Source organism: Hevea brasiliensis, chromosome 14 (genome assembly GCF_030052815.1).
Source record: "Hevea brasiliensis isolate MT/VB/25A 57/8 chromosome 14, ASM3005281v1, whole genome shotgun sequence".
Taxonomy (NCBI): domain Eukaryota; kingdom Viridiplantae; phylum Streptophyta; class Magnoliopsida; order Malpighiales; family Euphorbiaceae; genus Hevea; species Hevea brasiliensis.
In genome coordinates, this window is record NC_079506.1 from 74,578,745 (window position 1) to 74,650,833 (window position 72,089).

General features: G+C 32.9%; 6 protein-coding genes across 6 annotated transcripts; 2 read left to right on the forward strand and 4 right to left on the reverse strand.

Moving 5' to 3' along the window:
- The first annotated feature begins 3,999 nt into the window (after window positions 1-3,999).
- LOC110634585 (nifU-like protein 4, mitochondrial) lies at window positions 4,000-19,483 on the forward strand. Its single transcript, XM_021783639.2, has 6 exons — window positions 4,000-4,278; window positions 6,508-6,669; window positions 15,160-15,335; window positions 17,615-17,718; window positions 17,823-17,934; window positions 19,183-19,483. Exons 1-6 carry the CDS (start codon window positions 4,047-4,049, stop codon window positions 19,249-19,251), a joined length of 855 nt encoding a protein of 284 aa, XP_021639331.2. The 5' UTR covers window positions 4,000-4,046; the 3' UTR covers window positions 19,252-19,483.
- A 23,474-nt stretch (window positions 19,484-42,957) lies between these two features.
- Window positions 42,958-43,808, reverse strand: LOC131172988 (histone chaperone RTT106-like). The gene is made up of 4 exons (XM_058134625.1): window positions 43,724-43,808; window positions 43,522-43,640; window positions 43,384-43,434; window positions 42,958-43,266 (listed from the first exon to the last, which is right to left on the reverse strand). The coding sequence occupies exons 1-4, from the start codon at window positions 43,806-43,808 to the stop codon at window positions 42,958-42,960; spliced, it is 564 nt and encodes a 187-aa protein (XP_057990608.1).
- On the reverse strand, window positions 43,782-44,788 carry LOC131169034 (uncharacterized). Its single transcript, XM_058133237.1, has 2 exons — window positions 44,643-44,788; window positions 43,782-44,533 (listed from the first exon to the last, which is right to left on the reverse strand). Exons 1-2 carry the CDS (start codon window positions 44,779-44,781, stop codon window positions 43,959-43,961), a joined length of 714 nt encoding a protein of 237 aa, XP_057989220.1. The 5' UTR covers window positions 44,782-44,788; the 3' UTR covers window positions 43,782-43,958.
- A 2,640-nt stretch (window positions 44,789-47,428) lies between these two features.
- On the forward strand, window positions 47,429-50,742 carry LOC110669437 (uncharacterized). Its single transcript, XM_058134626.1, has 7 exons — window positions 47,429-47,548; window positions 47,634-47,697; window positions 48,632-49,311; window positions 49,463-50,015; window positions 50,122-50,185; window positions 50,283-50,381; window positions 50,469-50,742. Exons 1-7 carry the CDS (start codon window positions 47,429-47,431, stop codon window positions 50,740-50,742), a joined length of 1,854 nt encoding a protein of 617 aa, XP_057990609.1.
- Window positions 50,743-51,633: 891 nt separating this feature from the next.
- On the reverse strand, window positions 51,634-52,008 carry LOC110634572 (pentatricopeptide repeat-containing protein At3g22470, mitochondrial-like). The gene has a single exon (XM_021783622.2). The coding sequence runs from the start codon at window positions 52,006-52,008 to the stop codon at window positions 51,634-51,636; it is 375 nt and encodes a 124-aa protein (XP_021639314.2).
- A 47-nt stretch (window positions 52,009-52,055) lies between these two features.
- Window positions 52,056-59,012, reverse strand: LOC110634573 (pentatricopeptide repeat-containing protein At1g63080, mitochondrial). Its single transcript, XM_058134627.1, has 6 exons — window positions 58,932-59,012; window positions 58,469-58,532; window positions 52,971-53,057; window positions 52,641-52,766; window positions 52,430-52,554; window positions 52,056-52,349 (listed from the first exon to the last, which is right to left on the reverse strand). Exons 1-6 carry the CDS (start codon window positions 59,010-59,012, stop codon window positions 52,056-52,058), a joined length of 777 nt encoding a protein of 258 aa, XP_057990610.1.
- Between the last annotated feature and the right edge of the window lie 13,077 nt (window positions 59,013-72,089).

The following is a 72,089-nucleotide window of genomic DNA, read 5'->3' on the forward strand; positions in this document are numbered from 1 at the left end:
TGCGTTGGTTAGGAAAAGTTTTTTTAATTATTTTAATAATTAATTCAGTATTATGAGATAAAAGAATGCATAATATAAAATAGTTTTATTAAATTAAATAGTAATCATTAAAGAGTTTTTCTTTAAAAAAAATTTAAAATTTCTCAATTTATTTGTATTCTATATTTTTTTCACAAATAAATCCATCCATTTATATTGTTTTTATTTAACTTTATTTCATAAGATTGCTACAAACAAGTTTAGGGATCATTTTTTAATACCCATATAATTATTTAATTAAAATTAAAATATAGTCATGATAATTTAGCATTATAATAATAAATGGCTAAATTTAATTGTTTATTGAAAATCAATACGGTTCTTTTTTAAAAAGACAATCTTAAATTGCTCAATTTATTTATATTTTATATTTTTCACAAATAAATCCATTTTTATTTAATTTCTACAAATAAGTTAAGGGATTATTTTTGAACACTGGTGTAATTGTTTAATTAGGATTAAAATATAGACATGATTATAATTGGCCAAGGGCTGGTTTAGTCCTAGATTCGGATCGGGACCAAATCGAGTTAAACCCAAAATTAGCCCTTGTCAACTATTCAAAGCTTTGAACCAGCTCTGAGCTAAGGTTAGGGGGGCTAATTTAGGGTCTCCCCCTTTGAATCAAGCCTGAAGCTGGTTTGAACTAATTCCAAATCACAATTAGCCCAATTCAAAAACTTGTTCTACATATATATATGTGTGTGTCTATATATGGTTTAGATTTTGGTCTTTTTAATTTTTTTACATTAAAACTAAATTATTAAGTTTATAAATGATGCCTAAAAATTTATAGGGTTGAACCAAAACCGTCCTAAAACCATTTTTAAGTTGAAATCAGGTCGAATAAGTGGTTTCGGCTAGCTTATGGTCTAGTCTAGACATGGTAATTTAATATTATAACAATAATTTACTAAATATAATTGATTATCGAAAATTATTATATTTAAATTAAATATTAATTATTAAAAAGATTTTTTTAAAAAAACGACCATCTTAAATTTCTTAATTTATTTGTATTTTATATTTTTTCACAAATATATCAACCCGTTTAAGTCTTTTTGTTTAATTTTATTACATAATATTTCTACAAATAAGTTCAAGGATTATTTTTAAATATCCATATGATTATTTAATTAGAGTAAAATATAGTCATTATTTAATGAAAAATAAAATATAATTATGATAATGTAATATTATGATAATAAAATTAAATTTAACTAATTATTAAAATTAATAAATAACAATAATATTATATTTTATGCATAATATATATATATATATAACGTACAGTTGCACATTAAAAAAAGGGAAAATTATAAAAAAATATCTTATAATTTTACGCATTTTCACTTTAGGGAATGAAGTTCACTTTGTGAGAAAATGATATTGTAAATTAATGTACTATTAGCAAACAAGGGATAAATGGTAATTTCAGCCATAGAATTTTTTTCATTTTGACCATGGATCTTGATTTTTTATGTGGAATTGGTAGCTTCTCGGGAATAATTGTCTATTCTCCAAGTATCTAAGTAACGAGTCACTCCTTAGAATCAAAGTTGGACCCATATGACCATAGTTTCAGTTATACATATATAGCTTGCCTATGCCTAGTTGTGAAAAGATTGTTCTTCATAAACTAAAAAATAAATGATTCCATTTACTCTTTCTTTGAATTGATGAAGATATCATTATCCAAAAAATAAGTTGCTAAAAATAATTTAAGCCTATAATAAGCTAAAAACTCACCCAGGACTAATCACGTAAGCTGCTTATAGTCAAACATAAACTCACCCAGAGTATATTGTATGTGTTTTTTATAATTTGTCCAACCCTGTTTTTCTCATAAAAACAGAGCATGATTGATGTTGTTGTGAGTCCTCCAGGTTGATATGCGAAGTCTGCAACCGGAAAAAGAGTGAGATCTATGACTTAAGGCAGTCACTTCGACACTTAAATCAGTTTGGTGTTTAATGAGTTTGTAAGTTAGATGAGATGAAATTGAATAGTGTTAAGTATAACAAAGTAAGTGTACTTGGTGCTAATGCCATGGTCCAATATATACATAGTAATTATGAGCCTCTAGAGGCAATTATGCAATGTCCTTGGATCTCAAGTAATTTGGACTTAGTGGGATAATGGATCCTGAGATTCTAGGTGAGAAGATCTCAAATCAAGTTAGAAAGCCTTATCTTGATCATCGAAACATAAGAGTTCTGTTCCATGAGATGACTGAGTTGAGCCATCAAACACCTTCAAGACCAAGCCTATGGTTGGTGAGGCTGTTTGCCCAAACCATTGCCAGGTAAACCATATTAGTTTGAGCCTACTTAAGGCAAGCCATGAACTCATGCCTTTAGATGCAAATACCTAGCTAATAGCTAAGTGATCTATTTACATCGAATTTTGAGGCGTATTATACTATGAAAAAAGGGCATGATTAACTTTATGATTTTAATGGTTTTTTAAAAGGGCATGATTAACTTTATGATTTTAATGGTTTTTTTTTTTCGATGGGTTTGAACCATGATTTAAACAAAAGTATCAGTGTATTATCTTACTGTACTCATTACCATTTAGATTAGTTATACAATCCAAGTATGCTATGACAATATGCACATGTAAGAGTTCATGAACTTTGAAAACTTTCAACCTATGTTGTCAATGTATTTCCATTGACAATGAGCAAAATGAATTTTACAACACTATCTTCCTTTTCAGTGGACAATCATGGAAGTCATCATGAATAGAACTTCCTTGGCTTCTAGATAGAAAATTCTATTTCTTTATTTTCATTTCTTGGTCCCTATCCTTAACCCATTTTCAACCTAAAAATAGCTAGATTAACTTAACCAACAATTGTCGATTGTACTTTTAAAGAAACTGAGAGAGGTGACAACTAGAATGTCAAAAATAGAGTGAAGAAAAGTTTCTAATCATCTCAACTCCCTTGAAAAGTATTTTGTAACTTAAGTTGCATCACTATGCTGCACATGCAGCCTGCAGCCCTTAACAGTTAAGTAATAGTCAATCATCCAAGTAGTTCCATAGAAGTTTAACAAGAGCTAAGATCTCATATACCCATCAAAAGACTTGTCTTAAATGTCATTGTACAAAATCCTAAACATTGCTATGAAAATGAAAATCATCACTGTCAACCATATATACAGTCATGTAGAAAATAACAAACACTCATATAGTAATGCAATAAACAGAACTCTAAAGTCACTACTCCAAGGAAAAGTCAATTCAGCTAGCTAATTAATATTATTGTACTCATTGCATTGATGAAAATTGTTCCGGTCATTTGAATTTGCTAGAAGAGTTTGTCATGTGTTGCCAAATGAAAGCTTGAGAAATATATTTGGTGTCCTATATTCTGTCATGCATTAATTTGAACATATTATCTATTGGAATATTAAACAAAGATCCAAATGCATAATCATGCATAGATTCAACCCAAACTTGCATCACATAGCCATGTATATAATCACTTTATATAGAAACGAACTATATACAATCTCCACAATCTAAATGTACCTCTAACAGTAGTGAGAGTTTAAGCAAATAAAGAGATAAAATAAGAATGCACCAAACACCACCTTCACACACTTTTTCACCAAAGTTTTTCTCTTTTTCCTTAAGGAAAAACTTGTATTTTTCTACACTAACTTAGCTCTTTATATTATATAATAAAATTTGTCAGTCTTATATGAAGATGGTTACATTTAGATTATCCTATCATTTTGATTAATTTATTTTTTTTAGATAAAATTATTAATTTTTAATTATAAGTGTTAAATTGTGGTTAATAGATTTCTATTCTTTGGCTTTCACATATAAATATAAAATATAATATAATATTAGATTTCAGACCCTAACTTGAAAAAGGCGAGAAACACAGGCACCTTTTGGTAATTTTTCCTGAAAACAAAAAATAACTAGTTATAAAAGCCCAAATTTTCTTCAATTCCTAACAAGGAGTTTCGCGTTCGTTAGTAGCAGAAATGAAGGGCTTCAGGAGTTTGATATCGCGATCTATGTTTCGCCAGAAAGGATTCGACCCCTATGGAGAAATCAATACTACTTGTCGTCTAATGTCTCACCGGGCTTTACACGTTTCTTCTGCAAAAACGACGACGACGACGTCTTTTTTGTATAACAAAAGCAATAGCTCTTTCTCGGGTTTCAAATCGTTATGGTCTACTTTGCGCCTAGAGCTATGGACTCCTTTTGCAGGTCAATTTGTTTTTTGTTTTCGCTACTTTTTGCCTTCTCTTGTGTTTGGTCGTTGAGAAAATGAAAGAAATTGATAGTTGTATTTCTTGTGTTCTGTGTGTTGATAGTTTAAAGGGTTGGCTTTACTCTTTAAAGGGTTGGCTTTACGTTTTTGGATTTTATCTTTAGAAGATTTGTATTACTTTCATCTGCTTATTGAAATTGATGGGAAACTATGATGGTTTTGTGATGCGAACCTAGGAGAAAGTGAACCAGAAAGGGGAGAAAACATAGAAGACAGAAGAATCTAGAAAGGAAAAGAATAAACAGAGAGGAGAATCAAGACTTCATTGACATTAACCATGCCAAATTACAGAGTTTGTTCCCCTTTTGTACAAATCAACCCACTAAACAATATTAGAAAGGTATCAATACCTCCCCCTCAAGCTTCCTTGCCCTCAAGGAAGAAAACTGAAAAACAATACTGAAAAAACAAATCTCCACTACAGCTATCAACATATATTCAAGTAGTATATATGCAATTTTGAAGAGCCAAAAAACACAGGAAAATAGAAACTTTCTGCTGCACTTTTTTTGCTTCATCTTGCATTTGATCTTGCTCAAATACCCAATTGAGTTTCCATTGAACATCTATTTGATCTTGCACTTAATTCTGTTCAAGAATAATTTCAATTCTAGAACTTGTAAATGATCATGCCCATTGACAGATTCTTATCCCTGCTCATCTCTATTCTCCTGAATATTGTGGTGAAGAAATAGCAAGTTTATTCTCCTTCGATGATGAAACAATGGAAAACTTATCCACATAATCGAACTCCACAAATACATGATACATGTTTTCCACAGCTAGAATGAAGTTCGAACAAGAACCCATATCCAAAAGTTTGTGGGACACATTTCTAGAATCATTTGAATCTTGCAGCAAGCCTCATTGGTTCTTCAAATTATTTTTAACCAACAAAAGTTCTTTTCTCTCCAAATGATTTACACTTCCATTAGCAGAAACCTCTGCTATAGCTTTGACATTAGCAGCCGCAACTGGATTGGATGGGCCAGGATACCCTGCATCTCCACTGGAAATACCCTTCGGATCCAATAGTCCAGCCAAATTACTATCTTTGGATATATTCAAGTCAGTAGTCAAATTATCCCTCTTCACAGCATCAGATTCCTTACTCGCAGGTTCCTTAACATCAACCTCATCAAAATCAAATGCCTGATACTCTTCCACAAATTCTTGATCACTTTCTTGCATTTTCTTCAAAACTTCCTTTATTTTTTGGGTTCTCTTCGCAGGATCAAGAGAAATCTTCAACATCAACACTCCTTCCATCTTCTTTATTGAATTCTACATCTTCCTTATCTACAATGTCATTTATGATACTCACCATAAATGTTGCCTTATCACAATCATGGCTAGAGGTAAATTGCTCATCACGCTACAAGCATAGCTCTCACACCTTCTGTCATTCAATTCTGATAGGTTTTTTTGTAATTGAGAAAGGAACATAATCCATGGCAAAATTTGGTGTAATCAAATGGGTAAATATTTAGAGAAATAATGAGAAGAAACAAAGATAAATCTTGATGGAGCGGATCGTATCCACGGAAAAAGGGAAAAGAGAAGAGGATTAGAGGAGTTACATATTTGAGGAAAAGAATAGAATTAGAAGAGAAAAAACAGATTTGAGAAGGGAAAATTGAGAAAGGAAAGAAATATTAGAAAAAACAGAGAGAGAGAACCTAGATTCAAGAAAGGAGAAAGAGGAGAAGAAGAACTACCGGTAGAAATCCATGGCCAGGAATCATTGGCTCTGATACCATTGATGCGAACCTAGGTGAAAGTGAACTAGAAAGGGGAGAAAATATAGAAGACAGAAGAATTTAGGAAGGAAAAGGATGAACAGAGATAAGAATCAAGATTTCCTTGACATTAACCATGCCAAATTACAGAGTTTGTTCCCCTTTTATACAAATCAACCCACTTAACAATATTAGAAACTTATCAGTTTGTTAAGGTATTGAATAGAATTTGGTATTGAGCTAGATAATTAGTATTTTTAATGTTAACATTTCTTTTAGCAGCTTTTAGCTTTGGAGATGTTCTAAATTCTGCAATTTAGAGTTTATAATGCTCTATTTTGTGTAATTTTAAATTGAATTTTAATATGGTGGTTTTATATTTCTTAGTTTTATTGCTTTCACTTATAAAGATGGTGGTTTGCATAGGGCAGAGGAGGACTATGTTTATACAGACTCAATCGACACCCAATCCATCCTCGCTCATGTTCTATCCTGGGAAGCCTGTTATGGAAGTTGGAAGTGCAGATTTCCCCAATGCTCGTTCAGCCATGAATTCTCCATTGGCTAAAGCCCTCTATGGAATTGATGGTAAGCTGGCATTGTTTACGTTTTTTTGTGTTACTATTCTAGAGCTGTTTGTGCTATTCTCTTTTTGAAATCTTCTACCAAGGAATTTGTGCTTTTTTTTTTTTTTTTTTGGTGTTCCCAGAAATATTTATGATGATTTTAGGAATTGGAAATAAGTTTATCTTTGCGCATCCATTTTGCAAAATAGTAAATTATTAGAAGCTCAGTTCTGATGGCTTTAGTTTAAGCTTTAGGGTTTACCATCATTTAAGCAGCAAGCTAGTAGTTAAAAAAGAGGTCAAATAATATCTCGGAATGAATTCGTGATTGCTATTAAGTTGTATGCATGGTTGAAATGAAGGGTAGAAAATTGAAAGAAAAATTTCTAAATTTCCTTGTTATGTTTATAACTAAAGAAGGGAAGATGGTATAAATGGAAAGTTCTGTACAATCTTCTTCTTTTTAGGATTCAGGTTTTTTCCTTTCTCAAGGTTCATTTTTTCTTACTATGTGAATGAAAGGTAATAAAGTGAAATATCCATAATCGTCCCCCTCCTACCCATCTCTCATTATTTTTGGTTTTCCCTACTCATGTTTTCTTATGCTATTTCTTAGAGAATTTGGACCTTTTAAACTGTATGATGGCAGCTTCATGTTGTCAAGTTGGTTGCCAAGGTGCTACAGAGGTTATTAATCCAAAAGAAAGGCTTCAAACTGGGCAAATCTGTGGGCTGAGGTTTGGCAACTAAAATTTTGTTGTTAGTGGCTGGAATAAGAAATTTAGATTGCAAGAATGGAATTCTCTTGGAAGTAGCGAGTTTAGCGGTTTTTCTTAAGGGTTGTTTAGTTGGTTGATGGGAAAAAGGCTAGGGAAGTGTTAGGGTTATTGAACCCCAACAAATATTCCTTTCTAAATAGAATAAGAACAGAAGAAGAAAGGGAAGAAATATAGAAGAGAGTTGGAAACAGATAGAAAAAGATAGGAAGAAAAGGAGGAGTTTATTATTGTGTAATGATTCTTCTCTGATTATGCTAGGCTGTTATGACTGTTTTTATACAGCAATAACTGCCACAAGTAACTGTTCCCGCAAAAATTCATCCCTAACAACTCATGCCAGCTCATTTAACTACACTAGGCTTATTCTTTCTAAACCTAGTTTTCTTATATGTAACAATACCCCCTTTTTAGCACATTATTGTCCCAAGGAATGTGCAAAATCAGGAAATTGGTTGAGGATGAAAGCTTTGCTCTCCCAAGTGGCATCTTCAGCAGCCAAGTGCTTCCATTTAATAAGAACTTGATCCGCTTGATGACCATTTCTAGAAATTAGTCTAGATTTCTGTTCCTGTTCTGGAACAACTTCCACATCTTCTTAAAAGACTGGAAGCTCTATTATTGGCACCACATTTTCCCCTACCTTCTTTTTAAGCAAGGACACATGAAACACAGGATGCACAGATGATGGTGGTGGCAAATCCAGATTATAAGCAACAGCTCCAACCCTTGCAAGCACTTTATAAGGCCTATAAAACCTTGCTGACAGTTTTAGTGATTTTCGGATAGCCACTAAAGATTGCCTATAGGGTTGCAACTTCAAGTAAACCATATCCCTAACCTGGAATTCTCTTTCAGTCCTCTTCTTATCCTCTTGTTGCTTCATTCTATTCCTTGCAATCTCCAAATTATCCTTCAATAAAGTCGTCATTTGCTGCATTTCCTGCAAAAATTCTTGCAACTGTCCAAGTGAAACTTGCTTAAGTGGCACAGTAGGTAAAATAGGTGGATAATACCCATAGAGAGCCTCAAATGGAGTCATTTTTATTGCTGAATGATAGTTGGTATTGTACCACCACTCAACAAGGGAGAGCCACCGACTCCAAGAAGTGGGCTTGAGATGTGTCATGCACCTCAAATAGGCTTTCAAACACTGATTTAACCTCTTTGTCTGCCCATCAATTTGGGGCTGGTATGTTGTACTAAAGGAGAGGTTGGTTCCCAGGCATTTGAGGAATTCTTTCCAAAATAAGCATGTAAAAAGCTCATCTCTGTCAGACACAATAGAAAAAGGTGCACCACGGAGCTTATAAATGTTGTCCAGAAAGAGTTTGGCAGTTAAGTAAGTTGAAAATAGATGCGCAAGAGGAAGAAAATGGCCATACTTGGTAAATCTACAAACTACTGCCAAGATGGTGTCTTTACCATTTGACTTAGGCAATTGCTCAATAAAATCCTTGGAGAGATGTTGCCAAGCTTGGGATGGCAATGGTAAAGGTTGGGGCAACCTTGGCATGGAACAAGTTTTTGTTTTACAGGTAGCACACTAATCACATTATCTCACCCATTGCAGAACATCAAATTGTATAGTAGGCCAATAAAAATGTTCCTCAACTTCTGGTAGGTGTTACTAATTCGTAAATGACCTCCTAAATTAGAGTCATGGTAAATAGAGATCAATTTCTGCCTTAGTGCTATAGAATTGCCAACATAGACCTCGTTCTTGTAATATAAAAGACCCTGCTTGTAGTGAAAAGAGGGTACTGCTGTCCTGTCAACTGCTAATTGAGTATTTAACTCTTTAGCTCTATTATCTTGCTCGTAATTAGTCACTATAGAAGTGATCCAAATAGGAAATGGACTAGAAGTCATGGCATATAATTGCTCATCTTGTGAAAAAGATCTTCTAGACAATGCATCTGCAACCTTATTCTCAATTTCCTTTCTATACAAAATTTTATAGTCAAGGCCAAGTAACTTCGAAATCCCATTTTGCTGAAGGTTAGTGTGCAACCTTTGCTCCAATAAAAGTTCGATGCTCTCATGATCAGTTTTGGTGAAAAAGGTACCTTGCTCTAGATAATTTCTACATTTAGAAACAGCAAAGGTAATAGCCAGTTGTTCTTTCTCATAGACTGAAAGTGCTTGAGTTCTTGGCTCAAAAGTTTTGGAAATATAAGCTATGCGATGACCCCCCTTATTGTAATACAGCTCCCATACCCTTATCACTTGCATCTGTTTCAACCACAAAGGGTTGAGAGAAATCTGGCAAAGCCAAAACAGGGGCAGTAGCCATAACTTCCCCAAGTTGCTCAAGGCCTGTTGACTTGCATTAATTCAAACAAACTTATCCTTATTCAGCAAATCAGTAAAAGGTTTGCTAATTAGCCTATAATGCCTTACAAATTTCCTGTAATATCCTGTAAGACCAAGAAAGCTCCTTAATTTCTTCACATTTTTAGGTGTAGGCCATGAGACCATGGATTGAATTTTTGCTGGATCAGTGAAAACTCTCTTAGCAGAAATTATGTGGCCCAAATAATCAATAGAAGTATGCCCAAAAGAGCATTTAGAGTGCTTAGCATACAGGTGCTGCTCTTGAAGCACTTTAAAGACTTATTCCAAATGAGAAAGATGTTCCTCTATAGTGCTATTGTAGATCAAAGTGTTATCAAAATATACAAGCACAAATCTTCTTAAATAAGGTTGAAAGATATGATTCATTAGTGCTTGGATCGTGGCTGGGGTATTGGTTAAGCCAAGGGGCATGACCTTAAACTCAAAATGGCCATGTTGAGTTCTAAATGCAGCCTTATGAATGTCAATAGGTTCCATTCTTATTTGATGGTACCTTGCTCCAAGGTCAATCTTCGAAAAATACTGCGCACCATGCAACTCATCCAACAAATTATCAATGATGGGAATAGGAAACTTGTACTTGATAGTCAGGTCATTGAGCTTCTTATAATCTATACAAAATCTCCATGAGCCGTCCTTCTTTCTCACTAACAACACAGGTGAGGGACTCTTACTAGGTTGAATTATAGAGGAATATCAAGCATCTCAATCACCAGCCTTTCTATCTTAGCCTTCTGATAGTGTGGATATTTATATAGTCTCACATTTACTGGTTGAGAACCAAGTACTAAAGGAATTGCATGATTATGAGTCCGAAATGGTGGTAACTCCTTAGATTCTTCAAATAAACTACTATACTTTTGCAGCAGTAATTGTAAAGAGGATAAGGAAGGAGATACACCTGAAGTTGTAGTCATACAATGATTCTCAACTTAATCGTAGTAAAATCTGCACCTTGCTTGTGCATTAATTGAGAATAGGAGCTGCAAGGCAATAATGGAATTTCTTCAGCAAATTTTTCTTTCCTATAAAGGGTAATTAACTGCCCATCCTTCTTAAAAGAAATCTTTGCAGCTTCAAAATCAAAGAGAATGGGGTTGAAGCTTTTCATCCAATCCACTCTTAAGATAATGTCAAAGCCCCCAAGGTCCAATATCCTCGTGTCAAAGGAAAATTTGTTGTTTTGAATTTTCCATGTGAATCCCTGACAAATTAAGGAACTAGAAATCCTTCTACAATTGGCTACCACAATAGAAATAGTAGGTGCCTCCACTAAAGGCAATTTTAACTCTTCAACAACTCCCTTATCAAGGAAACTTTTGGTTCTGCCACTATCAACAAGAATGACCAACTGCCTATTCTTGAAAGTTCCCAACACCTTAATAGTATCAGCTCCCTGACTTTCCTTCATTGCATGTACTGAAAGTGTCATTTATTCCATTTAGTTCTCCAAATTCAACTTATTTCCCATATCAAAACATCCCTCCTCAACTAGTTCCTCTTCCTGCTCCTTTACTTGAATGCCATGGCTGTGTTTGGTTTACAAGTGTGATCAGGAAATACTTCTCACCACATCTATAGCAAGGTTTAAAGATTCTTTTATCAGGTTGTTATTGGTTTGGAGGTTGGATTTAATTGAATTTTGGTTGACTGAAGAGTTACTAGTTGTAGGTTGGGAAATGGTAGGTGTTGTGGAATTAGTAGTATTATTAGTTTGAGGCTTCCAGGGTTGTGGAGTTTCAATATTTGGTGGTTTTGGTGGAGAAATGAAGCTTTGAGTGGCTGTGGTGGGTTTGTATGAATTATTGTAATTTTGGTGGGTTGAAGTGGATCTGTAGGTCACAGGATTAAAGGTATTGGATTTAGTAAAGGGTCTAGATTTTCTAGTATTTTCTAATAATTGTTCTTGTAGTTTAGCACTTTCAAAGGCTTGGTATAGGGTAGTAGGTTTCAACATTCTAATCATAGGTCTTATATCATTCCTTAGGCCCCCAATGAATCCAGACAGAAAATAAGCTTCTCCAAGCCCTAGCATAAAATTCTCCATTCTAATTCTCAAATCCCCAAATCCATCTTGGTATTCTTCCACACTATCCTCTTGCCTAATCTTCTTAAATTCCTCGACAACATCTTCCAAACCTTGCTTCCCAAATCTAGCATACAATCCCTTCTCAAACTCTTCCTACACACTAGTCCTTTCTCCTTTAATCCAATTATGGAACCACGCATCTGCCCTTTCCACCAAAAAGAAACTAGCAATACTCACCATTTGTTCTTTAGGAACCTTAGAGACTTCAAAATATTTCACACACTTCCTAATCCATGCCCTAGGATCCTTGCCATCAAAAGTAACTAGTTCAATCTTAGCGAGAATGTTAGAGTTGCCTTTAGAATCCAGAGCAATTGCAGATTGAGAGCTGCTGCCCTGATCCCTCTATTGATTCCTTGGCATGGGAAAAATCCCCCATCCTCATTCTCCACCACCACCCCATCTCCAATATTGGTTCCTTTGCGCTTATTATTTATCAAATTCAACAGCAGCAGGGGTTTCAGTTCATCAAGGATTGCCTTCTTGATGTTCACAAAATCTACTTCCATCTCTTCTTTGTTATTCATCCTCATATCTGCCTTAATTCCTCATCTCAGCTCTCACCTCCTCAAAATCCCTTCGAGAGGTCTCTCTCAAAATTCTAAATTGCTCCTCCAACTCTGCGATCCTCACAGCTTCAACACTCACCACTTGAGATCTAGACATGTTGCGAGACTCAACAGTAATTTCCAAGTGATGCCCACTGATCAACAGAGCTCTGATACCAATTGTTAGGGTTGTTGAACCCTAACGAATATTCCATTCTAAAATAGAATAAGAATAGAAGAAGAAAGGGAAGAAATTATAGAAGAAAGAGAGTTAGAAACAGATAGAAAAAGATAGGAAGAAAGGAAGGAGGAGTTTATTATTGTCAAATGATTCTTCTCTGATTACTCTAGGCTGTTATGACTATTTTTATACAGCAATACTGCTACAAGTAACTGTTCCCGCTAAAACTTATCCCTAACAACTCATGCTAGCTGCTCTAACAACTTATGCCAGCTCACTTAACTACACTGGGCTTATTCTTCCTAAACCTAGTTCTCTTGTATGTAACAGGTAGCTTGCAGTTGACATAGGTAAGGGGAAGAAATTTAGGTTTTTTTTTTGTGCAATTTTTTGCCTTCCAATTATTTCAGAGATTTTTGTTATATATATATATATATATATTGGGAATTAACTAGCCTGATCATAATTTTCTTATTTAGAAAAAAATAGAAATCCTTATCATCTAGGAACTTATCACTATTATTAGAATTCTTCCAATTTATTAGGATTAGCTGATTAGGATTACTAATAATCTAAGTAAATGAATGTAGTTATTTAGTTCCAGAGAATAAGTTATTGAATGAGTAAAAACTTCAGCTACTATGCACTTGTGCTTCTTTGAATTGTGCAATGCAAATCTATTCCTAGATTATATGAGGTGTTTTCTTGGTGGTTGTTAGTGTAAGACAAACCCTATTCTGTTTGCATAATTTCATTTTCTTGTGATTAACAGAATTGCCTTTAACTTTGGGTTTTACCCTAATTCTATCAATCAGGCTTTCCCCTTGATGATGTCTTGCATCAGTAAAGCATTACCTTGGGAATTTGTGATGCTGTTTGATGAATAACATGGGTTGATTTGATATAAGAACAAAATTAAATAGTGCTGGAAGGCTAGCTTCCAATTTTTACCATTTTGGTTTTTCTATATTTTGTTTTTTGAGAAACAAAAACTTTTTTTTTTTTATACAAATTATTACATTGTTCTTAACTCCATAAAACAATGAATAGGACCATAGTAATAATGGTGGTGGTAGTGGGTGCATGATGTTGGTGTTGTGATGGTGATGGCAATTTTATTGTCGGTTGGTGGTGGTGGGGCGGGGCAATGATGGACAGCATTAGCAATAGCAGTGATCATAGTAATGGCAGTGTGACAATGGTGATAATGTAATGGTGGCAGGTTGTGATCAGGATGGTGGCAATTGTGGTAACATTGATATAGGGATGATGATGGTTGGCACTTGGCAATCATGATGGTGGTTGGCCTTAGTGTGGTTGATGGCAAGTGAAGCAATAGGGTGATAGTATTGTGTTGGTAGCAGTGGTATCAGCCATGGTGGTGGGTCTGGCAACAAGAGGGATGGACCATAAATGAAACCTCAGATCATGGTCTTTCTCTCTCAGAATAGTTCAAAAATAAGAATTGTAAAAAGACAACAGTTTAAGGCTTTGTTTCTTTCACAATAAGTGAACTAAGGAAGTGTGACTTCTCATAAAGTGTTGTCAAATGGTTGTTTTGGTTGTAAGAAAGTTGTAAAATCAAAAGGAACTTCTAGTTCCCTTTGACCACACAACTCTTCAGTATTTAGGAAGTAACCTGTTGGAAGGTGTGGGCGCATGTTGGGAAGCATGATATCATTAGGGGAGTAGAAAAATATTTCCTACATTTGCTTTAAATAATTTCCTAAAATAACAAGTTAAGGATATTTATTTTAATAAGGTAATAATATTATTGTACTTTATAGTATACTTTCTATGAAGTTAGTAAATGAGCCAATAAAAATAAAATACTCCCTCAGAAAAATATATGCCAACCAAACAATAAAATATACAACATCCTTGATAAATAACTTCCAAAGAAATATCATTTTCTGGGAAGTTAATTCCCAGGAAATTAGTACATGTGAACTGAAACTAGGCCTAAACCAACCTGTTTTAAGTTGCAGATCTGAAAATGCAAATCCCTATTCTATTTTACCATTTTGGACAGGTCCTTAAGTTGATAAGTATTTGGTTTGAAGGAACTCTTTTGCATCTTTTTGAAATATTCCTTAAAGATGGTTTTTTTTTAATCTGCTGAAATGAGAGAGAGAGAGAGAGAGAGAGAGAGAGAGAGAGAGAGAGTCACCAGCCCACTGAAACCTCACCCTTAGATTCTGCACCCACTTTTCTTTCTTTACTAAATCTCATATGACTTATTTTGACCCAAATTTCTTGATATTTGACCTGATTTTTCAATTAAAAGGCTTGCACCAAAAGCTTTTGGGAAAATAAGGCACACTTTTGGTGGTGATCACCAACGCTTTCAATTAAAATCTTGTTCTATTATTCAATAAACTTTTCCTTAAGTTGCTTATGTTGATGTGTTTCAAACTTAGTTAATTCTTGGTTTAATGTTGATTTGGGTTATTTTGTTAAAATTTCACAGCAGCACTGGCCAATATGGTCTGCTCCTGCTGCATTGCGACTGATTCTGTTATTTGAAACTCTGTGTTTAACCTTATTTTCTTTTCTACAGGAATTAGTCGTGTTTTCTTTGGATCTGATTTTGTCACTGTAACAAAGTCAGATGATGCTTCCTGGGATTTCCTAAAGCCTGAAATATTTGCAGCAATCATGGACTTCTACTCTTCTGGGCAGCCATTGTTTCTAGATTCAGAAACTGCAGCTGCAAAGGACACAGCTATTCATGAGGTATATTCATGAAGAGTCTTTGGTTTATTGTTTTATCTTTTGATTGACTTTGAAGCTTTATATCTTTAGTTATCTTGATTTTTCACTTGATTGAAGCTTACTTCTAGGCAAAATGATCAGACTGAGTTTACTTATTCTGCATTCATGAAAGTTATATTTCCACAAAGAGATAGTATTCAATCATTAGCATTACCTAACTAGTTTAAAACTTCCCTCTGGGTATTAATGCTTGCGTGTCATAGTCCTAGGCTCAAATTCCAAAAACCCCTAAAAAAAATGAAAACATGAGAGAGAGAGAGAGAGAGAGAGAGAGAGAGGGCTAAAAAAAAAAAAATCTTTTGATCAAAACTTGGTATCTGATGTGGTCTAATATAGGGAGGGTGACCAAATGAGGTTCTCATGAAACTAATGACCTACACTTCAAATCTTGACTGATTATTTGTAATGATGCATGCCCCAGGGAAAGGAGCCCCTAGAACTGCATTTAGACTTGCATGGGTGATGACCGATGAGCATTAAGTAATCTTCCTTTGCTAATTGAACCTGTATATGCTAAGAGCTTTAATGAACCTTTAGAATGAATAGTGGAGGAGAATATTAATTAGTTAATAAAAGAAGTTATAGTGCTTAAATAGATTTGCTAGTGTTAATTTTGACATGGTCATCCTGCCACAGTTTTGGTTGCTACTGTAGATTATTATTATTGTTATTTTGCACTATTGCACTTGCCCATTTATGGCCGCCCACCCCAATCAACCTACTTCTAGCTTGATGTTGATCTGACTGCCAGAACATTTGAGTGATTCTCTGACACAGGGACCTAACAAACCTACTATAACTATGATATTATTTATGACATAAGTTTTAGTTGCAGTAATTTAGTTAGTGTATGTTTTATTTCCTTCTATTTAAGGTATTCCTAGAGTTATTAGGATTTCTACTTAAGTAAACTTTTCCAAGTGCAATTAGGATTTCTAATATTAAGGTATTTTATGCTATGTAATAATCTATTCTATTGTAACTTTTTCTTTGCACATTTCTTTGTATTTTGAGTTTCTTTATAGGCTTCTTTTGGAGAACCAACAAAGACAAATGACGACAGAGAGGGAGAAAGGAGAAAGTGGGTGTGCGTTGAGAGAGCGGGGGAGGGGTGGGGAACGATGAAGAAAGTATGAAATAACAAATACCAATAAAAAATTACAAGAAATTCAGAGAGAAATTGAGACGAAATAAAAGAGAACTGAAATTATAATTTACATTGAAATAGGTGTAGTTTGACTTATTTTTGGTTTTTTTCCTTTCTTTCTTCCTTTTTAGTGTACCATGATACTTGAATTGTTAAGTTGAAGTTATTTTCTACTTAAATTTACGAATAGCAATGGAGTGAAGGAGGGTGGGTTTTGCCATACTCGTCTTCATCCATTAGTAATTGGGTGAGGGTAAGGTAGGGGGAAAAATGTTTGGCTATAATTGACACCAATGTGAAGGTTGTGTCTATGATTGTCAAACTTAAAATGAAAATTGGACCGAAAGTTTGGATTTTTTATCATTAATCCTAAATTTGATGAACATATTGTGAGATAGACATAATGCAATATATACATGTAAAAATTTTAGCAGATAGTATATTTAGTCACCAGTTGTCCACATGAACGGTTCATAACTGCAATCTAATTTTGTTAAAATATGCATATTTGCTTCCCTAGTCTAAATATTGCACCTACCCCTGAACTTATTCATGTGGACTGTTCACATGAATTATTCATAGCATAATTGCCCCCTAAATCTAAATATTGCGCCCGCCTTAAAAGTTTCAAGTACATATCCATGTCCCACAACTCTTTCGTAATATCTCCCTGTATTTGGAGGATCATCCCCAATTGCACGTGCAATGTGTCTAACATGGATCCTTAATCATACTAATATAGATCAAATTGTTATAATTGCTAATGTAGTTGCCTCATTACTGGCAACTAATATCTTCCTTCGAGGCTGCTTTTATTTTATCTATGGGATATTTTCTTCCATCTTGTGCCCACTGGGTTTGATGTTAAATAGAATTGTGTTTGTTTTTAATTTATTTATTTGGCTTACTATCATACTACCTGAAATATAATTTAGTGTATCACTGCATAAAGATCTAAATAAAACTACAGTTATTTGTCAATGAACTTTGGAGGATTTTAATTGCTCATTTTTAAATTATTATCTTTAACTATTTACTTCTGTATAAATCTCTCAATATAAAAATATTAATGTATTCTAAATTTCTAATGCAGGATGATTCTGAAACAGTTGCAATGATTAAAGAACTGCTAGAAACTCGTATTCGACCTGCAGTGCAAGATGATGGTGGAGATATTGAGTATCGGGGATTTGATTCGTAGGTTTCCTTCATTTGGTTGAATTGTTTATTGGCCATCTATTAAATAATCCATTTTTTTTTTTTGCTTGCTATTTATTGGAACTTTTATGTTCTTTCTTTAGGGAAACCGGAATAGTCAAATTGAGAATGCAAGGAGCATGTAGTGGCTGTCCAAGCTCATCGGTCACTCTGAAATCTGGAATTGAAAATATGCTGATGCATTATGTATCGGAGGTAACAAGTCAAACATGATTTTCTATTTCAAAAAAGTGTAGATTACATGAGTATCCTGACATCTTATAGTCTTGCACAGTAAGTTTAAAAACCTTGGCATGTGGGCAATCCACCTCCAAGTCTTGTAACCAAATTCATCTTTTATTGGGTGGGCAGCTTTTGTCATTAATTTGTCTGCACATGTTAGGACTCAGAGTTGGATCCATTTGTTGGGGTGCTGGAAATATGTTCTATGAGTTGTTTTTCAGATTGCATTGCTGGGATGGGAACTATTGCTCTTATTTTGGTCTCTGGAGAATAGAGGAGGCTAATAATCAATGGACATACCAGCCAATTCCCATTTCCTGAAGAAATTATATACTTGTTTTACCAGTGAATTTTTTATACTTTCTTCTTTTATGTGTTTATGTGTGCTTGCATGAATGCATATAAATTGGAATTGAATGAGGCCATTATGGACGTTTCATGATAAATGGGTGTTTTTACGTAATATTCAATTAAATCATGCATTAACATAGTGAATCGAATAATAATGCCCTTCATAATTTGTATAAATGACAGTGTATAATTTTCATGTATTAAGACTTAATAGAGACTGCACTTTTCCTCACTTGAGCTTTATAAATCTGGTTATGGGTTGCTATTGGATGATGAATCATGTCATGCTGTTAACATGCAATTAAGCCTTACTTGAAAGAAAAAGTAGTATTCTAATTTCCAGAACTCAGCTCTGAACACTGAATTTGCACTTGGAACTCCCAAGGGAAGGCAAAAAGATGCTAGGATGGATGCATGGGTGTTACTAATTCTAGTTTCTGTAGTCATCCTTTTATGAAAATGTTTTTTGTTAAGCATTTCTCAAGTGAATGAGTTGACCATTGTGTTAATTACTGAAATATTTGGTGCTAATGTTCATGCTATGTTATGGCCAGATCAGAAAAACCTGCCAAAAGTTGATTAGATGCTTTTATAAAAGGGAAGTTTGGTTTCTTAGGAATCAACATGTATGTTCATTAGGATGCAGGTTTCGTGTTCATTTTCCTTGTTTTGGGCTCTCAAACTTCTAGTTATGTTGATGAATTCTTGTCTCATAGCCAGTGCTATTGCGCTGTTGTATTACATGGCTTATATTTTGCTTGATAAATTGTTCTGCCCCCTGGCTAGTACTGCTGGGAAGAATTGTAATTGGAATTCAACTCTTTATTTTTATCTTCATGTTTGTGTTTGTCTGCTTATGAACATATGCAGGTGAAAGGAGTGGAACAAGAATTAGATGCTGAAGACGAGGATGCAGCATTGGCTGGCCACATCGAGTAGTTCAAAATTTTCTTCACCATCATGTGGCGTATTCATTTGCATGTTTGAGTAGGATTTCTGATATGCGTTCCGGCAGAGTGCAAATAAAGTTTGTTGGTTATTTTTATTGGTGGGATATGTTGTGCCTTCCTGTAAGCTAAGTGCAATTATATAATGCAAGAGTGAGAATATAGAGCTGTATGGACGACATTGTATTACTTGCATAAAAGATGTTTGGCATTTTGTTCTCTAATGTTTTTGCACAAAGCTATAAAAATTAGCCTTTTTCCCCTCAGTATCATAAATCAAAATGGTTTTACTCGAGATAATTGTAATTCAACTTATAGCAGAATCGCTATGCTGATATTGAGCTTAGGCAAATTTGCATTTCCTTTGAAATTCCTCACCTTGTTTGATTTTGGACTTTGGGGATCCCCTTTATGTGAGAATTTTCCCTGGGGTGATCCATTATGGCCTTGTTTGGTTCAAAATAATTTATTTTTAGAAAAGTCTATTTACCACGAAGTATGTTGACAGGGAAGTTGCGTTACAGGAAGTATGGTTACCAATAAGTATACTTACGGGAAGTATGGTTATAAAGCAACCAGAATATGTGGGATTCACTTGAGAAATTGGTGAATTTAACAATTTGAATTTAGAGCAAGAACTTTCTACTTATGATGAATGGTGTATATGCATTATGCCCTCTATAGTCAACTTGATTACACATGAATAAGAGAAATTTCCTTTTGTTCTCCAAACCTTCAAAGGAGTGGGTGTTAAGCTCTTTCTCAACACGTGCTAGCTAATTCCTATGAACATTTCCTAGCTTAAAAGAAAGCTCCATAATGGGGTATTTATAGTGGTATGGTCTAAACTCTAACCCTATGTAGAGTGGGTTGGGGCCCAAACTAATGTTACAGGGACTTGGGCTTTTAGCCCACATAGCTAAAACACTCTTTCTTTTAGAATTTTAGCTCATTGGAATTTATGTAATAAATTTCTAATTTTAATAATTCAACTAAACTAAATATTTATCCCAAAAATTTAGGTGGACTATATGGATTCACTTTCTTCACTCTAAACTATACTAATTTTAATACTAAAAATTATTTTAATTGCAATTGAGCTCTACTCGATCCCAATTTTAATTTTTCATAATGCACTCTAATATGTGTGACTCACGATGACAATAAATAAGAATCATAATCCTATTTTAATTAAGATTAGATAAATTAGTGCTAAAATAATATGATGTTTTGAAATTTTATTAAACACCTTAATGTAATTATCATGGGTATATTGTCCAACCGTATAACTCTCTCTCTCTCTCTATCTCTCTCTCTCTCTCTCTCTATATTTATATATATAGAGAGAGAGTGAAACTATCACTTTTTCTGTAATTTGTTTCCAATTTTTATGTACTGTAAAGCCAAGATATTTTGCTGTCTTATACTTATCCGAAAAAAAAAGAAAAAGACAAATAAATTTGAATGGTATAAAATAAAATAAAATATGTAAAAAGTGTAAAAAATAGATTTTTCAAAATAAGATTAGTGATTGGCCTAATTCATTATGGAAATGTGAGAGGATATTATTATTAAAAAAATATTAAATATTGAATAGTTACTTTAATGTTAGTATTTAGTTTGTTAATTAAATTATATTAAATTTAATTAATATAATATGTGGCATGCATTATATTATATTATATATACTATAATGAATCCCAAATCGAAATACTGATTTTGGGATTTTTTTTTTGTCATTTTTATTTTAAAGCTTTTTAAAAAAATATATTTATTTTTTCACAGAAGTATTAACCACTTAAAGATTAATGTAACACCCATAATTTTTAAATAAATTAATTTATATGTAAGTATTAGTATTTTCTTGTATTAAATATTTGAGAATTTTTTTGAAATTTTCTGATTTTTAGAATTAGGTTTGATTTTCCGAAGATGTAAAATTTTGATAATTTTTAAAAATTAATTTAAAGACCATGTGGTAAAACTAAAAATACATTTAGACTCTACAATTTTTTTTTAGTTTTATGAAATTTTTTCGAAAATTTTGGGCCTCGTTTTCGGTCTCAAGACAGAGTAAAAAATTCAATTTCGGGTATTCTAAATCGAACTGACCGAATCGAACCGAACTCCTTCTTTTCTTCCTCTCCCTTCTCTCTCCCTGACGCCCACTTCTCCCTCTCATTTCTCTCTCCTCCCTCTCCCTTCGCGCCAGCCACTGCCTCCCTTCCCCTCCTCGCGTCTCCGGCAACCTTCCCCGCCCCTCCCCTGCTGCCGGTTGGCCTGCAAGCCGCTGGAAAATCGCTCCAAAAATCACTGAGCTCGCGCCTGCAGCTGCAGCTTCCCGAGCCAATTTCGGTAGATCCGGCCATTGATTGGACCGGGGATTGTCCCAAAACCCATATGCACCTCGAGAGCTTTCTATAGACACTAAGAATACAAAAATCCATCAAGCGGTTTGTCTAATTTTTGTTCGGAAAATTCTAGCCCATTTTGATTTTTAGGCTAGATTTCTCGCAAACCGTGAATCTCATAAAAAATCTGAGAGTACCGGAGTGCTCCCCTCGACGAGAGCTTCGCGGCAATACCTATTTCAAAATTTTTCGACACTGTTTTTTGATGGGTCCCACAGAATTTTGTAGTATTTTTTCGAGCATTAAATGAGCTTAATAAATTTTGTAAAAATTATGTACTAACCCCCGTGTTATGGGCTTCGCATAGGTGCACTATTTTCGAGGAAATTCGACAGTTGCTCAATTTGCAATTTCGAACCGGGCAGGCAGGCTACTAGGAAAGCTTCATAATCGGATCGAGATTATAGGCTACCCCACCATTTTTAGACGTCCCGGACGCGTCACAAGGGTCGGAATCTGCATTGGTAAACCCGAACTCTCATTTTTCTTAATTATCTAAGCCTGATTTTGATTAAAAATTCATAAAATATTAGTGGTAAGTTAGAAAATTATAATTCCTTTTGTATTAGCTTAATAATATTGCTAAGGACCGCGAGGCAAAATTTTAGAATTTTTAGAGCTCATTTGGGTAGTTCTTGCAAAAGGGTTAGTTGTAAGGACTAAACGATAATTTTTTAAATTGTGGTTGTTGACTATTTGGATGGGCCCAGGAGAGGTCATGTGATATGAATGAGTTGTGGTTGTGTGACTTGTGGATATAGAAGTATTTTGAACTCTTTTGCATGTTGGGTAGGTCATAAGTATAGGGGAGACTCTGTCGGATTTTCAGCACGACTTAGGGTGTCTTTGGTTCTTTTTAAGCTTGTGTTGAATCAATTATATTAAATAATTATAATGAAATTATCAGGTGAGCCGGGACAACCTTCCTCTTCCGCTCATCTACCACAGTGACCTTGGTTCACATCTGTGAATAAAATATTAATTATAATTATAATTTTACTATTATTATATGTTCAGGCATACCCATGCATCACTTATATATATATATATATATATGTAGTTAAATAATAGGCATGTTTTATATTGCATTCTTAATTGATGAAATGCTATGGATGTTTTATGGTAATTTGGAACAGTGTGCGTGTGTTGGTGTGTGTGTGGTATTGGGTATGGACAGGACGGGTAGACGTAGCTAGAGCTTGACTCATTGAGACTAGATCCTTTTATGGATAAGTCGGGGTAGGCACGGCTCTAGATGATCTCACTGGCCCCCACATTTAGTCTATTAAGCAAAAGTCCGGTTTGAGATGTACTCACTGGCAGAGGTTGGATTAAGAGAACTGTATAGGGGATCAGCTCCCATATATGTACTGTTTGAATATTATCTGAGTGTATGAGTGCTCCAAATTACCTTTTTGCTGTTATGATGTGATTTGTATGAAAATTATGAAGGTGTTTCATTCCACATTTTAGGATGCATTACCTTTAGATAACTATAGAAATTGTACTTAAAATCGGTATTTTACTCTCTGAGTCAAACGCTCACTCCTGTTTACCTTATTTTTCTATGATACAGGAGATTTCTTATAAAGTTCTAACTTGCCTCTCTCCTTCGCAGGGTATCTATTAATATCTGTTATGTTTTGTATAATTTTACTAACTTCTAAAACTCTGCATGTGTTAGAAGTGTTTTATTTGAATTGTGTCTGTAATATAATGTCATGTTGGATCTGTAAAATTATTAGATGTATGTATGATTGGATTGGATTGGATGAGAGAGCTGAGCTCCCATTTGATTTTATGACATTATGAGTATGTGGAGGGTGAGATGAGCTCCCCAAATTGTTATATATTGTGCTTACAGGTCGAGCGAGTCAAAAACTCCCCGTTGTATAGTCCATGTTATGGTCGGACTCTATCCAGTTGATTTCTTGAAATTGGGCTCAATATAGGCATTAAGATTGGGTTAAGGAATAGTTAGGCTTACTACAGGCCTTGGGGGCTTTAGGTTGGCCTAGGTCCTAGTACTGGTCTAGCCCATAGGTTGGGTCGTGACAATTAAGACATAATATGTCATAACCCAAAATTTTGTCTCGTGACCGGTGCATAGTTTAAGTATTCTTAAATCATGTAAGCCTTATCAGAGTATCTTGAATAAATATATTGTCACTTACTAATCCCAAAAAAATAGATAAAATCCAAATAAATAAACATCATGAATATCCCATAAGTAAACTGTGGAGTTTCTACAGATTTCAAATAAAAACTTAAACTGTTCAATAAACTAAACTAATTATTAGCCCGAGGAAACATGAATTCAAGCATACTATGAGAACAAATCAAATATTGTCCCTCTCCAGAAAATGGACCGAATATTTAGATCAGCTGCAAAATTCTACTGATTTGAAATAGATAACAGAAAGAGAAAATGTGGTTTGAGCTAATACTCAGTGAATGATAATTATAGCACACAACGGAACAGGAACGGACAGATGCTTGATTAATTTCACAATAAATTTTCTATTTAATAAAATCATGTTCATGCTATCAAAATCATTAATAAAATAATTTCATAAAAAATATATATATAAGAAATTCATTCAATTAAAATTTTATGGTATAGTACACCAGGGTGATGATATCCCACATCACCAAAGGCCAGATGGTAAGCGCGCTACCAGATATTAGATACCTTTCTCCTCCTTTACAGATACCAGTGCATATGATACTAATGCAAACCATAAATTGCAATGATGCATGACTCAACAATGCAACCTAATACCGTGATAGTCCACACGGCATACTGGGTACAGGTACCAATTCAAAACAAAAAATCAATTGCCAAAAATCAATCAAAATCAACCCAAAGATTTCAGATAATGAACAATAACTGATAGTGTAATTCCAACAGTTTAGTTCAATAATTTTAGAGAGTCAACAATATCAAATCAATCTCAAATCAATTCCGCGTAATACATTTGTAAATTCCACAATTAGATATCAATCAATATAAAAGACATTAAAGGCCTGTTCCTGGAATCCTAATGACTCTGATGCAGAGATAATTGATAAAATCAATTATTTAATCAAAATCGGAATAAAATTCAATAATCAAATAAAACTCTAGAAAATCACATGTAAAATAATTGTTAAAATATTAATTTAAAATTTCATTTAATAATAATTTTAATGCTAAAAAATTTTAAAAGGGATCAAAACGGTGTCATGTACTATAATTACCACTCAACTGGAACCTCCAAGACAATAGTTATTTTTAATGGAAGAGAGACAATTTCAATTGATAGATTGAATATTCGAATCTCCTACACACCCAAAATATAAAGAAAAAATATCAAAGAATAATAAAATAAATAACTTTAATATATATATATATATATATATATATATATATATATATATATATATATATATATATTGGTGGTATAAAAATAAGCTATTATCCAACAGTAATCATGATCAACCCAATTTAATACCAATGGTAAAAGAAAAAAAAATAAATTTTTAGAGTAGTTGTAACGATTCAAAGAAAGTAAATAAAATCAAATTCACCCATTATTGAACAAAGAAAGAAAATTTTTTACCTTGAAAATAGAATCCAAGGTGATGAATAGAGAAGTAAGAATTTATGGATTCTCTGCGCACATCAGATTATAAATCATAAATTTATATATATATATGCACACATAAAACAATAATGAAAGATGATGAAAATACCTGTTGAGAGTATTTGATAGAAAAAGGAGGTGATAAACAAGTTTTGAAAGCAAAGTTTAGCAGAAATAGATTATTAGGGTATATATATTTCAAGAGTTCCATTAGGTATAGAATGGGATAAGAGTTATTATTGAACTGGATTGTTCAGATTACAAATATATATTTAATTTTAAAAATAATATATATATATATATATATATATATATATATATATATATATATATATATATATATATATATAAATAAGCAGGCCATCCAATAAAATATTTCCCTTTTTTTTTTTAAATTATTGTTAGCTAATTAAAATAAATAGATAAAATATTGGGTTTCCACATAATTCCTCCCTTAAAAGAAATTCGGTCCCCGAATTTAAACAGACAAAATTCTAACCTGAAGAATCAAATAAGTGAAGATATTTGGCTCGCATTTCAGATTCTGCCTCCCATGTAGCCTCACTACTTGAGTGATTATGCCACAAGACTTTGACCAAAGCCACTTCTTTAGATCGGAGTTTTTTAATTTTTCGATCTTAGATCTTTACTGGTTGCTCCTCATATGACATATCATCCCTAAATTGTGTGGTCTGAGGTTGTAAAATATGAGATAGATCTGGTACATACTTCCTAAGCATAGAAATATGGAAAACTGGATATACATGTGCAAAACCAGGTGAAAGGGCTAAACGGTAAATAACTACTCCAATTCTCTCTAAAACTTCAAATGGAGCAACAAAACGAGGGCTAAGCTTCCCTTTCTTCCCAAACCTCATGATTCCTTTCATAGGAGAAACTCTCAGAAATACATGATCATCAACCATAAACTCTACATCTTTACGCTTAGGGTCAGCATAACTTCTTTGTCAACTCTGAGCAGTCAAAAGTTTATTACGAATCAACCGAACCTTCTCTGAAGTTAACTGTATCAACTCTGGTCTAGTAAGCCTTCTTTCTCCAACTTCATCGTAACAATTTGGTCACCTACATCTTCGACCATATAATGTCTCGTATGGAGCCATCTCTATACTTGCCTAATAACCGTTATTATAAACAAACTCCACTAAAGGCAAATGATGATCCCAACAGCCACCAAAATCCATAACACATGCACGAAACATGTCCTCTAATGTCTGTATGGTCCTTTTTGACTGTCCATCTGTCTGAGGGTGAAAAGCAGTACTAAAGTCTACTCGTGTTCCCAAAGAATCTTAGAATTTCTTCCAAAATCGAAAAGTAAACTGAGTACCATGATCAAAGACAATGGAAACTGGAACACCATGAAGACTAACAATCTTGTTTATATACAACTGTGCAAGTTTAGCAAAGTCATATGTAGTCTTCACAGGAAGGAAATGAGTAGATTTTGTCAATTTGTCCACTATCACCCAAATTGCATTATAACCACCTCGTGTACTAGGTAAACCCATAACAAAGTCCATGGCAATGTGCTCCCACTTCCACTCGGGAATAGGTAACAGGTGAAGTAACCCAGATGGTCTCTGATGTTCTGCCTTAACCTGTTGACAAGTCAAATATTTAGCAACAAAGTCTGCAACATCCCTCTTCATGCCACCCCACCAATAATGCTCTCTTAAATCACGGTACATATTAGTTAAACCTGGGTGTACTGTGTAAGCAAAATGGTGTGCATCCTCCATAATTTCTCTTCTCAACTCATCAACACTAGGAACACAAAGTCTAGCGCCACAATGAAGAACTCCATCATCATCTAACATGAACCATTGAGCTTGGCCTTGATGGATACTATCTATGATCTTACACAACTGAGAATCCCTCTTCTGAGCAGCCTTAATTCAATCAATCAAGATAGGCCTAAATAAAAAATGTGCTAAGAATGATCCAGATACAATTTCAAATTCTACTCCCTAATCTAGCAACTCATGTAATTCACCAATCAGAGGCCTCCTCTTGGTAGATATGTGAGCTAAACTACCAGAAGACTTCCTGCTTAGGGCATTAGCCACCAGTTTAGCTTTTCCAGGGTGATACTGTATGGTGCAATCATAATCCTTTAGCAATTTTACGCATCTCCTTTGCCTAAGATTAAGATCACGTTGGTCAAAGATGTGTTTGAGACTTTTGTGGTCAGTGAAGATCTCACAAGTCTCACCATATAGATAGTGCCTCTAGATTTTCAAAGCAAAAATTACTGCAGCCATTTCCAAATCATGAGTTGGATAATTCTGCTCGTGTCTTTTCAACTAACGAGAAATATATGTAATAACCCACCCATACTGCATCAAAACACATCCTAAACCAATCCTAGAAGCATCATAATACACTGCATAACCCCCTAATATAGATGAAAGAGCTAACAGTGGTGCTGTAGTCAAACGAGTCTTAAGCTCTTGAAAACTTCTTTCATAAGCCTCAGACCATTGAAATTTTACATTCTTCTATGTCAACTTAGTTAAAGGTGCTACAATACGAGAGAAGTCTTGAACAAATCGTCTATAATACCCTGCTAAACCCAAAAAACTACGAATCTCTGACACAGTTTTTAGTCTAAGCTAATGAAGCACTGCCTCAACTTTCTTTTTATCAACTCACACCCCATCCTTAGACACTGTATGGCCTAGGAAAGCCATACTATCTAACCAGAACTCACATTTTGTGAACTTGGCATATAGCTTGTGTTCCCGTAAGGTCTGAAGGACAATTATCAAATGCTGCTCATGCTTCTCTTTACTCTTTGAGTACACTAGAATGTCATCGATGAACACTATAAGAAATTGATCTAAGAAAGGTTTGAAAACTCTATTCATGAGATCCATAAAAGTAGCTGTAGCATTGGTAAGACTAAAAGGCATTACAATAAATTCATAGTGTCCATACCTAGTCCTAAAGGCAGTCTTGAGTATGTCTTCTGTCTTGACCCTCAATTGATGATATCCAGATTGAAGATCAATCTTGGAAAAACACTTTGCACCTTGAAGTTGGTCAAATAGGTCATCTATGCGTGGAAGAGGATACTTATTATGCATAGTTACCTGATTCAATTGCCTATAATCAATGCACATTCTTAAAGATTCATCATTCTTCTGTACAAATAACATAAGAGCACCCCATGGAGAAACACTAGAGCGAATAAACCCCTTGTCTAGTAGGTCTTGTAACTGCTTCTTCAACTCCTTAAGTTCTGCAGGTGCCATACAATAAGGTGGCATAGATATGGGCTCAGTTCCAGAAACTAAGTCTATACCAAACTCTACCTCTCGCTCTGGGAGTACTACTCAACTCAACTAAGCCTTTATCCCAAAAATTTGGGGTCGGCTATATGGATTCACTTTTTCCACTCTGAACGATTTTGGGTTAAATCCTCAGAAATGTGTAATGCTTCTAAGTCATGTTGTACTACTCTTCTCCAAGTTAATTTAGGTCTACCCCTTTTTTTCTTTCTATCCTCTAACCTAATGTGCTCTACTTGTCTAACTGGAGCCTCCGTATGTCTACGCTTCACATGACCAAACCACCTCAATCTCCCCTCTCTCAACTTATCTTCAATTGGCACCACTCCTACCTTTTCTCTGATACTCTCATTACGGACTTTATCTAGTCTAGTATGGCCACTCATCCACCTTAACATTCTCATCTCTGCAACTCTTATCTTAGATGCATACGACTCTTTCAGTGCCCAACACTCACTACCATATAACATAGCCGGTCGTATGGCTGTACGGTAAAATTTTCCTTTTAATTTATTGGGAATCTTACGATCACATAAAACTCCCGTGGCACGTCTCCACTTCAACCATCCGGCTTTAATCCTATGACTAACATCCTCCTCACATCCTCCATCTACTTGAAGGAGTAAACCTGATAAATCTTCTAGAAACACATCAGGAAATTCCTTAACCACTGCAACATTCTCCAAACCTGCACCTTCTACCTGAACGTCTTTAACATAAGCTAGATACCCCTTACACCTCTTTCGCAATAATCAGCTAGCACTCACTACTGAGATAAGATTACTAGAGGCTATACTATGATCTCTCTGAAATTGAAATTCTGTCTTCCCAGGAATTTTAAAGAACACAACTTTATTATGACAATCTAATGAAACGTGATAAGTGGCTAATCAGTCCATGTCTAAAATCACATCAAACTCAAACATATCCAAAGAAACAAGATCTGCAGCTAATTCCCTATCTTCAATTTGAACTATACATCCCCTATACACCATATCAGTTTCTATTACATTTTCCATTGGTATTGATACTCATAAAGGATACTCTAATAAAGTAGGTGGTGTATTAAATCTCATGGAAAAGTATGGAGAAATAAAGGAATGACTGAAACCAAGATCAAACAGTACTCTAGCATCAAATGAGCAAATAGGAAGTGTACCTATCACTACTACTTTAGATGCCTAAGCATCCTGCTGAATCAAAGCAAAAACCCTGGCTTGACCTCTACCACTAGATGTTTGTCCCTGAGTTTGAGCATATCCTCTACCAACAGAACCTTTACCACCCTGACCACGACCACCAGAACCTTGACTTCTGCCACTATACTGTGAAATTGGCTGAACCTGAGAGGGAGTAGAATGTGTTGCTTGACCAACACCTTGAGTTGTCCCACTAGTAGGACAGTCCTGTCTACGATGTCCCAGATGTCCACAACTAAAGCATGCTCCAGTGACCCAATGACAAGTGCCCTTATTTAGCTTACCACAATGCTGACAAGGAGTGGAAACAAGCCCAGTGCTAATCTGACTATACCGAGCATTCCCTGCATGAGTCCTCTGCTCACGTCTCTGACCAACTCCAGATTGATGTGCCTTATTATCAACTGTAGACTGAGAACCCTGCTTATTACCCTGACAAGAACCCTGATGTCTCTGTCCTCTGTTAAACTGATTGCCCTAACCATCTTTCTTAATTTGCTTATGCTGCTCACGAGCCCAACATTCATCATCATATATCTCCATCTGTCTAGCCCGATCAACCACCTCCTCAAATTTAGATAGTCACAAAGGAGCTACACGATCAATTAGCCTGTCTTGTAAGCCCCTTTCAAACCTGCGAGCCTTCTTCTCCTCATTGGGAATCAAGTGTTTACCAAAGTGGGATAATTTGGTAAACTTCATCTCATACTCTGTAACTGTCATGTTGCCTTGCTTCAAGGTTTCAAACTCCAAAGCCTTAGCCACTTGAACACTAGGAGGGAGAAATCGCTCTAAGAAGAGAGAGTGAAACTCAAGCCAGAGGATAGAACCTTCGAGTCGCCCATTCTTTTTAGAGAGATACCACTCACAAGCAACTCCTTTAAGCTAATTTCCTGCCAGCATCACCATCCTAGCACTACTGCAACCCATAGTGTCATAATACCTCTCCATGTCATCCAGAAAATCTAAGGGATCAGCTAATGCATCCTCTCCAGTGAACTCCTTTGGTTTTAACTTGAGAAAATCTGTAGAGTTAAGAAATCGAGCCCTCTCCTAAGCTGGTGTTGAAATAGGGCCAACCACAGGTTGCTGTTGTTGAGTTGTAAGGTACTCAGTTATAGTATTAACAGCATGATTCATTGCATGCAATCCCACTGTCAGATCTACCATAGTAACCTGACCAGCTCTAGGTGCTTGAGTTGCAGTAGCTAATTGGAATGGTTGTACCCCAGTCTTAACCATAGGTGTCTATTCAAATGTCTGATTAATAGTTTGAGATGGTACCTCCCTTGTTGGATCAAGGTTTGCACCATTAAGACCCTTGGCCCTAGCTCTCCTCTTACGTTTAATAGACTTAGGCACCTATTCATTTTAATAAACAAACATTAAATCTAAAGATGTGAGCCAAATCAAGATAGGTGAAAAAGTACGAAGGACGCAGATATCTAAAGCAATGATAAACTGAAAAGACGTTAAGGATCCTATGCTCCGCAAGTTTACTAAACCTAAATCGGGCACTGATACCAACTTTGTCACGACCCAAAATTTTATCTCGTGACCAGCGCATAATTTAAGTATTCTTAAATCATGCAAGCCTTATCAGAGTATCTTGAATAAATATATTGTCACTTACTAATCTCAAAAAAATAGATAAAATCCAAATAAAAAAAATACTAAATAAACATCATGAAAATCCCATAAGTAAACTGCGGAGTCTCTACAGATTTCAAATAAAAACTTAAACTGTTCAATAAACTAAACTAATTATTAGCCCGAGGAAATATGAATTCCGGCATACCATGAGAACAAATCAAATATTGTCCCTCTCCAGAAAATAGACTGAATATTTGGATCAGCTGCAGAATTCTACTGATCTGAAATAGATAACAGACAGAGAAAACGTGGTTTGAGCTAATGCTCAGTGAATGATAATTATAGCACACAACGGAATAAGAACAGGCAGACGCTTGATTATATTTGCAATAAATTTTTTATCCAATAAAATCATGCTTATGCTATCAAAATCATTAATAAAATAATTTCATAAAAATATATATATATATATATATATATATATATATATATATATATATAAGAAATTCATTCAATTAAATTTTTATAGTACTGTACATCAGGGTGATGATACCCCACATCACCAAAGGCCAGATGGTAAGCGTGCTACCAGATATTAGATACCTTCTTCCTCCTTCACAGATATCAATGCATATGATACTAATGCAAATCATAAATTGCAATGATACATGACTCAACAATGCAATCTAATACCGTGATAGTTCACACGGCATACTGGGTACATGTACCAACTCAAAACAGAAAATCAATTTTCAAAAATCAATCAAAATCAACCCATAGATTTCAGATAATGAACAATAACTAATAATGTAATTCCAATAGTTTATTTCAACAATTTTAGAGAGTCAACAAGATCAAATCAATCTCAAATCAATTCCGCGTAACACATTTATAAATTCTACAATTAGATATCAATCAATATAAAAGACATTAAAGGCCTGTTCCCGAAATTCTAATGGCTTTAATGCAAAGATAATTGGTAAAATCAATTATTTAATCAAAATCGGAATAAAATTCAATAATAAAATAAAACTCTAGAAAAAATATTTATTAAAATATTGATTTGAAATTTAATTTAATAAAAATTTTAATGCTAAGAAATTTTAAAAGGGATCAAAACAGTGTCATGTATTATAATTACCACTCACGTAGAACCTCCATGACAATAGTTATTTTTAATGGAAGAGAGACAATTTCAACTGATAGATCGAATATTCGAATCTCCTACACACCCAAAATATAAAGGAAAAATATCAAATAATAATAAAATAAATAACTTTAATATATATATATATATATATATATATATATATATATATATATATATATATATATATATATATATATATATATATATATATATATTAAAGACATAAAAATAAGCTGTTGTCCAACAGTAATCATGATCAACCCAATTCAATACCAATATTAAAAGAAAAAAAGATGAATTTTTAGAATAGTTGTAACTATTCAAAGAAAGAGAATAGAATCCAAGGCGATGAATAGAGAAGTAAGAATTTATGGATTCTCTGCGCACATCAGATTATAAATCGTAAATATATATATATATATATATATATAACAATAATGAAAGATGATAAAAATACATGTTTGGAGTATTTGGTAAAAAAAAGAGGTGATAAATAGGCTTTGAGAGCAAAGTTTAGCAGAAATAGATTATTAGGGTATATATATTTTAAGAGTTCCATTAGGTGTAGAATGAGATAAGAGTTATTATTGAACTGGGTTGTTCAGATTACAGATATATATTTAATTTTAAAAATAATATATATATATATATATATATATATATATATATATATATATATATATATATATATATATATATATATATATATATATATAAGCAGGCCATCTAATAAAATATTTATTTATTTTAATTATTATTAACTAATTAAAATAAATAGATAAAATATTGAGTTTCCACATAATAAAATTTATCAATTAATGAATAATATTTTAATATTTTTTAATAAGTCAAAAGCACATAACTAATTTATATAGAATTTAAATTCAAACACTAATTTATTTTGGGATTGATACAATTTTATTTTTATTAATTTTTCTAAAAATGGTTACCTTTTCACATAAAGTGTTAACATATTTATTAATTTAAGAAATTAAGCAATAATAATATTATTTATCACTGATAAGTAATATAATATATATATTTTTTTAATTTTCTTCAACGAGTATAAAACACATAAACACATTGTATAGAATTCAAATTTTAAACACTTTAATTTTAGGATTGGTTTTTTTATATTTTTTTTCTTTTTAAAATTATTTTTATATTTTTTACTTTTTTTATAATATATTCGTGCTTTTTTATATAAAAACTTTTTATTTTTATTTTTTATTTTTTATTTGTTTACTCTTTGTATAAGAATGCTAATCCCTTCAGTGCTCCATCCACTCCGTAGTACAACTTTTTTTTTTCATTTTTATATTTTTAAAAATTTTTCAATTATTTAAGTATAACTTATATTATCGTTTACAATAGTGTTATAGAAATATCTTGTTCTCTCTATTTTTATCATTCTTTTTTTAGTGATATTCTCTTTAGTTGATCAACAATGAGTACTTTCACCTATAATGATTTCTCTTTAGTTGATCAACAATGAGTACTTTCACCTATAATGATCCCTCCAATTTTTTTTCTTTTTTTTTTGTCATTTTTTCTAACAGCTTCTGAACTTGTACCCGTTTAGAATATATTTTTTTACATGTCTTCTCATATCCATCATTATCAATAATTTTGAATGAAAAAATCTTCATATATGTTATTGTTGGTAAATCTTGATTTTTTTGTGGTGTTTTATCTCATTTAATGGAATTACTATACATTTTTATTATTTAGACACTTTTTTTTTAGAAGAGTACTCTATAAGGTATGAATTTTTTCTTTTAATAGAGATTTAAATATTAAATATTATCTAATAAGCTTGTAAAATAATCAAAGAGTTAAAAATTAAAGCGCACAACCTATTTAATTAGCCAATCTTCAATTTTGTCAACATTATTAAATTTTAAAAATTTTTAATATTATTTTTTTATGAGTAGTTAATTTCATTTATATAAAAATATAATATTTGATTTATACATCTCTTTTGTAATTCATTTCTAATTAACAAACGTTTTTTTCCATTTCTATAAAAAATATAACTTATATTAACATTTTACTTTTCTTTTATATTTATTTAATTTATTTAGTTATTGAACTTAAATTAATTATTTTTTACTAAATAATTTTAGCAACCACGTTGCTTGTATATGCTAAAACTATACCCTTTTCACTGATAGGATGGAGTAGGGGTGGCCACGGTTCAGGAACCGCCGGTTACGGTTCCTGAACCGCCGGTTTAGGTTTAGAGAAATATTGAACCTGAACCGAACCGCTAAGAGAAGGTTTGAAGGGCGGTTCGTGAACCGCCGGTTTCGGTTCGAGCCCCGGTTTAAAACGGTTTAATAGGCGGTTTAGAGTTGGGCGGTTTGGAGCGGTTCAAGAGGCGGTTTAGGGCGGTTTGGGGGATGGTTTATGACGGTTTGATAAAAAAATGGGAGAAAAAAATTTGGTAAAATAAATATTTCAAAAAAAAAAAAGAAGAAAATGATATTATTTGTATTTGTAATAAAAATTAATAAGAAATGTATAGAGTTAATTTAAAAAAATGATAGAAATTAAAAGAGATTAAATTAATTTTAGTTAAAAAAAAAAAAAGGAAAAAGGGCTTGAACTTAATTTTGTAGAAATTAAGTTGCCTACGTATCCTCTTGGGGTTTAGAGGAATCAAAGCCCACGTAGTTCTCTTACCTTCTATTTAGAGTTAGATAACCCCCTTACCCTAATCACTTCCACAACCGCTCGATTCCGTTATTGTTCCATCGGTTCCTATGTCATATAAATCTTCATTTCCTTCACGTGTGATCTCTTGTTGCCTTAAGGCTGCCTTAATCCAATCATCTAAACATGTTTGAGCTTCTAATGATTCAGGAACCATATTAGATCGTGTCTCATCTAATATACTACCACCTGCACTAAAAGCTTGTTCAACTGCAACTGTGGAGACTGGTGCTGCTAAAATTTGTTTAGCAATTAGTGCAAGGGTGGGAAAAGTATTTGCATGTCGACGCCACCAATCAAGTACTGGAAATTCTTTACCTGCACTATTATCACCAAACTCGAAAATAGTGGTTAAATAAATATCAAATTCAGAATTATTACCAAGGGATCCTCTAGGCCTTTTTTGCCTTTGTAATAAGGCACGATCACCCATGCTTATTCTAGAGGTTGGCTCATTCTGAACTTGACTAAAAGGCTGAGATTGAGAAACTAATTGTTGACTAGAAGAACAAAATTCACTATATAAATCAAAAATTAATTTTCTAATTTCAACAATTATTGCATGAATATCAAAATCAATCTCATCATCAAGATTTAAACATGAATAATAAAGAGACAAATAATCATTTAAACCATCTAATTTACATCTAGGATCAAAAACACAAGCAACAAGATAAAGTGGAGGAATATTTTTGAAATAATTTAACCATTTTTTTTTCATGCTAGAAATGCAATCTTTTAAATTAACATCATTTTCATGGTCTTGCAATGCACCAATAATATTAAGACATTCAATCATAAATAAATGAGATGTAGGATAATAAACACCACTCAATGTATATGTAGCATCATTAAAAACTTTTAAAATATCCAAAAGTTTTGTACAAATGTCCCAATTTTGTGGATATAGTTGAACTTGTGGCACATTATTGCTAATAAATGTGCACAATAAATCTCTATATCCAAATGACTCGTTTAGTAATTCATATGTTGAATTCCAACGAGTGGGAACATCTCTTGGAAATCTTTTTGGTCTTTTATTATTTATTTTACAAAATTTAGCCCATTCTTTCATAATTTGAGGATGTCCCCATAAAAATGAAATTGCTTTTTTGATGGGAGAAATAAATTCATCTAGGGTTCTTAAACCATCTTGCACACACAAATTTAATACATGACATGCACACCTAATATGAAAAAATTTTCCCCCAAAATTGGGTTGGCAAATTTTTTTAAGGTCATTAATTGATGCAGAATTTGCAGCAGCATTATCAAAACCAATTGAAAAAATTTTATAAACTAATCTATATTCTTCTAAAATATTTTTAATCATTCTATAAATATTATCAGCAGTATGTCTCTCATCAAAAACACGAAATGCAATTATTCTTTTTTGCATGATCCAATCATCACTAATCCAATGACATGTTATGCCCATATATGAATGCATTTGCCAATGATCACTCCAAATATCACTACAAATAGAAACTTGTGCACTCATATTTAAAAAAATTTCTTGTAATTCTTTTTTTCCTTTTTTAAATAAAGAAAAAACACTTCGTTTCAAAGTATTTCTAGGAATACGTTTTGCATTAGGATTTAAAGCATTTTGACAATAATTAATAAAACCAAGTTTTTCACCAAAATTAAATGATAAATGCTCAACACAAATCATTTTTGCTAATTCTTCTTTATTTTTTTGATCAGAATATTGAAATAAAGATTGAGATTTAGAATTTGTGTACCCGGATATTTGAGTTTGAGACTTATCATACCCAATTTTGGTCGGATGCTTTTGCTCCAAATGCCTATTGAATGTGCCATATCCACCTCCCATTTTGAACTTGTAGACTTGACCACAGTAATTGCAAATTACATCAAATGTATTTTCAGATCTTCGTTTTTTTGTAAAGTGGACTTTGAAAATATCGGACGTGAGTGCTTTTTTTACTTCAACTTTCTCAGCTTGTTGATTTTGGCTTTCTTGAGTGTGGTGGAATAACTCTTGAACTTCAACATCATTATCATCATCCCCAATTTGCTCCATTATGTTGTCTAAATCAACTGCAGTAAGCTCATTTGGATTTGGGTATGTTGATTCACCAACCTTACTTTTCCCCTTGCTACTTGATGAACTTCCAAATCCACTACTTGCCATTTTCTCAAAAAAAAAAAAAAGGAATGATACTATGATAAAATTTGAAAAAAAAAATAGTATAGAGATAACAAAAAATAGAAGGTACTAGAAATTTGAAAAAAAAAGTGTAGAAGATAAAAAAAAAAATTAGAAATTTGCAAACAAAAAAAATAGTGTAAAATTTTAAATTAAAAATTAGAGATAGTGAAAATTTTTATGAGTATATAAAAAAATAGAGTAATAAAGAAAATATTAAATTTTAATGATAGTATAAAAAAATAATAATAGAGTTATGGAATAAAATAATAGGATATAAGAAATTTTTATGAGTGTAAAAAAAAATAAAGTGTAAAAATTTAGAGAATATTGAAAATTAAAGAGAGATTTGAGAATAATTGTGTAGAAAATTTGAGAGATTTGAGAGATTGGAGAGAATTTAAGAGTAGTGTGAATAAATTAAGTGGATAAATTGAGGTATTTATAGAGTTTTTATAAATTTTTTATTTCCAAAATTATCCCCAAAAAGTAATTATTTTTTTACTGTTATTAGGGACTAAAGGGTAATTTTACAATTAAAATAAAAAAAAAACAGTAACGGTAAATAATTTTACCGTTTGAGATTAAAATAATAAAAATAATTGATTTTTAAATTTAATAAATGATTTTGAAATTTAATAAATGATTAAAAAAAAAAAAAAAGAAGAAAATGACATTGAATAGACGTTTGCAGGGGTAGGAGGTCATTGTGGGTGAAATTTGTGGCGGTGTGGGCGATTAGGCTGCGATGCGCGCCATCGCCACAGCAGTGTGTAATTTACTGTGTATGTTCTAATCGAATCGCCGGTTCGATTCGAGTTAAACTGACGGTTTTAATTCGAATCAAACCGACGGTTCAATGGTTTTGTAATATCTTGAACCTGAACCAAACCATGGAGGAACGATTTAGGTTCGGTTTTATAACGGTTTCGGTTTTGACCGGTTTCGGTCCGGGTTTGACCGGTCCGGTTTCGGTTCGGTTCCGGTTCCAAACCGGACCGTGGCCACCCCTAGGATGGAGAATCCAAATATCTTTGTTCAAGTTCGGAAAACTGAATTTAAGCAAATTGGTAAGCGAAGTAAAACCTACCCTTCTGCATATTTCTTGCCCTTCTGCATATTTGCATACTGAAAGAAATCTAAACCCCACAAAGGTTTGGAAGCAAGAGAAAGGAGAATATAGAACACGTAAAAGCAAGAGATTCACAAAAACTAATTAATTGAGCAACTACTAATAAATATGTTCCAAGTAAACAAAGGTTAAGTACATGAAGAAGCAAGTGACAAATCACATGATTAAAGAATGCATTTTCTGCAGAAACTGGGTTTGACAGGTATCATTCGAGCCAAGAATTGGTACTCCACATTTGCTTGACCTCATGCACATCATATTTACAAATTTTAATAATCTGACGTTCAGCATGTGCTCAACCTGAAAAGGAAATAGGAAGCATATCAGTTCAGTATACCAGAATTCATACAAACAAAATAAAAGATTTTGTTCTGAGAAATAAAAAGATTTTGTTCTCAAACTGAAAATATATTGAATCAGAGCAACGAACAATATCAAACTGGTATGCTCCTGCTTCCTTGACCTGATTTTCACTTGTATTACTGTTAATTTCAAAGGTAAAGAACCTAAAGATAAAGTGGAAACCTACTCAAGTTGGATTTCTGATTTGTCATGTAAGCTGCTTCTTGCTGTTTGAAAGCAAATCATGAAGACAACAAAAGTTATAAGAGTTGTACTGTAAGAAGCCCACATTTTAAGTACAATCAAATCTGCTTCAGTCATATTTGATTAGAAGCCAAATATCAAGAAGTGGAAATGCTTTCTCTGTTTACAAAGTTATACTCCAAGATGATTCAAAGAAAGCTGCCAAGGGTTTTAGGGAAGAATCACAAGAGCTGAGAATGGAGATGAGGCAGACTTCACAGGACAATAAAGAAGCAATATTGGATGAATTGCGATCCTTAATAGTGCATCTATTAGGAGACAAGGGCAGGGGAGTGTGTAGAGGAGAGAAGGCAACTGTTGCTGGAGGCAGCATTGATGTGGAGAACAGGGCACTGTTACCCAACCCAAACCGCTGAACCCTTCAGTTAAGACAAAGGAAGCTTTGGATCTTCATCTAAAGTTGAAGGTATTACTAAACTGTTACATAAAATAAAATTATCTGGACGCACGAAAAACATTTTGAAGTTTACCAAGTGCCTAGGGAGCAGAAGGTGAACATTGCTAGCCTGTTTTTGGCAGAAAGGGCTGACGCTTGATTCCAAAATTTGGTTAGGGTGGGAACCAATTCTTTGGCTTTTTAGATGTCAAGTTTAGGAATAATTCAAGTAAGATTAGAAGAAATAGTGTAGCTCGAATAAAGTGGTGGGAGTTCAAAGAAGTAATGCAAGTGAAGTTCAAAAATGAGCTTCTCGAGTCCGAAGCATAGAAGTTGGATATGGAGGCCAATGATATGTGGATACAGATGGCATCAAAGATTAGAGAAGTAGCTAGAAAAGTACTTGGAGAGTCTAGAGGACATGAACCACCCTCAAAAAGAGTGATGGTGGTGAAATGAGGAAGTACAAAAGGCAGTGAGGAAAAAGAGAGAATGGTATAAGAAATTACCTAAGTGTGATAATAATGAGGCATAAGAAGTAAAGTAAGTGAAGTTCAAAAATGAGCTTCTCGAGTCCGAAGCATAGAAGTTGGATATGGAGGCCAATGATATGTGGATACAGATGGCATCAAAGATTAGAGAAGTAGCTAGAAAAGTACTTGGAGAGTCTAGAGGACATGGACCACCCTCAAAAGAGAGATGGTGGTGAAATGAGGAAGTACAAAAGGCAGTGAAGAAAAAGAGAGAATGGTATAAGAAATTACCTAAGTGTGATAATAATGAGGCATATGAACAGTACAAGATAGCAAAAAAAGAAGCAAAAAAGGCATTTAGTCAAGAAAGAGCGCAGGCCTTTGAAAAGTTATATGAGAAACTTGGAACTAAAGAAGGGGAGAAAGATATTTATAGATTAGCAAAGAAGAAAGAAAAGAAATGTCAAGATCTCAATTAAGTTAGGTGCATTAAGGATAAAGAAGGAAAAGTTTTTGTGAAAGATGAGGACATTAAAGAAAGATGAAGAAATTATTTTGATGATCTCTTTAATAATAGTCAAAATGATAATAGCGTGAATATAGACTACAGAGCAATAGAAAAGAATGTGAATTATACTAGAAGGATTAGATCCTTAGAAGTAAAGGAAACACTTAAGAGAATGAAAGTGGGTAAAGCCTGTGGACCCGATGGAATACCAATTGAAGTGTGGAAGTGTTTGGGAGATATGTAAGTAGCATAGTTAACTAAATTGTTCAATAATATTCTAAATTCAAAGAAAATGCATGATGAATTGAGGAGTATTTTAGTACCTATTTTTAAAAATAGAGAGACATACAGAGTTGCTCAAACTATAGGAGAATTAAACTTATGAGCCATATTATGAAGCTGTGGGAGAGAGTTGTGGAACATCGACTACGTCGTGATACTTCTATCTCTCCCAATCAATTTGGCTTCATGCCTGATCGTTCAACTATGAAAGCGATCTTTCTCATTAAAAGCTTGATGGAGAAATATAGAGATGCGAGGAAAGATCTACACATGGTTTTTATCAATTTAGAGAAAACTTATGATAGTATTTCAAAAGATGTCTTATGGAGAGTGCTAGAACAAAAAGGGGTATCTATTAGGTACATACAAGTGTTGAAAGACATGTATGAAGGAGCAACTACTATTGTGCGCACAGTGGGAGGGGACACAAGAGATTTTCCTATCTCAGTTGGATTACACCAAGGTTCAGCTGTAAGCCCTTATCTTTTTACATTAGTTTTAGATGAATTAATGAAACATATACAAGAGAGTATCCCTTGGTGCATAATGTTTGCGGATGATATAGTTCTGATAGATGAGACGCAAGAAGGAGTTAATAGAAAGCTAGAGCTTTGGAGAAGTACTCTAGAGTCAAAGGGTTTTAAGTTAAGTAGAACGAAGACAGAATACATGCATTACAAGTTCAGTGAAGGCTGAACTGGTGATAGGGAAGGAGTTAATTTGGATGGAGTTAGTTTGAATGGAGTGAGTTTGATACTGTCCCAAAATAATCACTTTAAATATCTCGGCTCAGTCCTTCAAGTAGATGGGGGATGTGAGGAGGATGTTAGTCATAGGATTAAAGCCGGATAGTTGAAGTGGAGACGTCCCACGAAAGTTTTATGTGATCGCAAGATTCCCAATAAGTTGAAAGGAAAATTTTACCATACAACTATACGACCGGCCATGTTATATGGTAATGAGCATTGGGCACTGAAGGAGTCGTATGTGTCTAAGATAAGAGTTGCAAAGATGAGAATGTTAAGGTAGATGAGTGGCCATACTAAACTAGATAAAGTCCGTAATGAGAGTATTAAAGAAAAGGTAGGAGTAGTACCAATTGAGGATAAGTTGAGAGAATGGAGATTAAGGTGGTTTGATCATGTGAAGCGTAGACATACGAAGGCTCCAGTTAGACAAGTAGAGCACATTAGGGTAGAGGATAGAAAAAAAAGAAGGGTAGACGTAAACTGACTTGGAGGAGAGTAGTACAACATGACCTAGAAGTATTACACATTTCTGAAGATTTAACCAAAATCGTTTAGAGTGGAGAAAAATAATTTATATAGCCGACCCCAAATTTTTGGGATAAAGGCTTAGTTGAGTTGAGTTGAGTTGAGTTGAGCTAAGCTGAGTTAAGGAGCAAGAGTTCGATGACATTGTGGAGGTTTTAATGAGAATTAGGCAAGATAATTCTGTAGAGTATAAAGATCAGTTTGAAGGGTTGAGAATAAGGATGGAAAAGGCAATGCCTTAGCTCGGAGAGGCATATTTTCTCTCAGGATTCATTAGAGGACTCAAGGATGACATAAGGCTATGGTAAGGATGCTCAAACCTGCAACCTTATTTCAGGCTTTTGATGTATCAAGACTTCAGGAACAACCATTGGAGACCAATAGGAGAGGCAATCCCATTACAAACCATCTCTACCACCTTCAGGCCAAATCAAGTCAGTAACCATACCCCAACTGCAAATTACAGCACCAAACCTTATCAGTATAGCTAGAATTATAGTCAGAACCATCCCTATCTTTTTAAACCTCCTAATGTGGATCACATCAGCAATCAGAAACCCTTCGGCCCTGCATATAAAACATAGTTATCAAAGGCTCAAGGATCACCGAGGCGCCAAGGTGTCTTGGAGCCTAAGCGCAAGGCGCAAGGCGCAGGCGTGCGCCAGAGAGAGCCAAGGCGCAAAAATAAAAAATATATATTAAAAATAAAAAAAAATTATAATTATGCTATCACACCTCAAGTAACATAAAACTATATAATAATAACAACTAACAAATATGCAAGTAATAATTAGTTTATAATCCAAAAGAGATAAAAATAAACTACTAAAAATTAAAGTTTAATAAACTAGTAAACTACTAAATGTTCAATCCACATCAATAGAAATATCAAAATCCTCTTCGTCTTCTTCATCTTCTTCATCATCTTCATTATCCTCCTCATACTCATCTTCCAAATTAACATCTTCATCATCATCATTTTCTTCCTCGTCTTCAAGAAGTGAAGAAGTACGAGTGGATGATGCTTTTCTTTTTTGCTGTGATGTAGATGCAACATTTTTCCCTTTGCTTAATCTAGTGTTGTAGGCATTCTCTTCAGCTCCAGTAGCTGCAGCAACCACATTCCATGTCAAATCATCATCTTCAAAAACAAGTTCATCTCTATCCATCACTTCCTACATTTGACCCATCAACCATTCATTACTATCATCAATGTCTTTCAATGAGATGGGGTCAATGCGGTCACGTGCATTATATCTACGCTTTAATGACCTATTGTACTTGACAAACACCAAATCATTCAAGCGATTTTGAGCTAGTCTATTTCTTTTTTTACTGTGAATCTGCAAAATATAACAATTTTCATAAGTATAATTTTTGAAAGAACAAATGAAAGGTATAATTCTAAAGGGAGATGTTTTGTCACTTACATGCTCAAAGATGCTCCAATTACGCTCACAACCAGATGCACTACAAGTAAGGCTAAGCACTTTAATAGCAAAATTTCTCAAATTTGGAGTTGTTGCTCCATAAGTTAGCCACCATGTAGCTAATGAAAAAATAATGCATATTAATTATTATTCAAAAATATTGCAATATGAGATTACATGCTTATGGATAAAATTATATTACCTGGAGATACTTTCTTTCGATTCTTAATTGCCATATCCATCCCAAAGATACATTCAGCATTTTGATAAAAAGGTAATTGTGCCATTATTTTGTCTTGCTCTTCTTTGCTTGGAATCAACCTTGCTACAACTTGGTATAAACCGGTAACAACCTCAACATCTTCATTAATTTTCTCATTTGAATAAAAAAATTCAGGATTCAAATAATATCCAGCTGCGTGCAAAGGTCGATGGAGTTAGCTTTCCCATCGTTTATCAATAATCTCAAAAATTGTCCTGTATTTTTCTTCATTTTCATCAAATGACTTTGCAATTGCTTCTTTAGCCCTATCCATCGCCTCATAAATATATCCCATTGCAGGTATTTTCTCACCATCAACTAATCTAAGCACACGAACTAATGGACCAAATATCTTTAAGATATAAACAATATTAGTCCAAAAAGTAGGCATCATGACAATACTGTATACTTTTTTACCAGACAGTTCTTTTGCCCACTTACTTTTGGTCCATTCCTCTGAGGTAAACATCTTTCTCAAATTCACCTTGTGCTTATGTATACGTTGAAGGGTGAGAAAAGCAGTTGCAAATCTTGTGACAGCTGGCCTAATTAGCTCTCTTTCACCAGTAAAGTGCCGCAACATGTTCACCACACCCGGACATATGTAAATATATCCATTCAATGTCACTGTCCTTTTAATTGTGTTATGAATTTTGGGAATTTTTCCAATATCTTCTAGCATCAAATCTAGGCAATGAGCAGCATAAGGAGTCCAATACAAATGAGGGCACTTTGTTTCTAACAACTTCCCTAAAAACAAAACAAATATGGTAGCAAGTAGCATAAATATTAGATACATTATTTACTTATAATTAAATTAAACTATCTAATAATAGTAAGAATAAAAACTCTTAATTACCTGCAAGCACACAATTGCTAGCATTATCTGTCACAACTTGAACCACATTAGCCTCTCCAACACGCTCTATAAATCTATTAAGCAGGTCATACATCTTATCACCAGTTTTTGAGTACTCTGAAGCATCAACAGATTCCATGAAAACAGTTCCCTTTGGCGAATTCACCAAGAAATTAATCAAAGCCCTTTGTTTTTTATCAGTCCAACCATCTGCCATTATAGAACAACCATACTTTGCCCATTCTTCTTCATAGGACTTTAATGAATTCTTCACCTCAGCAACTTCTTCATTCAATAAGGGAACCAGCACCTCATGAAAACTAGGTGCTTTCATACCAATCCCAAATTGTCCAATAGACTCCACCATACCTTGAAAACTTGGATAATTGATAGCATTAAAAGGAATTGCCGCATCATATATCCATCGAGCTATATCCTTACATGCTTTTTTTCGCAATTCCTTTTTGCATGCCTCATTAATAGTGGTTTGCTTCAGCTTTGAATTTTTTCTATCTTGTACCGCCTTTGCAGCACTTTTGGTAAAATATAAATCTATTGGACCCTTTGTCCTTACCTTCTTTTGAACCTTACTATTTCCTTTTGAGCTTCTAAGAATTGTCCCAACATCATCTTCATCTTCGTCATCTCCAAGAATTTCAACATCCTCATAATCAGGCAATTTATCTAAGGTCTTTGCTGAAGCCTTTTGCTGCATATACTCTTGTAGCTCTTCACGCACATGTGTTGGACACTTCTTACACATTGTAGCATTTTGAAATCCTCCAACTAAATGCTGTTTAGCTCGAAATATCCCTCCTTTTGTAACTTTGCTACAAAAGTTACAAGCAACATCATTTCTATTGTTTGGATTCACCAAGTGGACATATTTCCATGCGGGATCTTTATTGCTATTGTCAGTTTTAGCAGCGGTAGATGCTTCCGATTCCATCTTTGCAAAAATAAAATAAAAAGATAAGAAAATTAATAATTTAACAAGTAACAACAAGCCAACAATAATATACATACCAATTTATAGTACCATAATCCAATTATAATAATAGAAATTAATAATTTATGACAACACAAACTCAATTACAATATTTCTAATAATTTCTAAGAAGACCTAATAACAATTAGTAATAAGAAAATAAAGTCATAAAACATTTTTAATCCAATAATAAAACTAAAAGCTAATAAGAGTAATTGAATTAGCATATTAGCATAATAGCATCTCAAGTGGTCAAGTCTCAACATATTTTCACATATTCACAATAAACAATATGTTAAAATCACAAATTTATACTAAAAAGAAAAGGAAAAGAAAAACATTGCAGGGTAAGGACTAAGGAGAGAGCATGAAAAGAAGAAAATGAAAAATTGCATTTCTTTATGCAGTCTGAAACCAAAGCAGAGAGAGCATGTCATTGGCAGCCAAAAAAATAAGATCTGAGAAGAAGAAAGTGTAGTGCGAGAAGCAGTCTGAGAGCAGTCGGGGAGAGAGAGAGAGAGCATGGCGGCAAAAAAAATGCAGAAAGAAAGTGCAATGTAGAAACAACTGCGGAGAGAGAGAGAGCATGGGTGTCCAAAAAAAAAAAAAAGAGAAGCAGAAACAGAAAGTGCAGTGCAGAAACACTACAGGAGAGAGAGAGAGAGAGAGAGAGAGAGAGAGAGAGAGAGAGAGCATGGCAGTCCAAAAAAAAAAAAAAAGAGAAGCAGAAACAGAAAGTGCAGTGCAGAAACACTACAGGGGAGAGAGAGAGAGAGAGAGAGAGAGAGAGAGAGAGAGAGAGAGCATGGCAGAGTAGTCTAAAAAAAAAAAGAGAAGCAGAAAAAGAATACCCAGCACAGGAAAGGGAGAGAGAGAGAGAGAGAGAAAGCATGGCATTGGCAGCAAAAAAAAAAAAAGAAAACACTGAAACAAAAAAGAAAAAAATGCAGCACAGGGGAAGAGAGCAGAGGAGAGTGAGAGGAGAAGAAGAAGAAGAAGAAGAAGAATAAGAAAAGAATAAGAAAAAATACATACCATGTTTGTTTGATCTTTCCTTTCACTCCTCTTCTTCTTCTTGTTCTTCTTCTTCTTCTTCTTGTTCTTCTTCTTCTTCTTCTTTTTTCCTTTTTGCTGGCTGTTGGCTGTTGGACAAGTTAAAAAAAAAAAAAAAACCCTAGCAGCCTACCCTTTTATCATGCACCTTGCCTCATTGGGGCGCCCCTCGATGCGCCTCGCGCCTCGATGCGCTTCGGTGCGTCTCCGTGAGGTGGTGCACCTCAGCTATCCCAAGGCGCCTGGGGCTGCGCCTGGTGAGCCTTGCGCCTGAGGCGCGCCTTTGATAACAGTGATATAAAACCTATTCCACAGCTAACAACACTTCAATCAATCAATCTGCAGCTAGTTCTGTCAACCTCAGGAGTGCTACACTCCAAGTCTCTTTTTAATAAACATATCATAACTAGAGAACAACTCCACTACCAGCAATATTAGCAGAGAATTGTTTATCTACCATTTCATTAATAAGTTGTATTGCCCTTGGTAAAACCTTGCATAATCACATACAAAAGCAACTGCAATCAATTGGGAAAGAGCAATCCACTTCCATTATCTTGCTATGAAGCACGGAAATGACACTGAGTCACGTTTCCCAGTGTCGGAAACGTTTCCGACGATGAAATGACCTGACACAGCTCGGAAACGTTTCCGGGCCATTTCCGAAAATATTGAAAATCGGAAATGCGTTTCCATTGCCGAAAACGCGTTTCTTTAAAGAAAATTAAAAAAGAAAAAAAGAAAAATGGGTTGGTTAAAATCGATCACTTCACAACATTCACCAACAGAAAAGGAAGAAGAAGAAAAAGAAAAAGAAAGAGAGTACCTTCAACAGCAGTCGGCAGCATCGCAGTTCGCAGCGCAGGTAAGGATCGCAACACCTTTCTCTTCTTCTCTCTCTGATCTGCCATATTCACTCTTTGATATGCTCTCTCCATCCTTATCAACAGAAGAAGAAGAAGAAGAAGAAGAAGAAGAAGCAGCAGCAGCCGAAGGGAGAACGACAGTCGACAGGTAAGTGGCCTTTCCTATTTTCTTCCCGATTGTGAATGTGAATAATTAGGTTTATATTGGGATTTTATTAATTTATTATTATTTAATTTATTATTTTCCTTATTATTAATTTATCATTATCCTTTTCTAATTTCTTTGTGAAACAATTTTATTAAGTAACTTTTATTAATTAATTACAATTTTATTCCATTAATTAATCATAAATTTATCATATTTTATATCAAATTTTTTTTCTCTAAATGTATATTCCATAATTAGATTTTTCTCAAACTAAATTTGAGGAGTTATCATAAATATTTTTTTTTTTTAAAAGAAAGATAAAAAAAAATTTTCCCAATTTCATTAAAAATTTTCAAGATTTGCCATATTTTTACAATCAATATTTTGAAGGAAATTAAGGACAAATGTAAATATATTTTTAAAGTTATTTTTAAAATTATAAAATTTCAAGTTTAAATTCTAATTAATGATAAATAAAAAAAATTCCAACATTCAAAATTTGTATTTTATATTAATATATTTTATATTTTTGTAATAATTTATATATAATGTGTTTAATATAATTTATTTTAATGTATCGTTATATTATATATTAAAATTTTTCATAATAATTTTTATAGTCAATTTATTCAATTCTATTATTTAATTCTTTAATCTTTTAATATATAATTTGCATTGTGCTTTAATCCTTAGTATATAATTTGTTTAAATAATTTGTAAATTGTATAAAATTGTATTTTCTTTTTGTCATTTTGATAGGACAATATTTGAATGGATTCTTCGAACTCAAATTCTACCCAAGCAAATAGCACTAGTGCCACTTCAAAAACTAGGAAGGAAGAATTTAATCCTTTGTGGAGATATGTAACTAAACTTGAGAAAACTGGAGAAGGAGGGGGTAATTGTAAATGGATATGTAATTTTTGTGGACAAGAAAAGCAAGAGACTTATACTAGAGTGAGGGCTCATTTATTGAAAATCACTGGAAAAGAGATTGGTGTGTGTAAAAAAGTGATGAATGATAGTATTTCTAAAATGAGAAAACAGGAGGATGAGGCAACAAACAAAATTACCAATTCACAATCTAGGCGAGTTTCTTTGCCTATTAGTATAACTTCTGTTCTTTCATTGAATATAACTGAACCAAGTATTTCAGCAGCTTTGAAGAAAAGAAGAGTTAATGATTCTCCTCTTGGTAGAGCTTTTGACTTGCAAACTAGAGCTCAATTAGATGCAGAGATTGCTAGAATGTTCTACACTGGGGGTCTACCTTTTAATTTTGCTAGAAATCCTTATTATGTGAGTTCTTATTCTTTTGCTGCTAATCATGTTTTGGGTGGTTATGTGCCACCTGATTATAACAAATTGAGAACCACATTACTTCAGCAAGAAAAAGCAAATGTAGAGAGGTTGCTTGAACCAATTAAAAGCACTTGGTTAGAAAAGGGTGTTAGTATTGTGAGTGATGGATGGAGTGATCCCCAGAGGAGGCCTTTGATTAATTTTATGGTTGTTTCTGAGTCTGGCCCCATGTTTATCAAATCTGTAGATTGTTCTGGTGAAGTGAAAGATAAGCAATTTATTGCTAATTTGCTAAAAGAAGTAATTGATGAGGTGGGTCATCAAAAAGTGGTACAAGTCATTACTGATAATGCTTCAAATTGTAAAGGTGCTAAAGAAATCATTGAGGGAATGTTTTCACATATTTATTGGACTCCTTGTGTTGTGCACACTCTTAATCTTGCTTTGAAGAATATATGTGCAGCAAATGGAAACTAATCAAGAAACTTCTGATGTGTGTCACTGGATCACTGAAATCCATGGGGATGTTTTGCAAATCAAGAATTTTATAATGAATCATTCCATGAGGCTTGCAATTTATAATTGGTTTAGCCCTTTGAAATTGCTTTCAGTTGCTGACACTCGTTTTGCTTCTATTGTTGTGATGCTTAAAAGATTTAAACTTATTAGGCGTGCTTTAGAAGCAATAGTTATGAGTGATCAATGGGCACAATACCAAGAAGATGACCAAGGCAAAGCTAGATTTGTTCGTGATAAAGTGGTAGATAAGGATTGGTGGGAAAATGTTGATTACATCATTGCTTTTACTGGGCCCATTTATGACATGATCAAAGTTTGTGACACAGACAAACCATGCCTTCATTTGGTTTATGAGTTGTGGGATTCAATGATTGAAAAGGTGAAGCAAGTTATTTTTTATCATGAAGAAAAGCAAGCAGATGGGTTTTCTCCTTTTTATTATGTGGTTCATCGAATTCTTGTTGATCGTTGGGCAAAGAGCAACACTCCCCTTCATTGTTTAGCCCATTCATTAAATCCAAGGTAAATTTCTAACTTACATACTCATCTTCTTGTTATAATTTTTTTTTATTATTTTTTAAATTTATTTTCTTATTTTTGAAGATTTTACAGTGAAAAATGGCTTCAAGAGGGAGAAGGTAGAGTGCCTCCTCATATGGATGGAGAAGTATCAACTGAAAAATTAAATGCTTTAGGAGGATTTTTTCTAATGAAGATGAGCGAATTAGAGCAAATGATGAGTTTGCAAATTTTTCTTTGAAAAGTGAACCTTTTGCTGATCCTGATTCTATTGGAAGTATGTATGTTACAGATCCTAGAAAATGGTGGGCATGTTTTGGTTCTAATGCACCTTTACTTCAAAGGTTGGCTTTTAAAGTGCTTGGATAACCTACTTCCTCCTCTTGTTGTGAAAGAAATTGGAGTATTTATTCCTTCATTCATTCATGTAGAAGGAATAAATTAACTCCAAAACGTACAGAGAACTTGGTTTTTATCCATAATAATCTTCGTCTTCTGTCGAGAAACTCCTCCCAATATTATGATGAGAAGACAAAATTGTGGGATATTGGTGGTGATCAATTTGGGAGTATGGAAGATGTGGGAGTTCTTGAATTTGCCAACCTTTCATTGGATGAACCAGAGTTAGAGTCTATTTTGTTTGATGAAAATGCAACTACAAGCACGGAGAAGGAGAAAGACAGTGAAGTTGAGGAAATGTCATAAATTTCATTATCTTTTCTTTTTTAACATTTGAATGTGTTGTAGTTAATATTTATTTCTTATAAGTATGAAACTTCTAAATATGTATTTTTATGGTTGAATTTAAATGTTGATTTGGACTTTATTTATTATTGAACATCTTTCATGATATATATATATATATATATATATATATATATATATATATATATATATATATATATATATATATATTTAATTATTTATTTATTTATTTATAAATATACCCCTATATTTTTTATATTTACACGTTTCCCCCACATTTCCGTTTCCTATATTTTTTAAAATGCCGTTTCCCCGTGTCCGCGTTTCCGTTTCCGTGCTACATAATTATCTTGTATGCTTCACACAGGATAGTACCAAGGGAGGGAAATGATTGCAGTTAGACATAACAATGAAATAACAAAAGATATAGTTTCTCTTATCCTTTCTGATTTTCGCATACATGACAATAAATGATCAGATACCTAACAAATCTGGGTACAAATACCAAACTGTTATATCGGAGAACTGCAATTTCAAAACGAGTGAAATGAGCACATACATAAGAGAACACACACCATTTTGTGACTGTATATAGGAAATTGAAGTTAAGTTTCTTAGCACAACGTAGTATTAACACAAATTCATTAATATTGATAAGCAAGCACAACCTAAAAACATGAGTTGAGTGACACTTTGCCATATAAAGTAATAGCATCTAACTGGTAGCATAGTAATTGTACTCATATTGGAATAGAGTGAATTACAGATAACTTACAACATAACAAAGTCCTCTTGCACCTATTGTTCAGGTGTTGATTATTAAAATCTCACTTCATATCTACACCTTTAGAACCTTCAGAACAATTTCGTAGTTTTCTTAAAAAGAGATCGTCATTGTCCGATAGATGTGCTGGTGGTCGTGGCATCTGCAGAGAATCCCTTGCCAACCATTTCATCAAGAAATTGACTTGCCCTTGCTACATGCTTGCGCTTAAGAAACTCTTGAATAATTACATTATTACAGTAATCATCTGATAAACATCCACGCTCTCCCATTCCTCTAAAGACCTTGTATGCTTCATTTAGTAATCCTTCTTTGCAAAGTCCTTTAATTATTCTACCATATGTATAAACATCATGTTGTGAACCATTTTCAAAAAACCTAGAAAATAGTTCCTTGGCATCATTAATCTTCCCAGCTTTGCACATACCATCGATTGAAATATTATGGAACACCAGTTCGGGCTCCAGTTTACCTTTTTCCATTACTTGAAATAGTGTGTGTCTCATCAAGGCCCCCCTGTTTGCACTAGTCATTGAGCAAAATTGAGAAAGTTATTATATCTAGCTGCTGATTCTGAGAACACATGTTCTTGTAAACCTCTTGTGCAGTTCACAACCTCACTGCCTGACACAGACCCTTTATAATATGCAACAAAGCTAGGAACCAAACATTTTTTAGGTATTTCGTTAAAAAGACCCTTTGCTTCATCTATCCTTTTGCTCTTGCAGCATCCATTAATCAAGATATTGTAACTAAAGGCATCAACTATTCCATTGCGTACCATCAGAGCAAATACTTTGCTAGCTTCATCCATTTGGCTATGCTGACGATACGCATTCATCAATAAACAATATGTGATAAAATCAAGCTTTATAGCCATTTGAACCATCATATTGAAAATACCTTGAACCTCTGAAACCATTCTTTCCATAAAAAAGTGTCAATCAATATATTGAAGCTAATAACATTTGGTGATATGTTCTGTCCCACTATTTCATTCAATAAAGTCAAAGCTTGATTCCATTTGCCTAAATTGCAAAGACAATTAATTAAGGAGTTATAAGTGACCACGTCAAGCTCTCAAAACCTCTTGGAATCATTATTTTGGTTATACATTGAGCATCTGTAATCATTCCTTTCTTACAAAGACTACCAATCAATTCATTGAGGCTAACAACATTTGGTGATATGTTCTGCCCCACCATTTCATTCAACAAGGCCAAAGCTTGATTCCATTTGCCTATATTGCAAAGACCATGAATTACGTAGTGAAATGCCTTTATTCCTCATTTGAGAGAAGAGGTCTAAAGCCTAAACAACTAGCTTATCCTTGCAAAGGGCATCGATGATTGTATTGTATGCCGAGGCATCTGGCTCACAACCTCTCTCAACCATTCCCTTTAGCAACCCAATAGCCACATTTATTTTACTATGACATCCTAACCATAAACATCACGTTGACGACGCTTGATCGATTTTACCCTTGTAAATGTCACAGTCTGAGGATCCAATCCAAATTTGAGGATTTTGCCTAGAACAGAGAAGCCAGAATACACAAGGTGCAAGTGGCAGAAGCAATTAATCAAGATGTTAAGAGAATAAATACTGGGCAAGATTCCTAACAATTCAATTGTTTTGGATAAAGAAATGACAGTATGATGCTGTTTCATTCTCACAGGAGCAGATAAAAATCGATTAAAATCAACCTTAGAAAGTAGAGGATGCATATGAATAAAGGAGATTTGAACTTAGATCTGAAGACATGTGCATCTTGGAGTGTGGAATTGGAAGTAGAGTAGAAGAATGGAAAGAATTGGTAAATAAGAACAATAGGGATTGATTGAACGGTACCCAATGGCCTTTATAGTTGAAAGTGGAAGTAGAAGCTCCTTCAAGTCCAAGGCTTGCAGTTGAATTCCAAGGCTTCATTTTCATTGATCTCTCTGCAATTTTTTTTAGGTTTGTTTGGATCTGAGATAAACGTAGGAAAGGAACGCTAATGTCCGATGAAGTGGTGAACTGGAAATATGTAATATTAACATATATGTCCCTCTATTTCTCAAACTCAACGATTGGATTTTTGAAACCATCCAATTCAATGCTCATATTTCCTTTAACTCAGGGATGACTAAAAAAAGTAGTACTTTTTAAAATTTTATAATTCTATCTTATATTATAAAAATTATCAATTAAATATTAAATTTTTTTATTTTATTAATTTTACTCAATGTTTAAAGACGCTACATAAAGACATCATGTAAACATGATTTAGTTGCAATTAATATAAAAGAAGAAGATATATTTTTAAATCAAAGGAAAAGAGTATATTTAATTCAATATAAATATTTTATATTACTATATATTTGATAAGTTACACTTAAATAATTATTCAATATTGACATATAAAATAAAAATATGAGATTAAAATACTTGAAAAGATTGAAAACATGTATTTTTAAATGAAAATATATTATTTTAATATATTAATATAAAAATTATTACATATAAATTATATTTTTATGTTACTTATATGACACCTCTATTAATGAAATAAAAATTTTATTAATATTAAAGTAGAATTAATAATTATTAAAAAATTTAGCGTTTAATTGATTATTTTCATAATATAAGATGAATTTGTAAAAATTTAAAAACTATAATTTTTTTTACAATTATCCCATTTAATTATCATTAATTGTTTGAGAAAGGACTAATATATCTTTAAAAGTAAATTACTTTTCCGTATTTATCTTCGGTTGACTCACACAAACCGACATAGCTGCGAACATAAACCCATATAAGTCCTCCCTGTACTTTTACAATTTGATATCTAAATATTAAAATTATTTACAAATAATACCTTATAATCTATACAGTAATATTCAATTGACCTTTCAACAAATCTACAGTAATATTCAACTAATTAAAATAAAAATTAAAAAAAAAATTCTTAAAAACAAACTAACCAAAAACAGAAATCAAAAGCAATATATGTGTTAAAGAGAGCGACAGAGGGGGAGGTAGAAACACAAAAGAAGATAGAACTTGTAATTAATAAACAAATAATCATTAATTTATAAATAATTATATTATTTAAAAATCAATTTATTAAAATATATAGATAATTTTATAATTAAATAAAATTTTAAAATTTAATGTAATTAATTCATATTTTTAATAATTATAAATTAAATTAAAATTTTTAATTTAATGAGACTCGTATTTATTAAATTAATGGCCTATTTGGAGTTAGATGGAAGGAAATCTAGAAACGAAACTATTAACTTTAAAAAATTGATGGATATATGTGATAATTTTAGCATACCTCAGAGACTAATTTTTTTTTTTCTAAAGTAAAATATTTACTTAAAGATATTATAGTCATTTCTCAATCAATTAATAGAAATTTGGATGGGAGGACATAAGCATTGAATTAATCTAAACTCAGAGACAAAACCATTTAATTTTAAAGACCAATGAACATATGGGTTAGTTACGTTTAAATTATTTAGTTATTATTTCTATTAAAATAATTTTCTAATAATTTTATTCACTGTTTTAACTATAGCATTGTGAGCATTTAATCATGTTGTGATTCTTTATTTTCTCTGTCTTTTTTTTTATAAATTTTATTTTATTACTAAAAATAAAGACTTTCTTTTTAATTCTTACATGATATATTATTGAATTTTTTTGAGTTAGAAAGAACGGTTGAGTCCCTTCAAATTTTTGTTTAGGCCTTTTATTTTATTAATTAGATGTTCAAAATTTTATTTATTTATTTTAATTTTTAAACTACTTAAGTGTTGATATATAAATTCAAATTATTATTTTTAGTATTTTGTTTTCTTGTTATTGTTATTTTAATAGTTTTAAAATTATTTAATTATTACATTAATTATTATTATTATTATCTTTATTTAATCATTGTTAAGATGACTTTATTTTATGATAAAATAAATTTACTTTGTAAGTCAATATTTAATGAAATATCCAACTTTTACCTCATGACAACAAAAGTATAAAAAGAATAAATTATTGATCTATTTTAGTAATATTTCTTACTATTTTTTTATTTTATTTTTGCTATAAATACTTACTATTTTAAAGTCAAGATTTTGATTGACATTATTATTCTTTTGTCATAATATTGTAATTATTATTATTATTATTATTATAACTAGACTCTACAGTTAAATAATGTCAATATATATATATATATATAGTGAATGACTAAAATTTAATTTCATTTGAACTAACTAAATAATTATTGAAGGATAATAGCTTTGTTTATAATATGAAAATATAATATTTTATATTATTATAAAAAATAATTAAATACATTTTTGGTATGAATTTTTTTTGTTCATTAATCATATTAATATAATAAATATATAAAAAAATTTCCATAGTATCACGCAGGCCTTAGAGCTTGTTATTACTAATGAAGTCCATTTTCATTGTTTTAAAGAACAGTGAAATCTTGCCTGCCGTTGCCCAAGGATCACCCTAAATTTTTCTGTAAAACAGTCCACATGTTAGTCACTCCTCTCCATAAAGAAGAACAATTACATCTAGCAATAAAAAAAGGAACACCTTTTCCCACCCACCTTGTACTTTTTCAAGAATTTAATCTAGAGAGCTTCTAAATTACATAATACATTCCAACCAAGCTTCATAAAATAAGCTTTATTAAGCATAAACATACTTCGAAGACCCAAACCACCAACCTCTCTAGGTTTAGCAACTCTATCCCTAATCTACAAGAAAATTATATAAAAGATATATTTAATTTATAGTTTCATTAGAACTGGATTTAACTTCCTTTTGTAAGGTAGACAAACTTTGGCAGCCAAAGTTGAGATCTTCGACACTCAAGTTTGCATGCATTGTGTACCTCACCATTTATGTAGTTTAAATGCTGAAGGTTGATGGTTCAGCTGCTGAATCTGCATTTCCCAAAATACCCATTTTAAAATTACAATAATAACATTAAAATAATATCAAAATTCATAATTTTATATTTTTGAAATTTAGGTTAATACAATCATCCTCTTGAATTTACAAAGGAGGAACACATTTAGTGATGATGTTTACTATATATTGCGACAGATAATTAGCAAATAGGTTTTACTTCTACCTCCCCTTTTCATCAACGTAATTAATAACTAGTGTCCCACCATCTGCTGCGGAATAATTCCTTGCACAACATCAACTAACACATCTCTACAAGGAAGTCAATTGTCCTCCCAAAATCTTACTGATTTAGTAAAATTATATCAACATTTAGAATTATATTCATTGCATTTTGTTAGTATTTAGTCTTTTTATGTTTATTTTTAAGTGTTTTTATTAATATTTTAGAAAACTTGTTAATCAAACCCAATTCTTTGATTTTTATATTTTATCAGAAATTTTTATACAATTCTTGAGCCAAGGACTAGTTTGGAAAACGTCCAGAGCTCAAAAAGTAAAGAATAGAAGGCTAAAAGAGTTGCATTGGGCGTGCAAGTATACGGCCCATGCAACTTAATCTTGCAGAAGACCAATTGCACAGCCCGCATAACCTACTCTGTGTAACCTCCTAGACCCCGTGCAACCTTTTAGGCAAAGAAAACTCAAAGAATAATGCTACAGAACATTACACAGGGTGCATCGCATAATGACTCCAAACAACAATTCTAACCCGACTTTTCTTCCTTCTAACTCGACTAAGGAGGACTTTTAAGGCTTTTAAAACTTTAAAACAAGTGTTTTTACACTAGATATAAATATAATAAGTCAAGATTTGAGGGAGCAAGAACCAATTTACATTCAAGAGAGCACATTAACTTCAATCGAGGTAAAGGGAGAAATGGATCTGCAAGGCTTTCAGAGGAAGTTTCGGCTAAAGTTTTGGCTAAAGTTTCAAAACTCTAAGGCTGCAATTCTTCAGCTGGGTTCTTTCATTCTATTTCTTCTCATGCTCCTCTTTATTATTTTATAAACTTAATTGTAAAATTCACCATGTGTGAACACTTTCCTTATATTGGAATAACAAGGATTTGAGCTTAGGGTTCTTAATCTAGAGAGAGGTTGGAATTTTATGTGGATCTAATAATTCATCAAAGAACTTAATGGGTTTTAATTGATTTAATCGCCATGAAATAGTATTTAAGTTGATTAAAATAAATCTTGAGTGCCTTGAGAGAGGACTTAAGATAATTTGGATTAATTTCCTTTGAAGTAATAATATCTCATTTATTGAATGAATTAGATTGAATTTATAATTGATTAAAGTGTGATCTTCTAGCTCTAGAATGTTTTTATCCATTGATATTCAAGTTTAGTTAATTGTTTTAAATTTTATTTCATTTAATTTAGATTTAATTACTATTTCTCTATAACTCAATCGTCTAGATAATTAAAATTACTATAGTTTTGTATTCAACACGATCATTGTAGGAACGATACTCTACTCACTACTTTATTACTTATTAATGATCTGTGCACTTACTAGATTTTGCATAACAAGTTTTTGGTGCCGTTGTTAGGGATCGGTGCTTGATATCGAACAAGTAGTGAATTGATTAATTTAGACATTTTTTTTTAATTTCTTTTATAGGTTATTTTTTTGTCTTTGTTTTTCTATATGTCTAATTTTGTTTTCACTTGTTTTTCTTGTGAGATGCATTAAGATGTTTCATCAGCAAGTCTTCACAAGTTTATTCAATATTATGATGAACCCTTTTATGCTGCTTGGGGAAGATTTAATGAATGGGTAGAGAGATTTCCTCATCACAATCTTTCAAATCAGTCTTTAACTCTTTGTTTCTATGATGATTTGGATGAAGTAATAAGAAAATGGGTAGATTATGGAGCTTGAGTACTAGTGATCATGTTCTTCAAAGAGGCTATGAGGATGTCATTCACTTGTTAAATGATATGGCAGATTTTGATTACCATTGGTATTGAGATCCTTCACTGCAAGGTTCGAGTCACCAACATCCTCCACACATCTATCAACCTAATATTTCACACCAGCCATTTTAACTTCAAGAAGAGAAAGGAGTGGGATTTGAAAAAGGGGTAGCTCAATTGGAAAATTTTGATAACCTAATTGTGAACAGTGAGCTATCACTTTATAAAGAGGAATTAAACAAGCAAGGTAGGATAATGAGTTGAATGGTGAAGACGCTTCATTGAAATTTGAACCTATAGAACAAGTTGAGCCTCAATCGGAAGAATAAAATTCCTTTGAAGATGATTTACTGATAGAGTTCCCACTAGAAATGGAGTTATTTGGGGAAGAAATGGTATCTAAAATTGAAGAAAACAACTTCTTTGTAGTTGTGGGGTCATTGTAAGAGTGTTTACATGAAGAAATTGATGAAACTGTTAATTTGAGTTCATTGATGGTGCTTACACATACACCACTGGAAGACCCATTTCTATCATGGACACCTCCTGCATATCTATATGTCCTCCAAAAGCTAGTAGTCCTCATTCCAAGCATATCATTTCAACCCAAGTGTTGTTTGTGCTACATGCAATCTTGTTTCAAATCTTTCTAATCTTGAGGGTATCATAAATCAAGAATAATATGTGGTATTATATGATAACTACTATGGGCAAAAATTACTTTTTTATTAGCACTTTCGAAAGGAGTCAAGCTAATGACCTTAAATTAGCGCTTCTTGAGAGGCAAACTAAGTTTTACTTTTAGTTTTTACATTTATTTTTTTCTTTTATTTTATCACCCTTCCAAATTTATTTTGATGATTGTTCACTTTGTAGGTTCAAGTACTTGAAAGGAGCAATGGAGATCAAGCTCACAAATCTTCAAGAGAAGACATGCTTCAAAGGGAGAATATTCTTTATCCATTAGCTTTTCCTTACTAAGTGCATTTATGATATTGCTCTAGACTTGATTGTGCTATCTTGATGACATTGAGGACAATGTCAAATTTGAGTTTGGGGGTGTAATAGAATTTGCATTTTAAGTATTGCATTTAAGGCATAAAATTTTTGCATTTTAGTTATAAAATCAACAAAATTTTTGCATATTTTAACTCTTTTGATATGATAAGAATTGTTTTGATGGATGATTGAAGTGACCTTGAGACGTTTGATGTGTTGATTACTTAGAAAAGTATAAGGGGAAGAATGTTAATAATGGAATCAATGTTTAGCTTTGTGTATATTATTTTTCCTCGGAATTTGTACATTATTCCATTACAATAAAATTTTAAACTTATCAAGGCGAAATCCTGGTATATACACATGATAAGAGATGATTTAGGCATTTGTTTATTTTAGCTCATTATAGCCTTAGCCACCTTTGTTAAAATTATCCCTTGTAGCCAACTTGAGTCTATGTTTTTACCTATACATTTTCTTTGTTTACCCACATCATTTACCTAGCCGTTAGTCCAAACACTTAACTTATCTTTATGAGAGATGTTGTTTGTTAAAATGAGAGGTACACTAGATATGAAAAAAAAATATGGAGAAAGAAATAAAATGAAGTGCTAGTATATGAAAATAAATTACAAAGAATTAATCCACTCAAGTATTCAAAGAATGAGTTTGGGAGTGGAAACCAAAGAGGATCAAGTGTAGCAAACCCAAAAATTATAAATAAAGCCCATTTTCAATTATCAAGAAATATGCTAGCACTAGAGTTAATTTATAATTTTTTTCTCTAAATAAATAAAAAAAGAAAGAGACAAATCTTGGTGTATCTTAGTCTTTTATAGATTAATTGCTCTCATACTTTAATTATCGTTTATCACTTTCTTTGATTGCCACATTATTATCCTTTAACCTTATTATAACCTTATAAAAAGACCTTTGGATCTTCTTACTATATTAGTGGAGATAGGGTTAGGAGGCCTGCCTATGAGACTTGGGAAATTAAATTCAACACATTCATATAGAGACATTAGAAATTACTAAATATATATATGCTTATTTAAGTAAAGCAATTTCCTATAACTGGTGTGTGTACATATGTTTTGAGTTGGTAATTTGTGCTTTGCTAGAAATTGGTGCATATAATGATTGTTTGACTTCTTAGCATTTTGATAAGTTGTTGACATGTTGATCTTTTTAATGTTGTCTTTAAAAGTCCTGATTTTCAAATTCTTGTTATATCAAAATGAAAATTACCTCTCATATGCATTTAGTTTCTCTTTGCTTGAGGACAAGTAAAGGTTTGATTTTAGGAGTATTTGATGTAGTCAAATTATATATGCATTTAGGGTTAATATTCATTGCATTTTATTAGCATTTAATCTCTTTTATGTTTATTTTAAGTGTTTTTATTAATATTTTATAAAACTTGTTAATCCAACCCAATTCTTTGATTTTTTTTTATTTTATCAGGTGTTTTTATGTGGTTCTTGAGCTAAGGATAAGTTTGGAAAAGATATAAAGGTCAAAAAGTGAAGAATAGAAGGCTAGAAGAGTTGCACTATGAGTGCAAGCAAGGTGCATGGCCCATGCAACTTAGTACTGCAAAAGACCAATAGCATAGCACGTGTAACCTACCCCGTGCAACCTCCTGGACCCCGTGCAACCTTCTAGACAAAAGAAAACTTAAAGAACAAAGCTACAGAACATTACATGGTGTTCCTCTTATAACATTGCATGGCCCATCTAATGACTTCAAATAGCAATTTTAACCCAATTTTTCTTCCTTCTAATTTGACCTAGGAGGACTTTTAAGGCTTTTAGGACTCTGAAATAAGAGTTTTTACATCATATATAAATATAATAAGTCAGAATTTGAAGGAGAAAGAACTAATTTATATTTAAGAGAGCACATTAACTTCAAGAGAGGTGAAAGGAGAAACGAATCTATAAGGCTTTTCAGAGGAGGTTCTGTTTGTCAATTTACAACGTCGCAAGTGCATCGATCATTAATAAGTAATAAAACAATGAGTAGAGTATCGTTCACACGAGGACTATGTTGAGCACCAAACTATAATGATTTTAATTAACTAGACGATTGAGTTATAGAGAAATATTAATTAAATCTAAGTTAAAAGAAATAAAATATAAAACAATTAACTAAATTGAAATACCAATGGATAAGAACATTCTAGAGTTAGGGATTCACACTTTAATCAATTGTAGATTCAATTTGATTTATTTAGTAAGTGGGAGATTATTACTTTAAAAGAAATTAATTCTACGTTATCTTAATTCCTCTCTCAAGGCACTCAAGTTGTATTTTAATTAACTAAAACCCTATGTTCGTGGCGATTAAATTAATTAAAACCTATTATGTTCTTTGATTAACATGCGAATCTTATTGCATCCCAAAACTCAAATTTGAAATTGTCCTCAATGTCATCAAGATAATAAAATCATCTCAAGAGCAATATTATGAATGCAATTAAGAAGGAAAAACTACTGGATATATGAATACTCCCCTTTGAAACGGGCCTTCCCTCAAAGACTTTTATGCTTAATCTTCATTGTTCCTTTCAATTGTTTCTTGAACCTACAAAGTAAACAATCATCAAACAAGTTTAGAGGGTGATAAAATAAAAGAAATAGGCAAATGCAAAGATTAAAAGTAAAATTTGTGTTATTTCCCAAGAAGTGCTAATTTAAGGTTATTAGCTTGACCTCTTTAAAAAGTGCTAATCAAAAAGCGGCTTTCGCCTATAGTAGTTGTTATATAACAACACAGATGGGTCTTGATTTATGGTACCATTAAGATTGGCAAGATTTGAAATAAGATTGCTTGTAGCACAAGCAACACATGGCTTAGGATGATATGCTTGGGAAGAAAACTACTTTAGCTCATAGAGGACATATGATGATGCAGGAGGTGTCCATGATAGAAAAAGGTCTTTTGGTGGTGTATGTGTAAGCACCATTAATGAACTTAAATTGATAGTCTCACCAATTTCTTCACCCACCACCTTCATCTGCGATTTATCTTCATGTAAGCACCTTTCCATCAACCCCCTAACTATAAAGGGGTTGTTTCCTTCAGCTCTAGGTTCCACTTCTTTTTTAAGTAATTCATGTTCTTGTGGGGACTCTACTGGTAAGTCATCTTCAAAGGAAGTTTGCTTTTGAGGCTCAACTTCTTCTATAGGTTTAAATTTCCATGAAGCTTCTTCATTCTCCCAACCTTGTTCGTTTAATTTCTCCTTATAAAGTGATAGCTCATTGTTCACCATTAGGTTGTTAAAATTTTTAAATATAGCTATTGCCTCTTCAAGTCCATTCCCTTCTCTAATTACAGCTCCAATGGTTGGTGTGAAATGTTAGGTTGATAAATGTATGGGGGGGTATTGGTGACTCCAACCCTGCAGTGAAGGATTACAATACCAATGGTAATCAAAATCTACCATGTCATTCAAAAAGTGAATGGCATCCTTATGGTTTCTTTGAAGAATTTGATCATTAGTAGCCCTAGCTCCATAATCTACCTAATTCCTTGTCGCTTCATCCAAACCATTGTAGAAATTAAGAGTGAATTCATGATTTCAAAGATCATGATTGACAAATTGCTCTATCAATTCATTAAATCTTCTCCGAGCATCATAAAAATGTTTATTGTGTTATTGAATAAAACTTGTCAAGACTTGCTCATGAAACATCTCAATGATCCTCACAAGAAAAAAATGAGTAAAAACAAAATTAGACATAGAAAAATAAAAAAAAACTAAACTATAAAAGAAATAAAAAAAGGTGTCTAGATTAATCAAGTCACTAATCGTTTGATATCAAGCACCAGTTCCCGATAACGGTGCTAAAAACTTATTTGCTGGTTTATAACCCTGCAAGTGCACGAATCGTTAACAAGTAATAAAGTGATGAGTAGAGTATCGTTCCCACAAGGACCATGTTGAGTACTAAACTATAGTGATTTTAATTATCTAGACGATTGAGTTGTAGAGAAATAGTAATTAAATCTAAATTAAAAGAAATAAAATCTAAAACAATTAACTAAATTGAAATACTAATGGATAAGAGCATTCTAGAATTAGGGTTCACACTTCAATGAATTATGGATTAAATCTGATTTATTCAATAAGTGAGAGATTATTACTTTGAAGGAAATCAATCCTAAGTTATCTTAAGTCCTCTCTTAAGGCACTCAAGTTATACTTTAATTAACCCAAATCTTACTTTTGTGGCGATTAAATTAATTAAAACTCATTATGTTCTTAGATTAATTATGAGATCTACATGAAATTTAAGTCTATCTCTAGATCAAGAATCCTAAGTTTAAAATATTGATTTTTCAATATTAATCTTCACCTTTCAGTCCTTCAATTAATATCTAAAATCAATACTAAATGGGTGCCAACATATAGCATGCATTAAGATCATAAGAAATTGAATCAAAGAACAAGATGCCCAATATATTAAATAAAACCAAGTAAGATTCATAATTAGATCGAAAGTGCTACATCCCTAACCCTAGAATAAATGAACTAATCACACATTGTGAGTTTTACAATCAAGTTTATAAAATAAAGAAAAATAATAGAAGAAATAGAATGAAAGAACCCAGATAGAGAATTGCAGCCTTGGACTTTTGGAACTTCAACTGAAAATCCCTTCTAGCAATCTTGCAAAGCTTGTTTCTCCTTCGCCTCTCTTGAAGTTAATGTGCACTCTTAAATGTAAAATGTAACAAGGTTCCCCTCCCTCAAATCTTGACTTATTATATTTATATTTGATGAAAAAGTCCTTATTTTAGAGACCTAAAAGGCTCAGAAGTCCAACCGAGTTGAGTTAGAAGGAAGAGCAGTCGAGTTAGAATTAATGTATGGGGACAGTACACGGACCATGTAACGTTACATGGGGTACCCCATGTAATTTTCTATAGTTTGAATTTTTTTAGTTTTCTTTTATCCAGAAGGTTGCATGTGGTCTAAGAGGTTACATAGGGTAGGTTACACGGCCCATGTAATTCTTCTGGCCTTCTATTCTTCACTTTTTGACCTTCGGATCTCTTCTAAACTTGTCATTAACTCAAGAACTGTATAAAAATACCTGACCTCCGGATCTCTTCTAAACTGGTCCTTGACTCGAGAACCGTATAAAAACACCTGATAAAATATAAAAAATTAAAAAATTAGGTTGGATTAATAAGTTTTCTAAAATATTACTAAAAAAACATTAAAATAAATAGAAAAAGAAACTAAATGCTAACAAAATGCAATGAATATTAGCCCTAAATGTCTATATAATTTGACTTCATCAAGTTCTAGCTAAAGTTTCAGAGTCCAAGGCTGCAATTCTTTATATGTCTTTCATTCTATTTCTTCTCATGTCTCCTCTTTATTATTTTATAAACTTGATTGTAAAACTCACAATGTGTGAGTAGTTTCCTTATTATAGGGATAGGGTTGTTGCACTTTCAATTCAGTTATGGATTTGGTTTAATTTTATTTAATAAATTGGGTATTTTATTCTTTGATTCAATCTCTTCTGTTCTTAATGCACGCTTTGTATTGAGTTCCACTTAGTATTGATTCTAGATATTAATTGAAGGATTAAAAAGTGAAGATTATATTGGAATAACATGACTTTGAGCTTAGGATTCTTGATCTAGAGATAGGGTGGAATTCTATATTGATCTAATAATTAATCAAAGAACTTAATGGGTTTTAATTGATTTAATCGTCACGAAAGTAAAGTTTAAGTTGACTAAGATACACCTAGAGTGCCTTGAAAGAGGACTTAAGATAACTTTTGATTAATTTTTTTCAAAGTAATAATCTCCCATTTATTGAATGAATTAGATTGAATATGTAATTGATTAAAGTGTGAACCCCTAGCTCTGAAATGTTTTTATCCATTGATATTCAAGTTTAGTTAATTGTTTTAGATTTTATTTCATTTAATTTAGATTTAATTACTATTTCTTTATAACTAGATCATCTAGATAATTAAAATCACTATACTTTGGTACTCAACATAGTCCTCGTGGGAACAATACTCTATTCACTATTTTATTACTTGTTAACCATCTGTGAACTTATGGGATTTCACACAACACTAGCCCGCCTACCATTGCCCAATGACCACCTTAAATTCTTCTGTAAATTAGTCCACACACTAGCCATTCTTTTCCATAAAGAAGAACAATTAGATCTAGCAATAAGAAAATGGAACACCTTCCCCTCCCACCTTATACTTTGTCAAGAATTTAACCTAGAAAGCTTCTAAATTATATAATACGTTCCAACCAAGTTTCATAAAATAAGCTTTATTAAGCATAAACATACTTCGAAGACCCAAACCACCAACCTCTCTAGGTTTAGCAACTCTATCTATAATCTACAAGAAAATTATATAAAAAATATATTTAATTAATAGTTTCATTAGAACTAGATTTAACTTCATTTTGTAAGGTAGATAAACTTTAGCAGCCAAAGGTGAGATCTTCAACACCCAAGTTTGTGTGCACTGTGTGCCTTACCATTTATGAAGTTTGGCTGTTGAAGATTGATGGTTTTAGCTACTGAATCTGTATTTCCAAGAGTACCCATTGTACTTTTTGTTTTGATTCTACTTATTAAATCACTCCAATACATTTCTTTTAGATCATTCTCACCATTCCTCAATTTAGGTAAGCTTCTTTATTAATAATATTCATTTTCCATTAATTTAGTTATCTAACCCTTTCCTAACTTAGTTAATCCATTTAAACCCTAACATTAAACATCATCTTTTATGTAATCTTACTCACTCGTACTACTATTCTAATCCCTATTCAAAAGAGCACAAACATAAAAGGTACTTAGTCGTTATGTTATTAGGATTTCTCTTTTCTACATTCTTTTACTTTACTTTAAATACTCCCTTTTTATTCTTTCTAGTGTTCCTAAGGCTATGGTATATTTAGGTTTCTCTTGTTTTGCAAAGATTTGAAGAAGGAAAGAGAGAAAGAATGGGAAGGTTATAGAGTGTGAAAAGGGAGATGGGTTGTAGAAAATATTTAAGCTTCCCTCCTTTTATGCTTATGTTCCTCCATGTTTGGCAAATAAAGTTAAGCTCTTTGACAGCCAAAGATGCCTTCTTGCTTATAATACCCCTCATTAGTATGTGTTCCAGGATGTCCCTAGTTACAACTAAAATGCTAACTAAATTAGTTATTAAGTAATTGAGTTTGAGGCTTTAGAGAATTCGGTGACAAAGCATCTTTAGTTGCTGAAGAATTAAACTTTGGCTAATGAACATGGAGAGACATAAGTATAAAAGAGGAGAACCTTAGATATTTTCCCATAACCCACCTTCCTTACAATTCTAGAACCTTCTAATCTGATCTCTTTCTCCCTCTCCTTTCCCTAAACCCTTCCACTTCCCTTTCCAAACTCTTATATATCTAAAGAAAAACTAAGCATACCATAACTTAACAAATATTGGAAAGAACCAAAAAGGAAAATCAAAAGAAGTTGAGGGGGGGGGTGGAGAGGAAAAGGACACTTGTAGGAGGGAGGAGGGAGGCGTGAGGCGAAATATCATCCATTAGAATTATATAAAATGCACTAGGTAATGCCCAGGAAAGATGGTGGAGTCACAATGGTCTCACTTAAGTACCACCTCCTTAGACAGTATTTCCTAGACATACACTTCATACAATCCTAATAGAATCAAACCACTGGTAAGTACCGTATTCCCATAACACTACCACGGTACTAAGGATTTATGCCACGAAAGCATAGATAGACAAAAGTCGCCACCTGAGTAATAACCGAGACATATTTAGTATTTCTTCGAAGGGTCATGGATGGTAACTTACTCCTTGCAGAGTTTCCACAACCGTTATTACCATAACCCAGTATTTTTTCTAGTGATAGAATCGCGCTACTTTTTTGTAAAATTCATAACTCACTAACCATAATAGATATGAATGGGAAACTAATTGGAAAAGATTCACAAGATTCTAAACTTAATTTTAGACGTCAGATTTACACAAAAATATTAAGAAACAAGGGAGATATAAGCTCCACAAGTCGAATATCCTGCAAATCCAATTTTACAGGATCCCTAACTTCAAATAGCCATAACTTATAAAATATTAAAGCTTTTTTAGTGATTCTTTAGCCTAAAATTAATAAAATTTCGTGTAGAATATGAATATAATTTTTTCAAATTTTTATAGATTCATAAGATAACAAAAAACATTAAAAACGTGAGAGACAGAAAACTGAATATGTGCAGAGTTGTGTATCCCATCAAATTAAACATGATTACATGATTCACATGAACATGCAAGATAAATTAAAAGACAAAGAAGCATAGAATTACATATTACAGGGCATAGATCTTGAAAAGAAAATAAAAGAACTAACCTTCAAGAAATATCGCAAGAAATAAAGAAGAACTAAAAGAATTTTGACTATTTCTCTTTTTAATTTTTTTTCCTTTTTTTTTTTTTTTTTTTTTTTTTTGTCTTCTCCTCCACCTCCTTTTTTTTTTTTTCTCCAATAGGGTATTTATAGGGTTTTGGGAGAGAGGTGTGATAGGGTTTGGAGTCCTAGGGTGATAAAGTTTAGATAACTTAAATAACTAGGATTGCAGAATTTGGGTGAGACTGAGATATGGATGAGGTGCTTCAACCAATAGGAAGAGAGAGGAAGGGGAAAACACCAATAGGGAGTGAGGAAGAGGTGTGGTAGGGTTTGAAGTCCTAGTGTGATAAGGTTCAGATAACTTAAACAATTGAGATTGAGGAATTTGGGTGAAACTGAGATATGGGTGAGGTGTTCTAACCAATAGGAAGAGAGGGAAAGGGGGTGACACCAATAGAGAGTGAGGAAGAGAGTGGGGCCAATGGGGGAGAGAGAGTTTGTATAAGAGAGGGATAGAGAAAAAGATATTTTCTTATTTTAATTTTCAAAAAATAAATTAAATGGGTCATATTTAAAATTCATAACTAGGCTTTCTTAGGCCTATGGCGCCCAATTAAACTCAATTAGGTCCATTTAAGAACTACCCATATTATATTTAAACAAAACAAAATTTTATTTAAATTAAATTAATTTTCTAAAAAACATATTATTATTTTTTTTTCAAGATCATGCCACGGAATTAATAATTCAGTTCCATGCCTTCAATTATATCTTACAGTCATACAATTTTTCATCATCGGGTTTCCCACGGCCTCAATGCACATACTCATAATAAAATAAAGGTCTACAGTTTTGCCCCCCACTTTGGCGAAAGTTGAAATCAATGCGAAAGCATTGCTCAAGTTTCGTCAAAGTGAAACTCAATCTTCTAATAACTATGAAACATTGGCTATAAGGATCGAGTACATCTTGCTCGGTCGACATACTCTATGTTATGAGACTAGCTACGGTCTCATAACCGTGATAGCTGTGTCATATGAAAATTGAGTGCATCTTGCTCTCTCGATACACTCTGCGTCATGAGACTAGCTATGGTCTCATAACAGTAATAACTGTGTCATGTGAAAATCGAATGCATCTTGCTCTGTTGATACACTCTGCATCATGACACTAGCTACGGTCTCATGATAATGGCAACTCTGTGATTTGAAATGTTGTGGATTCGTATTTAGGATCTCGATCCTAAACTGCCTACGTATCCCCCTCGCTATCCTGAGGAAGAATCAGACCCCCTCGTAGTTCAACACTTGAAACTGTGGTGATGCATGTTCTTCTATACCTTACACACCTACAGGTGACATGTTGATGCGTGTTCTTCTATGCCTTACACAACTATGCCATATACCCCTAACAACGTCTGAGGACTTACCAAAAAATATCTATTTCATGATTTGAAAAAATTGGGATGATTGGGTCTCAGAACTCTTTTTGTGATTTTTGTGCTTCTTGTATGCTACTTCCTATCATGGGTATGCTGATTTTGCTAGAGATTCTAAAAACACTTAGTCCTCTAGGAGATCTCTTTTTGCAAAAACTTTCTTATAACATCAAAATTTTTTAGAAGAACTATTCACAAAAAAAGACTTCCTTAAGGTCACAATACAATTTCCCTCTGATTTTTCTTTTTCTTCTCTCCCCCATGCTTCATTATTCTATAGCTATTTCAAAACTTTTTTCTGCCTTGACTCATTTCTCTTCCATGAACTCAATTCTTTGTGCCCTAACTTTTGCTTGAAATGCTCTTTCGAGTTTTTATTTCAACAGGCTTGCTCTAACTTTTGCCTAAGCGGCCCTTTTGGGTTTTCCACTTAGCGAGCTCTTTTTTTTTCTTTTCTTTTTCTTGTTCTTTTTTTCTGTTTTTTTTTTTTTTTTTGAAATTAGACAATCACCAGGATATTCATATCAAGCACCTATTTTATCATGCTCACAAGACAATAGGTTAAATCAAAACAATGCAGTTCAATTACTTAATCTTTTGATGTATCCCTCAAGACACAAACATTCACAATCATAATTAAATAAAACTTATTCATGGTTAATGCAATAAAAACTTCTTTATTTATTCAGGTACACTATTACTTCTTCTTACATTTAGTTTTGCCAATTTTTTAACCTTCCAAAGTTAGAAATAAGCTTTATAACTTGTCGAATGACCTTTTTAGGTTTTCCATCCAGATCTTCTCTCATCTCTCCTTTTACCTAGATCACCTTTTGTAGGTTTTCAATCTAGCATTTTTTTTTCTTTTTTTTTTTACCCTTACTTTTGCCTAGACTGCCTTTTGTAGGTTTTCAGCCTAGCGGGCCTATCTCACACAAAGTAACATTTGAGCCTATCTAAATTGACTGGTTCTTGAAATTCATTCCCATCCAGATCTGATATTCTTACTGTGGTAAGATCTTTTTGACTATGCATGGACCATCCTAACTTGGGTTAAACTTTCCTCTTAAATCAAAAGGGACAGGCCAAGCTTATTTCAAAACTATGTCTCTCTCTTTGATCTTTCTTGGCTTCACCTTTTTATTAAAGCCCTTAGCTATCTTCCTCTAATAAGCTTGCATATGATACAAGGCTCACATACTCTTTTCATCAATCAAAGCTAGTTCTTTATATCTCTTCTAAGCCCACTCATTCTTTAGGATCTTAGCTTCTAGCATCACTCTTAAGGATATGACCTCTTACTTAATGGATAGCAGTGCTTTTGTCCCATACACTGAAGAGAATGGGGTTGCCCTCATGGATGTCCTTGTAGTACTACGATAACCTTAAAGAACATAAAGGAGTTTTTCAGGCCAATCCTTATATGTTTCAAACATTTTTTTCCTACTAGAACCTTTCCATTCATATGGGGACCATGCATTCCTGCATGTACTTTTTTCATTATTTGCTTAGCTTGTTTTTCTATCATGCATAAGAGTTTGTAGAATTGCCCCTCAGTTAAAGTAAGTTGAGTGGCTAATTTATGAAATTGTTGCTCTATCTCTATTATTGGCATATTGTGAGTATTCTCTCACTTCCAGAGACCTCCTTATGTCTTCATACCATTTTCCTTCTCCCTTTAGGTCCATATGTGCTATTATTAATCCTTCATAGCATGAAATTTTATTCCTTATTAGGATAACTAGCTAAGTTAACTTTTGATCACTCTTTTCCTATGGGGATACCAGTGTGGCTTGGGAATCAGCCATTTAATTCTAAGCTCAAGGTATTTGCTTCTTGGTACTTTTTTAACAAGGCTATAAATTTATCTCTTTATTCTTGGATTAAATCTTCAGTTAACTTAATGTCTTTAGGATTATTTGGTGTACCCAAATTAATAGAGATCGATTTTGATGTATTAATAGAAATAAATTCTAAATGATTATGAATGCCATGCATACCCCTATTAGAATAAATATCAAACAAGTAAGGAAAAGGACTGGTCATGTTATTGATCTTTGCCTCAAAATCTTTATCAAGTACATCAGTATCACTACTGTGAGCATTACTAAAAACATACTCAAACTTAGGGGTGTAGCTTTAGGTGTTTGGCTTTCCATGCAGTCCTTAGATTAATGGTATTGATTTTTTGCTTTAGCTCTTGCACATGTGGTAACCCCTAATCATATGTTCAGGTAATTGCCCCCCTCTTTCAGGGACTTAGGAGGCTTTGGTTCTTCTTTCTCTTCAGTTCGCTCATAGCCCAAACCATAACTCATTGATAAGTGCATAATTTATTAATTTTACTCTCATCACATTTAGTATTTCTAGTGTGTTTTTATGCATAATTCAATTGATTAAAGTATATTTATCATTTAGGCATATTTTTAGATAGTTGTTGGAATAATTGTGTTAAATGGAGAAATTTTTAGCATTTAACCTTTGCTGTATTTTTCAGGTGTTTCTAAAGTTGTGGGTCTCCAAATTGAGTACTGTTTAATTTATTAAAAAGCTAAGATAGAGCACTACAAATGATAAAGAGGGACCAAAGCCCAAATCAGTCTCCAAGGTTGACAAAATGAGCTATGGATCTATTGCAAAAGCCCAGACTTGATGTGTCACGACCAATTTTAGTATTTATTTTGTATCTAGAGTTTCAGACGTCCAAATGAAGCAAGCCCAAGCCCAATTGAACCTTAAGAGCCACTTCTACAACTTCTATGAAGGGCTGGATGAGAGATGAGGCCATTTTAATTGTCAAAAATGGTAA

Bases quoted from the DNA above. Each gene is read 5' to 3' on its own strand.
- LOC110634585 (XM_021783639.2), top strand. From the start codon at position 4,047: ATGAAGGGCTTCAGGAGTTTGATATCGCGATCTATGTTTCGCCAGAAA. The intron at 4,279-6,507 runs GTCAATTTGTTT...TGGTTTGCATAG, and splicing joins GCTATGGACTCCTTTTGCAG to GGCAGAGGAGGACTATGTTT. The intron at 17,935-19,182 runs GTAACAAGTCAA...GAACATATGCAG, and splicing joins TGATGCATTATGTATCGGAG to GTGAAAGGAGTGGAACAAGA.
- LOC131172988 (XM_058134625.1), bottom strand. From the start codon at position 43,808: ATGGCACAATTACCTTTTTATCAAAATGCTGAATGTATCTTTGGGATG. The intron at 43,435-43,521 runs GTAAGTGACAAA...TATATTTTGCAG, and splicing joins ATTGGAGCATCTTTGAGCAT to ATTCACAGTAAAAAAAGAAA. The intron at 43,267-43,383 runs GTGTTTGTCAAG...GGTCAAATGTAG, and splicing joins AAAATCGCTTGAATGATTTG to GAAGTGATGGATAGAGATGA.
- LOC131169034 (XM_058133237.1), bottom strand. From the start codon at position 44,781: ATGGAATCTGTTGATGCTTCAGAGTACTCAAAAACTGGTGATAAGATG. The intron at 44,534-44,642 runs GTAATTAAGAGT...TTTTGTTTTTAG, and splicing joins TAGCAATTGTGTGCTTGCAG to GGAAGTTGTTAGAAACAAAG.
- LOC110669437 (XM_058134626.1), top strand. From the start codon at position 47,429: ATGGGTTGGTTAAAATCGATCACTTCACAACATTCACCAACAGAAAAG. The intron at 47,549-47,633 runs GTAAGGATCGCA...CCTTATCAACAG, and splicing joins CATCGCAGTTCGCAGCGCAG to AAGAAGAAGAAGAAGAAGAA. The intron at 50,382-50,468 runs GTTGGCTTTTAA...TCATTCATGTAG, and splicing joins AATGCACCTTTACTTCAAAG to AAGGAATAAATTAACTCCAA.
- LOC110634572 (XM_021783622.2), bottom strand. From the start codon at position 52,008: ATGGAAAAAGGTAAACTGGAGCCCGAACTGGTGTTCCATAATATTTCA.
- LOC110634573 (XM_058134627.1), bottom strand. From the start codon at position 59,012: ATGAGGACTACTAGCTTTTGGAGGACATATAGATATGCAGGAGGTGTC. The intron at 58,533-58,931 runs GTAAGCACCATC...GTGAAATATTAG, and splicing joins GGTCTTCCAGTGGTGTATGT to GTTGATAGATGTGTGGAGGA. The intron at 52,350-52,429 runs GTATTTTCAATA...GCGTATCGTCAG, and splicing joins AATGGTTTCAGAGGTTCAAG to CATAGCCAAATGGATGAAGC.